This window comes from Mytilus californianus, unplaced genomic scaffold, assembly GCF_021869535.1.
Source record: "Mytilus californianus isolate M0D057914Y unplaced genomic scaffold, xbMytCali1.0.p SCAF_7, whole genome shotgun sequence".
Classification (NCBI taxonomy): Eukaryota; Metazoa; Mollusca; class Bivalvia; order Mytilida; family Mytilidae; genus Mytilus; species Mytilus californianus.
In genome coordinates this window covers 93425986-93492432 of record NW_026262723.1, presented here as the reverse complement: position 1 = coordinate 93492432, position 66447 = coordinate 93425986, and the positions used below count along the sequence as shown (strand labels likewise).

Here is a 66447-nt window from a genome sequence, read left to right as displayed (position 1 = left end):
TTTACAAGCGTCCCATGGACACATTCCTCATTTATTTCTGTAATATTTCAACCATTGATTAGACTGCCTCAGTGGGAACAATCCCCAGCCAAGTCAAACCAAAGACTTAAAAATTGGTATTAGCTGTTTCTCACACAGCATTTAAGAGAAAGAGCAAAAACTGGTAGGCTCAGAGTCAGAATAATGTGTCTGGGTAGGTAACTTAATTGGAATTTTGAATCAGAGACCATTACAGATTTCTTATTTTATGCTATATAGAATTTTAGCTTATATTTAAAGGACTTATTGTCATCACTTTCTTTTGTCACACAATTACCACTTATTTTTCTTCTCTGAAACATCATGGCCACGACAGAGAGCACAAAGATAAGGATTAAAAATATTTTGGAAGTATTTACCTAGTTGAAGCTCAAAAACCTTTTCAAACATTTTGGAAAAATAGACAGAACACTGACTGGTCTGTTATTTGATTCACTGGCCAGTTTTCTTGTGTAGCAAAGAATTCAATCTACCAGTATTTGGAAAGCACATGTATTAATTGATATATTAATTAATGATGTAAGTTGACATGAAACAACAGATTTACTACATTTGACAACTTTAGCCAGTAAACACAGCATTGACTTTTTTGCATTGATTTTATTGATAACTTTCTCAACTTTGTCTGGTGTTATTTTCTTGAAATTATAGTGGATGTTTTCATCAATGTGATTTTTAGTCCCCTACCGACGAAGTCGAAGGGGACTTTAGGTTTGCACTCTGTCTGTCTGTCTGTCTCTGTCTGTCTGTCTGTCTCTCTGTCTGTCCGTCCGTCAGTCCGGCAAATCAGTTTTCCACTCTTTTTTTCTTCATGCTTGAAGATTTTGATTTGATATTTGGTTTATTGTTTTATCATGACAAGTTACAGATCAAGTTCGAATTTTGTTCCGGTCGGATGATTTTGTGCAGAGTTATGTTCCTTGGACTTAGAAAATTCACTCCAATAATAAGTTTTCCGCACTTTTTGTCGTCATGCTTGAAGATATTGATTTGAAAATTGGTATATAGTTATATCATGACAAGTTACAGATCAAGCTCGAATTTTGTTCCAATGCAATGAATTTTTAACTGGTAAGGGACTATGTATTGCCATGCAATACTCACAGAATACTTGTTATTTCCACAATGCTATGGTGAACAGAAGGATGCAAAAGTAGATTGATTGATTGGTTGCATCATGCAAAAGTAGAGAAAAAAGGGTTGAAGTGGATATCCTGTCAATTAAATAGCAATCAAACGACAAAAAAGGATTTAGCAATCAACTTGCCGTCTTCAAACACAGAAAATGAGTACATAATTTCAAGCTTTAACTCGTTTAACAAAGTTGTGAAGAACAGAGACAATCAAATATCTGACATTAACAACACAGTCCAAAAAAAAAAGAAAAGAAAAATGACAAGATATAAATAAAGACTACCACTGACGATTTTCCTGACCAAGTTAAATTTAAATTGGAATATTCTTTTTTATCTCCCCTGATTACAAAAAGTTCGTAAAAGAACTCACAATAATGAGTACATGAAATGCGCTCAACGATATAACGGGAAAACAGATACAAATAACGCAAGTACAATCAAAACCATATCAAAGAATGTTTATATTTACAGAAAGCAAACTAAAAGAAATATTTACTTATTCAGTACAAATTTTCTCTTACAAAATTATACAATATATTTATACATTTATTAAAAAGATAATAAAGAATGAAAAACAAAAAACGATAATACAATAATACAGAATACAATATCTTGGCATAGGTCAATTATGTCACCAGGAATGCACTAAAAGAAATCTTTCATACACCATGCATGCACTCATGGTTATTGTCCTTGACCTTATATTAATAGTTAAATGACTGCAGAAAAACTAGATTTATTATTATTTGATTCGTTCTAGTGCTGTAAAAAAATGGAATCTCTGTGACGTGTTAAAGTTCGACTGACAAAGTTCAACTAACCTTGATCACATTTTCATGGTTAGTTATTGAACGGTACTAATGTCTCTTTTTATTGTCAGTTTCTCAGCTTCTATGAGTATTAGTTCAACTACATTTGGTCTTCATAATCGTTATACGGGATTTCGGGTCCGCCTGACAGGATTCACCGACCGCATTTTTACTGTTCATCATAAAGTTTTTGTGATTAAGTCAGATTGTTTTCATGTAAACTTTTTTCATTGTCTATATTATAAGCAATAAGTTGTAGTTTTGAAGTGAAGCACAGTTGGTTATAAGTGAATGCTCTGCAATACGCTATTATATATTTGAGAACTAAGTTAAACTAAAGGTTGTGGGAGTTTTTCCTGTTTATTTCGTTTACAGTTGGAAGGTTAACATAAATGAAATTAAGACTTAAGGTTAGTAGTGAAATTGAACATACAAATCAAAGTATTTTCCCATCCCTATTAGTAATTTAATAAAATTGGAAAATTGGAAATTAAAAAAATAAACATTTTCCCAGTGACAATAACATAGAAACTGTAAATGGGTTATCATATATAAGTAATTCGCTTTTAAAGTCACGAATCGGTAAAGTGTAACTTTTATTTATGTACGTATCGTGAGGCCCTAAGATAGATTTGACGATAAAATTTGCCTATAAATCAAATATGTTGATTGTGATAACTTCCGTTCGTTTTTTGTATTAAAAATATCAAAATATTGAAACAGGTGTAACATGTGTGATGAACCAATGAAATTCAGATAAACCCTCTTTCATACCGACTTTAGTTAGAAAATATAGACCTTGACACACTTCCTGGAGACTTAGTATACCAGGACTTTGTGTTTGTCCTTGAATGTACTTGTATTTCGCAATGTTCAGTGTAGGATTGATTGATTGTTGGTTGCTTAACGTCTTCAGTGTAGGACAGCAGAATATTAGTCTTAAGGAATAACGAATTGTTCTAATGAGAACTCACTCCCCCTTTGGTGTTGTGTTTGTTGTGTCTTCTTTTCCTCATTATTGAAAATCTCTCAGCTACCATCGAAATACGAAAAGACTGATGTTTACTATGATTATATTTACTTTATACACGGTTTGGATAGTTGTCATAGTAATCGCATTGCCTGTGTTCGTCTGTCCACACTTTGTATGATTACTCCTACATCAGCGAAATTTGTTGACAACTTGTAGTATCAAATGATATAGTACCTTTTCTTTTTTATTTTATTACCAAAATGATGTTTGGGCTCTCCCATAGCAGTGAATACTTTTTGTCACACTAATTGATTTACGGGAATAGACATATTGTATCAGGAACTCCTTCTAAACTTATTTTCATTTGTGTATGTACCAGGTCAGGAGTATGACAGTTTTTTTTCTCAATTGTTTCATTTGTGTCTGTACCAGATTAGGAGTGTGATGGATTATTTTTAGTGTTATCATTGATGTCTGTACAAGGTCGGGAATGTAACAGATTATTTCAATGGTATCATTGATGTATGTACAAGGTCGGGAATGTGACAGATTATTTCAATGGTATCATTGATATTTGTACAAGGTCGGGAATGTGACAGATTATTTCAGTGGTATCATTAATGTTTGTACAAGGTCGGGAATGTGACAGATTATTTCAGTGGTATCATTAATGTTTGTACAAGGTCGGGAATGTGACAGATTATTTCAGTGGTATCATTGATGTCTGTACCAGGTCGGGAATGTGATAGATTATTTCAATGGTATCATTGATGTTTGTACAAGGTCGGGAATGTGACAGATTATTTCAGTGGTATCATTAATGTTTGTACCAGGTCGGGAATATGACAGATTATTTCAGTGGTATCATTAATGTTTGTACCAGGTCGGGAATGTGACAGATTATTTCAGTGGTATCATTGATGTCTGTACCAGGTCGGGAATGTGACAGATTATTTCAATGGTATCATTGATGTTTGCACCAGGTCGGGAATGTGACAGATTATTTCAGTGGTATCATTAATGTTTGTACAAGGTCGGGAATGTGACAGATTATTTCAATGGTATCATTGATGTTTGTACAAGGTCGGGAATGTGACAGATTATTTCAGTGGTATCCTTAATGTTTGTACAAGGTCGGGAATGTGACAGATTATTTCAATGGTATCATTGATGTCTGTACAAGGTCGGGAATGTGACAGATTATTTCAATGGTCTCATCGATGTCTGTACCAGGTCGGGAGCGTGACGGATCACTTGCATCTGTTCTACCATGTCTTCCCATTCCGTTCATTGTATGCGATCTTCAGTTATTTTGTTTGTTTTTTCCTTTATAATTTTGTGATGATGTTTTTATGTACTTGCATCTACCCATATCTCTCCATTTTCCTATCTAAAAGAGGAACATTATATCACACTAAAAGAAGAGATTGTGAGAGGAAAACACGATTAGCTTGCAAAGGTAAAAAATGAAGGAGAATGAGAATGCGTCACAAAGGAATATTTAGAAATAACCATAATCAGTTAATGCCTTACTTTTCAAATGCAGTAAATATATCTCTTTGTCAGTATAATTTAATGATGTTAAATGGCTATTTGACAATTGCAGTCTTCCATTTCGTATTATTTAATGTACTGTAACCATTTCAAAAAACGAAATTGATGATCCAAAATTGCAACGGTATACACGCCTTATCCTATATTTCAACAATGAGAAATGTGGCGAGTTGAGTCATTTTACATAATTTTTAGGTATTGACGGCATTATTTCGCCACGATTTGATTTAAATGAATATTGAATACCATATAATACGAGAAATTGTATAGTAATGTTATTTCAATATACGAAACTAACGCATAAGTGTTGGTAAATATTCATTTATGATGTTTAACGCAAAGACCAATATGATATTCTTTACACTCCGTTTAAAAGAGTTCAATTCGTTGTCATGCAGTTTATGTACATATAATCACCATTGTCGGATTAGTAAAAACATGTATTAAAATCAAAAGATATTACATCGGAAAATTTTGAGTCCATAGAGGACAATTAAAAAGTGTAATAATAAAGTCCGAAAGATAATAGTTCACATGCCAAGAAATTGCCTCCGTTGAAATTTTGCAAACACCCCATAGAGCAAATTACATGGATGATTAATATTGACCATTTGGTATATGGCCGTGTTCTAAGCGACACGTACATGTAGGTCATAAATTAATTTGTTGAATGAAATCAAATCTTTAGCTACTAATGAGTGCCGTAGGAGGTCGACCGGAATTTTTAGCTAGGATTTCTTGGCATGACCAAGAAGGTTGTATCTCACACAACCTCCTTGGTTCAACTACTTGAAATGCTTTTCGTCCGGTCGCCCCGGGCTTTAAATTTTCATAAAAAAATGATCAAGATTTTTCTATATGTTACAGAGACTTTCAACAGATTTATCTTATCAATGGACATTAATTTCTTAATTCAAAATTTCAATTCTGGAAAAGACGCTAGCCGTAAACACCGAACTTTATTTATTGGGTATGTATTCTGGTTATCAAATGATGATTAAAAGCGGGATACAGTTTAACAATTTAATAAAAGACCCAACAAAAATATACGAGATGTTACAATACCGAGTTCGGTGTTTACGGCTAGCGTCTTTTCCAAAACTGATATTAATTCTTCTTAAGATTAGTTGATTGTTTGTCTGTACTATTTTAGGATGTTGTTCTCTTCTGTTTATTATGTGTCACAATGTAAATATTTTTGTGTTGCTAAAGTAACTACTGCTTTGCAATATAGAATTAATTTATTCATTCATTCTTAATGAGTATCAACATGATAATAAAGAAATACATGTAACTTTAGATAATCTTATTAATGTCCATTGTTAAGATAAATCTTTTGGGACTGTCTGTGACATGTGGATATAAAATCCATTATCGGATTAGTTGCCTAAACTTATCTAACCTCCTCGTGTAATTTGAACATTTTAGCAATCAGAACTTTATAGTACAGTTAAACAGAAAACCAGTTTTAAACCAAACGATAAACCTGTCAGAAACCAAAACCCTAGACTGAAATTGGCTTGAATACAACAAATTCACTCTAACAGTGAATTCGAGAACTATTCCACACGTGACAGTAAACTTTAGATCAACAATGAACCAAAACAAAAACTATCACACATGTAACAAAACGACCAACATACACATGTAACAAAACGACCAACATACACATGGAAATATATTCCTTACTTATCAACGAAACAAATATACAAGTTTTAGGGAGAACAAAAAGTTAAAGTTTCTAAATGTTTGAGAAAGTCCGGTGATATTTTTTTTTTTCAAATTCAGATAAATTATCAATTTATAACTTCTTAATTATTTTAATAACCTTTAATTATGTTTAAGTGAAACGTTGTTTACTTGCATCTTGTCCAGAAAATAGTAAAAATTATAGAGAAGGCGGTAATGTACCATTACTGTTAATATGATTGTAGTATGTCATGTTTATGACAAAATACAAAACGATAAACTTTGACTTTAAAATGGCAAAATAATTAATTTAATATAAAAAATGTCGATTTTACTAAATTTCGCACGGTTCAATAGACCCTATTTAAATACCTTATAAATAACAACATCCACCTGTATATAAATATATCTTGTTTAAAACCAACCTAGTGTTAACTTTGTGTTAAAACCCAATAATTTATGTATTCGGATTTATAAATGGTTACCATTTAACAAGAAAACAATGTTAAAAAATCTGTGGAATATTATATCAGCTGTAGCTGTTCGTGTGATTTTAATGGTCCATTGCTTTTTAGCAGTATGGAGAGCTGCTGATGTGAAAAACAATGATTTATACTGGCTTATGGCTTTGACCAATGTTTTTATGGTGGCTGAAGGAATATTCAGAATAGTGAAAAAAGATGCCCAAGAATCCAAATGGTAAGTTATCTATCCAGGTTTACATTAACTTCTTGTTAAAAATAAAGTTATATCTACTGTTGTTTGTAATACCCACAAATATGTTCATTCATTGTAAGTCTAAAAATTGTACCTGAAATGAAAAGAAAACATGATGACAAGGGAGGTTTATTATCTTGACTGTGCTTAACGATTCACTTGTCATTCTTCTTCTTTACCTAAGAACATGTGAAAATTTGAGAAAATTATTTTTGAACAAAAATTAGGAAATTATTTACAAATGATACAGCCACGAAAGGAAAAGGAATTCACTGAAAATTATCGAAATTCGTCAGGGTTTGGACAACCTCAGAGATAAGAAGGTCAAATTTATTCTTTGGCAAGTGGGAAATGAGAAGCATTATTCAAATACGAAACAGTGTGTACATTATAGCTACTAAATTTACACAGCAACATTTCTTTGAATTCCAAAGACAAGTCAAAGATGAACTATTAATGGTCATTTCTAACGATTTTACCTTTTAACTTACTATCCCTGATTCGGCGTCACTGGTGATCACGGTGAGTCGGTTCCTAAAGGTTTATTTTGCAAAGCAGTAGCTTTTTTCGGTGACCGCCTGATTTATATGTTTTTATTGTGGCAAATGTTGTGCTTTTGAGAACGGTGCTGTTTGCAATGAGCGTTGTACACGTTCCCAATAAATGAGAAGAGTTTTGACGTAGTTCCAAAGTATATTTCACTTATTCTTCATTTTATTAACTTATTTAATGTCATGCATAATAAAATTGTGTCGTTTTTCAGAAATAACGAAAGGATATTCGAATACGACTTAAAGTGACCGACGTGCACATTTATATGATATTCTTTTGATAATTATTCATTTAAAGAATTTTCATTTTTTCAGTTGCATAATTTAAGTATTTTCCTTTGGTCAGCGGTTCGCATTACTGAATGCTTACATTAATTTCCAAATTTACACATGACTTTTTTCCTAAATATTAATTACATATTGTATTGACTATTCATTTGAACACTTTTTGTATTCCCTTTTCTTCCCAGAATTCCTTTACAGTCTTTTTTTCAGTTTCCTCTTTTTTCTACTTATATCTTTTCTCGATGCTTCCTTTTTCATTAGTTATTTTGGTTAATGAAATATAATGTAGCTGTCATTTTTCACCTTTCTGTCCCTTTACGACATAAAGCTGTTTGTTTTTGTTAGTATAACGTAGCAATGGTTTGTATATTTGCGTCCATTTGTTTTTTCGTTTTGATTTCTCAAAAACGAAAAACGAAAAACAAAACTGTTTTCCGTTTTCGTTTTTAAATCAAATTGTATTCGAATTGAATATATATTTGAACTTTTTGTATTATCTTTACTTCCCAGAATTCCTTTGTCGTCCGGAAAGTTTTATTTTCAGTTTCTTCTTTTTTCTACTTTTGTCACTTCGCGATTCTTCCTTTGTCATCAGTCATCTCGGCTCATGAAATATATATAGTTGTCATTTGTTTATATTTCTGTCGTTTTTCGACATAAAGCATATCTTTGTTTTTGTTGTAAGCTAGCAAAGGTTTGTCCCCTTATTTATTTTTTATTTTCAAATTTACGATACTAAGTAATTAATTTTTCTTTTGATAATTTGAAACTTGTAAATAGACGACGTTCTAAAAGTAAATAATTACATTACATGTATGTTTCATTATAATACGTTAGTTTGATTGGCTAACGGCAATCTCGCGTCATTCTGAAATTAACCTTCATTTCAAGATTTCAAAATGAAATGTAACATTCATGATGACACGAGCTTCCACAATAAAGTGCACAGGTAAATAAAAGAAAAACTTGACAGAAATCGTTTTTTCATGATCCTAGCAAAGAAATGTAATTATAAGTATTGTTCAATGCTTCTTTTTGGTAATTTTATAGGGTTGTAAAAGCGTTGACCGTGCGCACATTTTTAAATGAAGCGCGTCCGCGCTTCATACAAAATGTACTTCGGTCAACGCTTTTACACCCCAATAAATTTACAAAAAGAAGCATTCAATTCTTAAATGAAAGTGTACTAGTAAACGATCATTGATTAGTTGAATGATCCCGATATTTTTTTGATCTCACCTGATCAACGCTTACCTTGCAATAGAATAATTATACTTGTTTGTTAATATACGTGCCTTATACAATAACTTTCATTTCATAGTTTTATTGGAATTAAAGTAGAACAAATAATCTCAATAATATATATTTATAACAAGAGCATGATGCAAGTACGGTTTGAGGACGTTGTGACACAATTGCTATATCGTTTTTTATTTGGTCAGAAAAACATGTTTCCTGACGAAAAAAAACTTATATTTTAGTCTGAAATTTAAAAAAAGTTGAGTACCTTTACCACCATTTTTTCTTTTCTATTATCCAACCATGCATATTTGAAATACAGTCGGTCAAAATCTCGCTTTTTTTTCGCTGTGACAAGATGGCTAAACCTTTTTGGAGTCATTGATGTAGTAACAATACTAATATTTCCTGCAGGAGTCATTGATGTAGTAACAATACTAATATTTTCTGCAGGAGTCATTGATGTAGTAACAATACTAATATTTCCTGCAGGAGTCATTGATGTAGTAACAATACTAATATTTCCTGCAGGAGTCATTGATGTAGTAACAATACTAATATGTCCTGCAGGAGTCATTGATGTAGTAACAATACTAATGTTTCCTGCAAGAAAACATCCTTAACCAGGAATACATTAAATGTTCTTTAATACTATTTTTTTCTCTCAGACTTTCCTATGCCACGATAAAAATGCAACAACCGGATAGTTGCGTTCCTTGAAATTTCTTGGATATTTTTCAGACCATTTTCATCTATGCCATTTCCCAATTTTTGGTTTCAGAAAAAAATGATTTGTTTTCCCATTACAATAATCATATCAAAATAGATAGTCTTGCCAAGTTTTACCACAATTGGAGAATAACATATGAAATATATAGACACAGCCTATTGATATTTTGTGCACAGAAGTGACAAGTTGGACATGACGTTTATGCGTGAAAATGAGATAATCGAGTATCATAAATTTGGGTATTTTAATTTCAATTTTATTTTTTTTTACTATTTGCAAGCCTATTATACTAAATTCAACACAAAATGGTAATATTATTTATCGAGTTGGCCAGTCAACTCCTTGTTTTAACAGTAACTTGAAGATTAGACCAAAACGGTTGTACCAAAACGACTTTGTAATTGTACTAAAACTAAGGTTGTAACTCTCTCCGTCAAAGCTGACCTTAAATGGTTTTCGATGTTCTCTTTAAGCCTTGGTTTAAATATTTGCCTTTGCTTTTTGGTGTATTTAAATATCATAAGTATATGTCTTTTGACGATTAATCTAGAAATACACGTGTCGTTTGTATACCGATTTCCAATGACTTACGAAATACGAAATATTTTATTAAAGAAAGCTGAATTATGAACATGTCAATAATAGCATAGGTACAACGACATACTGCTGAAAGGACGACAACTGTCTTCACTTAATATTGAATAACATCAACATATAAAATGTTACAGATTGAAAGAAATATTATTCCATAACAGATATTAATTTTTTTTTTCAAATATAAATTTCTTTTTAAAATTGAACAAACATATATTGCTTGCATTTAAATAAAAAAAAAATCTAACATATTATTATAAATTTAAACATTATGTTTATAAATCTACCGATTTCAAAATGTTTTGTCACTGATGCGATCAAAAGTTCTCAATTTGTCTGGTCAGTAGTATTATTAGCCTTCTCGTTATGTTAGGTCCCGTATGGAATCTGGCTTTCTCATTGCGTCTGTTCAGTGATGAAATCGACCGTTCTCAGTGTATGTCAAATTACTGATGGAATCATGGCTATAGTTGTCAGTATGTGAAATTACGGATGGAAGTTATTGTTATCAGTATGTCAAATTGCTGATGGCATCTAGCGTACTCATTGTATTTTAAATAACTGATGAAATATAACCTTCTCAGTATGTTGAGTCACTAATGGAAACTGACCTTCTCATAATGTTCGGTTATGTTTGGAATAAACTGTTCTCAGTATGTCGAGTTATTGATTGGATCTAACGTTCTAATCATGCCGGATAGTAGGGTTCACAGTTTGTCAGGTCACTGTCTGATGGAGAGTAGTATTGTCGGCATGTCTGGCAACTGATGATCTTCTCAGAAAGTCTGATCGGTGATGAAATCTAGCCTTCTACGTTTGTCAGGACACTGATAGAATCTAGCTTTCTCATTATGTCAAGACACTGGTCGAATTTAGCCTTCTGTGTATGTCAGGATACTGGTGGAATTTAGCTTTCTCTGTATGTCAGGTCACTGGTGGAATCTAGCATTCTCTGTATGCCAGGTCACTGGTGGAAGCTAGCCTTCTCTGTATGTCAGGTCACTGGTGAAATCTAGCATTCTACGTATGTCAGGTCACTGGTGGAATCTAGCATTCTACGTATATCAGGTCACTGGTGGAATATAGCCTTCTTTGTAGGTCAGGAATATAGCATTTTCTGTATATCAGGACATTGGTGGAATATAGCCTTCTCTGTATGTTAGGTCACTGGTGGAATCAAGCCTTCTCTGTATATCAAGTATATCAGGACACTGGTGGAATATAGCCTTCTCTGTATGTCAGGACACTGGTGTAATTTAGCATTCTATTTATGTCAGGTCACTTATCAAATCTAACATTCTCAGTACGTCTGTTTATGAAATACAACCTTCTCAATGTCTGGTATTGATGAAATGTAGTGCCTTCAATAAATCTGTGTCCGTATTGATGCAATCTAACGTTGTTGATATAAATTGTCAATGATGGATTCTGTCATTCTCAGCATGTATGTTTACTGATAGAATCTAGCGTTCTCAGTAAGCTTGTTCACTGATGCTTTCTCACTATATGTCTGGTCTCTGATATATATTCTAGCGTTCTCAGTAAGTCTGTTCACTGATGCCTTCTCAATATGTCTGGTCACTGATAGAAAGTCTGTTCACTGATGCCTTCTCAATATGTCTGGTAATTGATAGATTCTGTCGTTCTAACGAAGTCTGTTCACTGATGCCTCCTCAGTATGTCTGGTAATTGATATATTCTGGCGTTCTCAAGAAGTCTGTTCACTGATACCTTCTCAATATGCCTGGTAATTCCTAGATTCTGGCCTTGTCAAGAAGTCTGTTCACTGATGACTTCTCAATATGCCTGGTAATTGATAGAATCAAGCGTTTTCAGGAAGTCTGTTCACTGATGCCTTCTCAATATGACTGGTAATTGATAGAATCAAGCGTTTTCAAGAAGTCTGTTCACTGATGACTTCTCAATATGCCTGGTAATTGATAGAATCAAGCGTTCTCATGAAGTCTGTTCACTGATGCCTTCTTAATATGCCTGGTAATTGATAGATTCTGGCGTTCTCAAGAAGTCTGTTCACTGATGCCTTCTCAATATGCCTGGTAATTGATAGGTTCTGGCCTTCTCAAGAAGTCTGTTCACTGATGCCTTCTCAGTAAGTCTGGTCACTGATAGATTTTAGCGTTCTCAGTAAGTATATTCACTAATGCCTTCTCAATATGTCTGGTCACTGATAGAATCTATCGTTCTCATGAAGTCTGTTCACTGATGCCTTCTCAATATGTCTGGTCACTGATAGAATCTATCGTTCTCAGTAAGTATATTCACTAATGCCTTCTCAATATGTCTGGTCACTGATAGAATCTAGCGTTCTCATGAGGTCTGTTCACTGATGTCTTCTCAATATGTATGGTCACTGATAGAATCTAGCGTTCTCATGAAGTCTGTTCACTGATGCCTTCTCGATATATCTGAACACTGATAGTTTTTAGCGTTCTCAGGAAGTCTGTTCACTGATGGCTTCTCAGTGTGTCTGGTACTAGTGGAATATAGTGCTCTCAATAAATCAAGGTCACTGATTGAATTTATAGGTAAATCTGTATGTCTGGTACCATGGAAAATGTAGTTTGGGCGTTAATGGAATAAAGAAATTCTCAAGCACAAACCTGCTTTTTGAAAGGCTGAAAACCTGTTCGTCTATATTTTTTGAATGAAGATGAATCATATAAAAAAGGTCAATTATCAATCAAGATTTGAAAAATCAATCAATGTTTATTATTTAAAAATGAATATTTAAGCGACCCAAAATGTGTTCTTTGTTAAATGCTTCTCAAGTTATTAAAGACAAAAAAAATATAACAGTTAGTTTTGCTCGAATAAGTATAAATGAAAATAGATGAAAAGGAGCTCATGATTTAGCATTAAAGGTCGCACGGTAGTATTCCCTGAAATGAATCTGAATATGTATGATGACCGTTTACTTTTTCTGCTATCTTTATAAACTTAAGGCCACTAAGTGTTTTTATGTCTTTTATCATGCAGTGAATACAAAATTTAAAAAAAATCTCAAATATTCATTTTCACCTGTATGTAAAATTATTTCATATTTTTCTACACCTGATTCATCCCTCAGCTTGGGAAAGTATTTTCAGTAGACTGTATTTTTTGTCCAATCACAATGGTCAGATACACAAACATCTAGTTAATTAATCATTACTGATATTTTCAAAATTCCGGGTGAAATCCGGTACAGTTTTTCAACCCACAAATCACTGGTCTGTTTATATGGCACGGTAGCATTTACATTAAGGAGTTTAGGTTGCTCTTTTGTATAGTGTTTTGTGGGTTGAAAAACTGTACCGGATTTCACCCGGAATTTTGAAAATATCAGTAATGATTAATTAACTAGAGCACTAAGGAAATAAGAAAATTGAACTTTTCAGATAGAAAAAAGGTTCCATATTTTGAAGATATGATTTTTTTTTTAAATGCACGCGGTTTCATTTTAACGTGGTCGCTGCCTATAGAATGACTTTGTACAATATACACTTATTATCAAAAGAAAGGTCACCTTCGTCAAACGTGTCAACAAGGTCGTTTAATTATAGATTATAAAATACCCCAATTATTGCCAGAGTGAGGGGGAATATAAATGATATTTATATACACTGCAGGTTGACGGTGGAAATATGAAATAACAGTAATTACCATAGAAATATAAATGTGATTTTTTTGTTTATTCAAATTGATGGAAGTGGCATCAGATTTACTTCATGCTTCTAAAAAAAAAACACTCAGTGGGAAATCTAGTGAACAAAAACAAAAGAAAATTCACTTTCCTTATGATAGAGTCAAGAAAGTCAATAATAAAACAATGCCGGTGACGATACTGATCAAAAGTTATTTCTAAATAATAATTGTACATTTTAAAGAAATTATTTGTTAAACTGTGTTATTAGAAATATACATTGCATTAGAAGCTTGTGAAATTGAAATTTAAAAAATGCCAATCGTTACTGCATGTTGATACAAAAAAATTGGAAAAAATCATGTACATACAAAATCTAAAAATCTTTCGGGTCACCAATTTTCGGAGTGTTCCACATAGTCCTTAGCATGTTACAATTTCCCAAAGTATACTTATTTTTTCACACCTAAGTTATCGAGCACACCGGTCTGCTCTTGTCACGTGTTCATTCAATAGAGAAATATTGTCTTTTCGTGAATATAAAAAATTAAAAGTCTGTCTGTGCAGATTAAGAAATTAAAGATAACTATTCTTATAAAGTAGGTATCTTTCTACTATTTATACAATTTTAAGAAAAGGTCGTCTCGATTTTTGTACATGTATTTGCGGTCTTCTCGATCTATTTACATTCAATGTTTACATCGAGATAAGGTCCGTTTGAATTTGCTTAGTAACTTAATTTCAAAAGTGTCAATCTTTACTGCATATCAATCGATTCCTTTGGAATTTTTTCCCTGATTTTCTCTGATCTAGCTGTATATATATATATACGGATAATTAGCATTTTCCAGAGAGGTTTACAGCCAGTAGAAAAATAAATTGAAGTTGGTACTCCAGGAATTTATTCGCATAGCAACATTTTAAGGTTCATGTGGACCCTTTGGCTAAAATAGCTGCATTTTCACCTCAAAATTTACTCTGAGTACAGACAAACTTGTTTATCTGGAAAAGTTTTAAGGCATAGCATGCCCTAGATAAATAAAATTAAAATATATTTTATGTTTTAGAAAATTAAAAACTTAACAGGATTTTGCAGTGCACTTTTTTTCATTCCTCCAGAAGGTGGCAAAATAAACTAAGTTGTGAAAAAGGTTTGAGAACTTCCCCACAGGTAATAATTGAAGTGAACTGTATTGATTGACATGAACAATAGATGGACAATAGATACCTGACAATAATTGGTGATTCAAACTGTGTACCTGAGTGGACCATATCAAGTGAAACTCAACTGTTTGTTAATTTTATCATCTTCTGCGGAGACGAAAAAAAGTGCACTGCAAAATCTAGTTAAGTTTTAAATTTTCTAAAACATACAATGCATTTGAGTTTTATTTATCTAGGGCATGCTATGTCTTAAATTTTTTCCAGATGCACAGGTTTGTCTGTACTCAGAGTAAATTTTGAGGTAAAAACGCAGCCATTTTAGCCAAAGGGTCCACATGAACCTTAAACCAATTTTACATCAAATTTCTATAGCCTGCTGTACTCGTCGTTTGCTACTTAAGGATGGAAATGATTGATAACATTTAAAAATGGAAGTTTTGTTTTTATTTTAACTTATTTCTATTTTACTATTTACCAGAACGTTTTCCCGTGAATCCATAATTGATAGCGTCCTTGCTTAAATGGGACAAACATTGAGAAGATCTAGGGCGTGTTTTATTGGTCTCTTCTGCACATCTCCAGAATGTCTTCTGGTGAAGAGTCCAAAAAAATGAATCTGGACCTCTTCTGGAGATATTCTACGGAAGATCAATAAAACAAAAATTCAATTTGCCGTCGAATATAGCAGATTTTTGCTATGTTGGATGACATAAATGAAGTTTACGATGATTTTATAGAAAAGATACGTCCGGTAAACATGACTGTAAAAGTGTGCTCTGTTCGTGACATTATTCTTTGTTCTTTCCTCTAACTCAATTTTGCTAGACAAATCTGCCGGGCTTAAACCCCCACTTTTTGATTTTTAAGAATAATCTTAAACTGCACAAAAATTCGTCAATGTTTGTCTCGAATATGATCAAAAAGGACATCTTGTCTATCCAATTTTTTTAAAGTAACCAAACTGGATTATTTTTGTATAAAGCAAAGATATCGGAAAGTGCTCAAAATCATTTTTCTCTGGTGGTCCTTGAAGAAAATCTTCTGGTCCTAACTATTATTTCTATTGCAAAATTTCGATGGTCAAAACCTTCGGACCACCACTTTTCAAAAATTTTCATTGTATATGTATCAATATGCAAGTATACAATGCATACCAGACATTTCTCAGACTGTTTTTTTCTTTTCTTTTTTTTTTGATAAATCCGTTGGTTGTGTATTGATTGATACTTCAGTCTGGGAGAAAAAGATTTATTTCAGTACTAGTTGTTATTAGCTTTGAACAAACTTCCAGTAATTGCAAATACTCTTATTTCGGTGCTTTGTGTCTATTGTCTATATGTAAGTTTTTTTTTTTGTGTGTGTCTCGTACTGATCTTTTGAGTTAATCTAATTACAATTGATTTGTGCAGGTTGTTCTTATATTGTACTGTTACACCAATGTTCCAGCTTTCGGGCGGAAGGGTTGAGCGCTCACAAACATGTTCTTGTACTGTTACACCACTGTCCAAGGTTAGGGGGCGGGTTGGGCCGGATCCCGCTAACATGTTTAAACCCGCCACATTCTGTATGTATGTGCCTGTCCCAAGTCGGGAGCCTGTTATTTAGTGGTTGTCGTTTGTTGCTGTGTTACATATTTGTTTTTCGTTCATTTTTTTTGTACATTAATTAGACAGTTAGTTTTTTCGTTTGAATTGTTTTACATTTGTGATTTCGGGGCCTTTTATAGCTGACTATGCGGTATGGGCTTTGCTTATTGTTGAAGGCCGTACGGTGACCTATAGCTGTTAATTGCTGTGTCATTTGGTCTCTTGTGAAGGGTTGTCTCATTGGCAATCTTCGTTTTTATATCAACCCTGCCAAATTCTTTGTGTGCCTGTCCCAAGTCAGGAGCCTATAGTTTAGTGGTTGTCGTTGGTTTATGCCTCGACTCATATTTGATATTTTGTAAATTATTTTGTTATGTATAATTAGGCCGTTAGTTTTTTCGTTTGAATTGTTTCTCACACTTTTCACGTCGAGCCTTTTATAGACGACTTTTAATACAGTATCGGGTTTTGTCATTGTTGAAGGCCTTAATTACGGTTGCCTATAATTGCTTACATCCACTTAATATTTGAATTCCGGTGGATAGTTGCCTCATTAGCAATCATACATCTCTTCGTTTTTATATTATATACCTGACTTTTAAACTCGTGTTTTCCTGAACCGAGTCCTGAACATGCATGACACATTTTTCACTTGGCGTTAAAAATTAGCAACAAACAATCAATCAATTTAAACTTGTGTTAAATAAGAAGAAAAACAATTTTGATATTTATTCATTTATTGGGGTGGGGGACAGGAGGATTTCATATATTAATATGGTTGCCTGGAAAAAAGCTGAAATATAGACATAATTAGCGACAGATTAAAAAAGTTAATAATACCCTAGCTCTTCCCTTCCCCATCCTTCGTCTATAAATTTAAACTGACCACCATGGAATAGCCCAACTTAGTGTTGAAATTAGCGTTAAACACCAATCAATCAAAATCCCTTCCCTAGAATATCAAATAGTCGTCCCTTAACTGTTATTGTCCGTGTAGTTCTTATATTTATCCAGCTTATCGTCCTACAGGGATGTCCTACTAAGACTGTCATACCATAAAAACATTTATAACACAGCTCACATTCTAATATATCTGCATTCATAAATTTATTGTCGAAATCCGGATATGGTGTACAAATTTTTGCACCTCATGTTTGTGGTATACCATCTTTTCCACTAGTTTATTGTTTTCTGTTTGGTATTTAATTAATATTAGGATCCATTTTGTAAGATCTGGTGATCAATTTATTTGGCAATCGCCAATGGCAGTCAGCAGGGTTTAAGAACATCAGTTGTTCGACCTGTTAGTCAAATGCGTTTTGTTAAAATAGACTTTTTCACTTTTTTTGGTCTTTTGGAAATTGTTGTTTGTGCTGTATTTAGACCCCTCTACCAAGAAATTTGTTTTACATGCACACGTATAAAAATTGCGGTTTTTATCCAACGCAATCATAGGTTTGAACGTTGTTTTCAATTTAGACTTTTAATATATATATATATATATATATAATAGTTATTAAGGTGATGTTGAATTCCCTTTCATTTATTTATCTTCTACACAAAAACTTGTCTTAGAAAAAAAATACATCTGTACATTAACCTCACTTTCAGGTATAAAGATGTGATTTTTTTTCTGAGACAAGTGCTTGTGACATCCACAATAACTTGCGGTCATCCGATGTTCAGTACTTCAGTACTTTGATAGTTCATAGCTGTTAGTTCAGGAGACATACTATGATATATTTTAGTGGTATATTCCGACTTCAATTATCAGTCTGAATAAACGATAGCAAATGAGAGGTTTGATTTTAATCAGACTGCTTAAATTATCTGCATTTATATTGTTGAAAAATATGTTATTTGATCTTTACGAAAAACAATTTCTCAACATCTTAAAGTATTGATTTGTGGGTGTCACTGTTAGGTATATATGTATATTTTACTGTATCCAGAATTACAAGCTTGTCTTTGATCGACCAACCAGAAGTTAAATGAACACACATTATATGACACGAAGCACTGAAATATAAAATTTATTGTTAATATGTATGTTTTGGTAGTTCCTCATAATAATATATTTACAAAGAAGCATTGTATTAGACTTAAGATATGTATAACGGCAAATAGAAAGTTTAACAAGTAAGAATACGATTTGGTAATTTGTCTATACGTTACTCAGCATTTAAACTAACAATTGTCCTATGCAATACTTAATTTCACATATTTGCATGTTATAATGATGATTATCATTAGGTGCAACACCGGTTAGTAATTACATATACAATAACTGTGGCTGAAAAAAATACCATTTATACACAAGAATATATACATGATTATTCAAAGAATGTTAACTTGGTCATATAACCACAATGGTTCAGTTACAAGTATATTGTAATTGAAAACAAACTTTGTTTTTCCATACTGTGGCATGTTTAATTTTAACCACGTTAACCATTTCATTTCACAGTATATTAAAGTTTAATTGACATTAAAAGATGCCCTTTCGTTCATTTTTTTAAAAATCATTGTGTATGTCGATGCAATTGACATTTTACAAAGTGAGCACTGCAGAACATATCACATTTACCAGCAGTGGTGCATATAATAAACATTTTACTTTCTTACTTTTTGATAATTCAACAGGAAAATTGTATGATTGTTTGATGATAATGTGCCGTCTTTCTTTTTGTTGTCGTCCGTTTCGTTCCTATACTGTTAGTTTTAGTTTAATTTTAACACACCGATTCTGTCCTCTGGTATATATTATAAAGATTCTGATCCCAACCATTTCTGAAAAAAAAACGAAAATGGTTCTAAAACAGTGTTGTCACTAGGTTATCTGTTCAGCATTAGTTTTTTTTTGTTCATTATGAAGTCTTGTTTTCGTATTGCTTTTTTTAATTGTGTCAATAGGGTTTAAAGCATTTGTAAATTCTGAACAAAAGGGACACATATCTTCGCTGTACACCCCCTTCCCAAATGAATGAATTTTGAAGAAAAAAAAAACAGTTTTATTTTCTTGAAGTTATATATATATTTGTTTTCCATTTCCTATAACATCAGTTTATTTTCAGCTTGGTAAATATTACGATACCCGATCTCTTAGGCATCAAGGAAAAATACAAAGACTTATTATCAGAGAAAAAATCATCTAATTTAAATGAATTTTTCCCTGGAGCTACTCTTGATTAGAACGTTTGTCAATATGTCAACGATTTTGCGTGACTTTCGTAGATTTTGCAGCAGTCCCTGAGATATGAGGACTAAAGCGATGCCAAAAACACCATTTTTTTTTGGTTGATTCTTATATTTACAGTTTTGTTTTAGATAACATATTTCTTCTTTATCCAATTTAACAGTTTCCAAGATAAAATGAATAGTACAGGACATTGTAAATATATAAGCATAAACTTCGGCATCAAAACTCGAAAGTTAATAAGCAGCCAAAGTTTTCGATCAACAATAACTGAATGAAATATTTGTTTGTCGATTATACGCTATGGATTTGTAATGAATGTTAAGAAACGTGCAAAGAGGACTTAGTTTAGTACATATGCATGCATTGCTTCAATAAATTCCTTGACATTATAATTACAAAAAACTCGTTACATATGAGTATAATAGAGCAACTATCAACACGAAAAAAACAATTTGACCAAGGACAACCACTGCTATTAAAATAAACTAATTGGTTCAATTGACTTAATGGGATGTTAAGATATTATACGAGTTCATAATTACAAATAATTCTAATATGTCATTTTGTTCTTTGCTATATCATTCGCTCTCTTTCGGACTTTTGACTTTTTATATCTTTAGAATTGACATGCTATTACTTACTTGCTGTGAAAAAAGCAATCACAGATTAACGGGACTATATGTATGCAATCTATTCAAGCATGTTCAAGGTCACTTAATAACACTATCAAGCACCTTTCCCCGTCAAACTAAACAAATTGAAAAAAAAAATAAAAGTACTCAGTGTGAGAAGTGAACGGTATGGATTCGTTTCAACTGCTTTTATGTATTTTTTAGCAATTCATGATATTAAGGAATTGTATATCTAAATGATATACAATTCCTTGATTTTGTCGAATTCCTGATTGATTGATTTTGCAATATCTCCGTTACAGCGTCTTGGTAGGTTTCTGGTAAAAATTACCAATGATAATTATCAAAGTGATGGTGTTCCAGGTCAAAAGTGCAGGATTTCATTTGTATTGCTGTGCTTAGAGGACACACTCACTATCTTGTTCAAATACCACTGTCTGACCGTTTATGACAAGAAAGGAAAGAAGTGATTAAATAACACATAACCGCCAATTAAGTACAATATTTTATTGAAAAGTTAGGCGATAAAAGTACATACATGTACATTATTTACTTTTTAAAATAGATAAGTTTTAAGGTCAAGTTACACTAAATGGGCTATGTCACAGATTTTTCTAAAATTTTGTATACAACTTTGGCTCGTTAAACTAGAACTGAAAATCGAATAAATAATGCATTTATCTCTTTTATTATCTGAAATATTACTGTTTGAATTCTTTCAAAATAGGTGAATATTTGTATAGAAAGCACATAAAACCGGCGAAAAATTTTCTTAAATTTGTCTTAAAATCATCAAATCTCCAATTTCTAATACATAGATTTTTCTTAAAAAACTATATGTTGTTGATACATAAATTTCCGTTTTGATGATGTAAAAAAATGATAGGGTCACCGGCTTTCTTTACAAATATTCCGCCAAGCAGAAGTTTCCCCCGGGAAACTTTGTTATAAACAATGCCATAATATCTGTTCCTGATGGAACAACTGTTCGTTATCCTTTATTCAGTAAGGAACAAATACTGTAATATTCGTTCCAGTGGAAATAATATTACAGAATAGTTCTTCTTTTTGGAAATTATATTATAAAGGAACTTCTATTTCATGACACATAAAACATCCAACACAGCCTAAAGGGTAAACAACATTCTTAAACGTCAATTAAACTCATATTATTAAACAAATCAAACCGTTACAGAAATTTGATTTCCATTTTATTCTTGCCAACCACAACGCTGTCAGTATATATTTAAAAGTTTTTAATAATTAAAATACATTAAATAGTACAAATATGTATACTTAGTAAGCAAGGCCAATCTTATATATAATATATATATTTATATATAATATATATATATTATCCGGAACAAGTGATAGATTACGGAATTCAAAAGGCACTGATAAAAGGACCAATCATTACAGAATCACGGCGATCCGAAACAACCGAAGAATCATCAAACAATTTAGACAAAATTATCCCGTTTGTCACAACATATAACCCACGAAATTATGATATATTTAGTTTCATGCGACAAATTGAAAATAATTTACACAAAAGTGAAAAAATGGACAAAGTATTACAAAAAAAGAAGATTATCAACAGTGAAAGACAGTCAAAAAGTCTAAAACGATATTTAACATCTTCAAAATTTGATTTTAATGAAACTTTGCCTTGTCAATGTTTATTGACGCAATCGTTCTTGTAACATCGCAACTGTCGTCACCGTTTAAATTTTAGAATTCTAGTTCATATCGCACATTACTATTTTTATTTGAAGCATATCTTTGCAGTCTCTGTTGTAAATAGCCATATAACCTATGTCATGTTTAAACATTTTTAGAATTGTACAAGCGTCTAAACTATGATGTTCGGTCTGACTGTTTTATTGTATAAATTTCAAGATTGTTATAGTTTAATCAAAGTAGATTGACATGATTCATTTAACATCATAATCATACTGATGAAGGATATCTGTTATCCGAAATATTTATAAATAATTACATTTACAGTTTCCTTTTTTTGTTATTGGTGTTGTTTTGTACACTTTTTTAGGCGTTTATATAATTTATTTATTGTGTACATGTATCGTTACTCGTAACGATCCAGCGCCCTCGTGGGAAAAATCGTTGACTATTAACCCATAAAGGGTATCATTTACAACAATATTAAGCACAATATGATTGGAAAAAAGAAAAACTAGATCCTAATATAATACTATCATGTTATGGACAGGATCAGAGCCTAACACATCATGTGTCTTACATAACTATTACAATAATTTCATAATAATTAAATATTGTTTTATATATTTTGTATCCACCTGGATCTTATTTCTAAACACTTAATAATATAATTGCCTAGGCACATAAGAGTTGGTAAATGCTCATTTGTGAACAGCCAGAAATATTTTTCATCCTTGGGTAATTCTTTAAAATTAGTACAAAAACTGTTTACTTTATCCTATAATAATTTTCTCTGTTCGTTATATAAAGGACAACTTACTGTAAAATGGGTCTCATCTTCAATAGAATTTGATCCATGTGATAGGCAGTGATGACATAGACGCTGAGTTCTCTCTATGTATTTTTTTACTATATCTATCTTTCTCAATTTTAAGATCATGTGCACTTATTTTCATTTAACATATAGCTCTTCTTATATTAAAATCTTTAATTGATAAATAAGCCTCCTTTACGAAGTCAGTCTTGAGGTTGAAATAATTTTCTAATTTTTTATTACCTTGTGATAAGGTATCAGATCTTTTGACCACCCAAAATGTTTTAAAACTGTTACAAAGTTTACATTTTACAAATTTAATTAATTTGTATATATAATTCGTCTAAATAACAGCCCAACAATGTTAGATCTGTAAATTTGCGGAAGCAAATTTTTGTTCTTCCCTGGCCCGAATTCGAACTCATGCTACCGAGATATCGTGGCACCAAATCGCCTTACACTATATATATAATTACTCTAAATATCAGAACAACAATGTTAAATCTGCAAATTTGCGGAAGCAAATTTTTGTTCTTCCCTCGCCGGGAATCAAACTCATGATATTGGGATACCGAGACAACACCGCCTGCACTGTGTCCAGCGCTCTAGACCACACGGCCACCTAGACTGAACTTAATAATTCAGCTTTCGGTGGCCTAGTATTACCTTTCCTCGTCAGTAGAATCTAGATTTGTAACACAGTACATGATATATTAGGCATGAAGATGGAATTGATTGCAGATTAGCTAAATATCTATCGTAAAGGATCGTAAGATACAGTCACAGAAATAATTATTTTGATAGTACGTCTAAACAAGTGACAACTCTACGACAGATCCATGTATTGGATCACCAGTGAAGATGATACACGGCTATATATATATATATATATATAAATAAGTCTAAATTGAAAACAACGTTCAAACCTATGAGTGTGTTGGATAAAAACCGCAATTTTTATACGTGTGCATGCAAAACCAATTTCTTGTTAGAGGGGTATAAAAACAGCACAAGCAACATTTTCCGAAAGACCAAAAAAGTGAAAAAGTATATTTTAACAAAACGCATTTGACTAGCAGGTCGAACAACGGATGTTCTTAAACCCTGCTGACTGCCATTGGCGATTGTCAAATAAACGGATCACAAGATGTAACAAAATGGATCTTTATTATTAATTCAATACCAAACAGAAAACAATAAACTTGCGGAAAAGATGGTATACCGCAAACATGAGGTGCAAAAATTTGTGCACCATATCCGGATTTCGACAACTAATGTCTCTTCAGTGATGTTAGGAATCGAAACGGTATTTGGAAGGCCATATAATTTACCTCAATTTAGGATAGACTCTTGAATTTTGAAGAGTCGAAATAGGATGAACGGATCATATAAACCCGAAGGCAAATATAATACAAGCCCAAACGAAAAGATATAAATAAGTCTAAATTGAAAACAACGTTCAAACCTCTGCAAATCACAGTACATGATATATTAGGCATGAAGATTTCTTGGTAGAGGGGTCTAAATACAGCACAAACAACATTTTCCGAAAGACCAAAAAAGTGAAAAAGTATATTTTAACAAAACGCATTTGACTAACATGCAGGTCGAACAACGGATGTTCTTAAACCCTACTGACTGCAATTGGCGATTGCCAAATAAACATAAATATATATATTTGGCAATCGCCAATGGCAGTCAGCAGGGTTTAAGAACATCAGTTGTTCGACCTGTTAGTCAAATGCGTTTTGTTAAAATAGACTTTTTAACTTTTTTTTGGTCTTTTGGAAATTGTTGTTTGTGCTGTATTTAGACCCCTCTACCAAGAAATTTGTTTTACATGCACACGTATAAAAATTGCGGTTTTTATCCAACGCAATCATAGGTTTGAACGTTGTTTTCAATTTAGACTTTTATATATATAAAAACTATAACACAAATTCCCATACGTTTCGGCCATTACGGCCTTCTTCATTGGAATAAATTACAACATTGAAACAACAATTACATTGCTTGGATACATTACGTTATAATAACTACTATGACGTTCATTTGCCGCGGTTTTTTTTCTTTTGTTATATAAATATTTTCATTATCGTTCATACATTGTGTTGAGTACATCAGGCTCTAAAGTTTTTAATTTTTTAATCCAAAAGGCTTCTTTAGTTTTTCTGTAAATTTCTGTTCCAAATACTCTTTCTATGGCGGTAACTTTTAAATTTTTCAACGAATGATTATGCTGACTGAAGTGGTTGGCTACCGGATCTTCTGTTTTCTTTGTTCGTATTTTTGAAAAATTCAACAGCATCCGTTGATATAGTGTATCACCCGTTTGTCCTACATATATCAGTTTTTCGCATTTTGTACAATTAATTGCATATACTACGCCTACGGTTTTACAATTTATTTGTCCCTGTATGGTATATTCTTTCCCTGTGTTGTCACAAAATACCTTGGTTTCATTTATGTGTGAGATCCGGTAGCCAACCACTTCATTCAGCATAATCATTCGATGAAAAATTTAAAAGTTAAAAGACATCTCTCCTCCTTTTGAACTGGGCATGGGGCAGACAGTTTACATTGGCGGAGTAAAGGTCATTTAAAGTGGTTTATTGACACTTTTTTTTTAAAGTATACAAATTAAACTTAAAACTATTTACAGTCAGACAATAAAATTATATTAAACGATACAATTTGTAATTTAAGGCTAAAAATTAATCTCTACGACTGAGTTCTCATGACTGTATAATTCAGGTATTCTTCAACAGCAAAAGTTATGCCTGCTTCTAACTGCTGTTGCATTAAAATTGCACAATTTAAATTGTAAGTAGGGACATGAAATTTTACGATGTCTATGAATACATTTATAGATGCAATGGTGGATGCGATGAATAAAACAGTTGTAGTGCTTATGAAATGCATCTAGTCCATTATTAGTATGCCTTGCAGTTGATGGAGTTTCACTCGATACCGCTTGGCGGAAGCAAAGCAATGTCATCAGCATATGTGGATAACACATAATCAGCAAAAGCTTCTACTTTCTTATCGTTTTGGCATATCTATCTTTCAGTTACCATTATTATGGTCGGTAAATATATACATACAGGTAAAATGGTCCAATTGAATTCCGTAAATTGGCGCAATTGATACTCCCTAAAAAAATAATATTTGGCGTAAATGATGCATCTTTGAAAATAGCAATTGACGCAAAAGGATTGCTGCCCCTGATTTACCATCCGTTCAGTAGCCTGTGCTTTGGTGTCATTTGAATGTTACATTAAGATTACTTTCAATGTGTATACTAAAGTTAAGGTTGCAATTTCCCTAATTTATTATTGTTGCTGTTCAGTCAAGTCTTGTTAGCCCATCTTGTTCTCACGAATGTATTTGACTTTCTTGTCTTTTGGTTTCGAGCGTATCTGTTGAAGTATTACCTTAGAAACACGCGTCGTGTGCCTTTCGAGGACGTGCACTGACAAACCGTGTTTCTGATGTTTTTGTACCTAACATTGATAAATTCATATAAAGGTGAAATCGCCTTTTCAAAATTTGCTGAGGTGAATTCTATAAAATTTCTTTTTTCTTATATCTAACCAATCAATTTTCTTCTATTTTATTACTTGTCATGGTGTCACGCTTAAATGGCAATATATTCAGGTGTAATATCTAATTTAAAAGGTTTTTATGAAAGTCATTATTCTGAAGAAGAAAATACTTTCGTCCCATAAAAATGAGGAAATGGAAATTGAAGTTTCAACCTTTCTTTATTAAAATAAAACATTTTAAAAGTATGACTTGGAGAAAAGGTAACAACACACAACGCTTTCCAAACAAACAGACGGTAGAAAGGAAAAGGCCAAACATATAAATATACTAATCATTATTAGCATACTCTATAACAAAAAATAAAAATTCAGTCCATGGCGCGCGGAAGTAGACAGTATTATTTTTTAGGGGTTGACAGGATACACATAATCATCGTAGTTTCAACTTCAAGGCTCTTATGCAAGCAATAATCGATGATTAAATTCAGGTGTTTTTTGGTTTCCACTTTACATAGGGCTTTACCTCTGAACTTATTTCTTTGTGCAGAATTCTGAATCTACGTTTTCACCTTTATCATTGTTAGGAGAACCTGTTTCGGACGATTCCATACACTATTATATTTTAGGGTTTTTTAGGTTCAGAGTCGAGTTAATGTATATTATTTAGTGTTGTTTGCGAGAAATAAATAAATTTTCTGACAAAGTAACTAAATTCAAAACCATTATATCAAGTTGACATTTATATTTTATTTTACTGTGTAAATTGATCCGAATATGAACGACAACATAGACCTAAATATGGTATATCCCTTTAATAACATCACATTTGCGCGGGGAAGTCTTCCATTGACCATTGCAATTAAAGTGTTTCTGGATTGTAATTTGCTGTCATCTAATTTGTTCTCCTACAGTCATTGAGTAGAACAATATCAACATTTGACGTCGGGTTTGTACACATTTAGACAGTCTCGAGTCAGCGAGCCTGTAGTTCAGTGGTTGTCGTTGGTTCATGTCTGTCATATTTCATTTATTTGTTTTTCTAAATTTGTTTTGTTATGAACTAGGCTGTTAGTTTTGTTTCGTAATTTTCGTGTCGGGGCCTTTTATACAGCCCACTATACGGGTTTTCGTGTCTGGGCCTTTTTCAGCCGACTATACGTTAGGGTTTTTCTCATTTTTGAAGGCCGTACGGTTGCCTATAATTGCTTACACCCATCTCATTTGAACTTTGGTGGAAAGTTATCTCATTCTGAAATAGATGTATGAAGTTAGATATGCAGCATTCTCCGAACTTCAAACAACCAACTACAACTGATCTACCGTAAAACTGTTGAACAGAACTATATATATTTGATCTCATTCCACAGGTTGGGAACAACCCCTCAAATGAGGAATAACCCCTAAATGTAATGACTATCCCTTTTATGAGGGGTAGAATTCGAATGATAAAAAATGCATATTTTTAAAAACCACTTTGAAATACAAAAGTGCAAATGTTTATATTGTTTGCAGAAACTTTGTCCAAAGAACAATACATCTATCTGGTATTATATTGACAAAACATGTCCATATAAAAATAAGGAGATGTGGTATGATTGCCAATGAGACAACTATCTACCAAAGTTCAAATGAAGTGGATGTAAGCAATTATAGGCAACCGTACGGCCTTCAACAATGAGAAAAAACCATACCGTATGGTCGGCTCTAAAAGGCCCCGACATGAAAAATATGATACAGTTCAATTGAGAAAACTAACAGCCTAATTTATAACAAAAAAGTTTACGAAAAACAAATATGACCGACACGAACCAACGACAACCACTGAACTACAGACTCCTGACTTGGGACAGGCACATACAGAATGTGGCGGGGTTAAACATGTTTGTTAGCGCGCAACCCTCCCCCTAACCTGGGACAGTGGTGTAACAGTACAACATAAGAACAAACTATAAAAATCCCAGTTGAAAAAGGCTTAACTCATCAGATGGATACAAATAGAAATATATCTAACAAAAACACAAAGTGGACGTGGACGGGTACTTATACATCCCAAAAACAAAAAGACACTAATAATATTCTAAGTAAATATACATAATTTTGCTAACTTCAACCACTAAGAAGACTATTCCCAAATGTCGTCATGATAAGCCAATACAAAATATCCCCGATAATTATATAAATATATGATTTTGAATTGTTTGAATGCGACACGACATTTGTTACATAAAAATGCAAGTGTCTCGAAGAGGATTAGTCAGATAAAACATTATTTGTCAATGTAAGGGCCGTGGGCTCTTTTCACAAAAAAACTTACGATAAAAATGTATCGTAAGTTATACTGAAATGTTCATGACTTACACGAGTACTTTTTCTCGTAAGATTTTTTGTGACCATGTGGGATATATTATTTGAAGTACAAACCCTGAAAATACCCATATAAAATAAGATAAGAAGAATTTTATTCACGAAATTAGTACCAAAGGAGGGTATATAACACATACAAACGATATGATTAGAAAAATTCGCAGACCATATATATATATACAGAAAAGAAACAACAATAATATAGACATTTATCGTGAATGTCCAAAGAGGTTGTCAGACATATTTAAAATATTTCACTTCATTGATTGAACGCTGATGTTTTGAAAATAAAATAAAAAATTATTAATTATAACGGTTTTCGGATAGTAATTTCTTCCAGATTTAATCAATTTTCACATGTCTTATAGAAGGTATATCCATTAACTTATACATGTATATATATATATAGTGTCCGTTTTTGATTCAGAAGTTTTTACGTTCGGATTGGAAATTACTTGTACCGCATGAATTTATATGTAGATTTAGGTTTTAACCTTTCAAAAAATTTTCTACACTATAGAGTTTAAATAGTTTTCGAAAATCAATTCAACGTATTAAATATATTACAATTTAGGTGTCATTTGGTAAACTATATTAAAACTGTTATGCTTCGCATGATATCCGTATTGAGAACAAGGAAAGCCAAACTTAAAAAAATAACTAAATTGAAATTTGATTTATAAATCACTGTGTTCGTAAATGACAACATTGCAATCAAATAATTCTAATGCAGATATACAAAAAGAGCCATAGCATTGCTATTTCAAAGAACCTACCCCATAAACCTTAAAATCTCATTGCTAGTCACAGTTATGTCAAAGTGGTTGCTGTCATTTGTATTTTAATTATGCCTTTTACCTGGATAACTGTTACTATTATTGTTATTATTATTATTCGGGGATTTGTCTTTGATGGTCTCTGTTAAAAGAATTCCTACCTTTTTTAGACACGGGGTGATTTAGTGCATGACAAACTATGTTGACATCTAGAAGACTTTTGGTTTTTTTGTGTCATTCTATAACGGTCTCATTAATTGACGCGATATTACTATTAGTCTCAGCATTGACACATAACCACATCTCCATTTATTGAAAATTCTAACTTGTTGTTAATAAACGTGGAATAACCTTTGGCGGTTAGACCGAAAACATTTACCAATCTGCAACAACTGTTTACTTACCTATCCGGAGCACATCAGTTCGCCTCAAGTTTTTGGTGGGGTCTATTTAAGAAGAGACATGACCGATGACGTGATCGAAGTCGTCAATCGATCCCTTATAGAAATGATTATCGATAGATGATAATTTATACCCATTTTGCGTTTTTTCTATTATTTTGACAACTGTAATATTTAGATAGAAGCAGTTATCACCGATCTAAAAATATTAGCAAGATAAGATCTAAAAAACATTTCTCTGGTATTCTAAACATAAGAATGACAGCATGACAAGATCTACAAATGTATAATGTACAAACAGTATGTTAAGTAAGCAACCAGTTCGTTATTCAATATCCAACCGGCCACCAGTATAATAGTAGTCTCAGCTTTAATCTATAATAGAACTGTGGTTTTTTGTTTGGCATGTTTTTCCTACCGGGATTCTTTCCTCAATGTGTCAAACCAATTATTCAATCAAACTAAATGTTTGATGGTGAAAATTTGCTTTGAAAGCTATCTCTGCCATATTGGTTGTAAGGCAGGATTCATCCAGTATGATTCAGAAAGTATACTATGTGTTATTCATCTGCCCTCATACTTTACGGTATGGGGTTACTCATTGTTGACGACCGTACGGTATCCTGCAGTTTCCGAAGAGAAGATTTTTGAAAACGTGTAAGTAGGAAAATTTACATTGACCCTGATTTGTAGGCGAGCTTATATGTTTATAAATACTGAATAAGTTTCGGTGAGACGGCAAATAATAAAGAAGCTCCCAACTGGACAACACCAAAAGATCGATGTAGGATAAAACCTTAATTCACATAGTTTGGGTGGGGAGGGGATAATCTGGTTGACAGTTGTATCCTTCATAGATGTTTCGGGCTATTAACAAAATATGTATCAAAGTTCGGTCCTTAATGAGTTTTGACCTTTCATGATATTCAGATTATCGGGTGAGGTGTCTCATGCTATGTACGTCGTTTGAACCCTTCAATTTGTAACTTTCGATAACAGTGAAAAATAATGCAGATCAACACAGATTTGTCTTGATTAATGACAAAAACTGATACTGAATAATCTTTTTTTAAACTCATATAGTACGTGTTGGTACTGAAGAAAAATGTGATATTCAATGAAGGATCTAGAATTAACAAGTGAAACTGAGAGCTACTGCTCAGTGATGATACCCCCGCCCAAATATTTCAGTAAACAGGAAGTTGTTGAGTGATGAATCTGAAAAAGCATCACACGGTATAGCTGACTTATATAAACCCTGAAACCAAATTTTAGAAATCCTTGTATTGTAGTTCCTGAGAAAAATGTGACGAAATTTTCAACTTGGCTATCATGTGTAAAATGATACAAGTGTTCGGTAAACAGGAAGTTGTTGAGTGATGAATCTGAAAACGCATCACACGGTATGGCTGTTTTACATAAACCCTGAAACCAAATTTCAGAAATCCTTGTATTGTAGTTCCTGAGAAAGATGCGACGAAAAATATTCATGGGACGGACTGACAGATGAATGGACTGACGGATGGACTGACGGATGGACAGACAGAGGTAAAACAGTATACCCCCACTTTTTTAAAGCGGGGGTATAAAAATACAGAGATTACTCATTATGTATTTTGCCATGGCAGTAGGCACAATTGCACTGACCATTCAATTATCACCAATTTACAATACCTTAGAAAGATACGTATTTATTTTGAACATGCCAACTCTATACCCAAACGCATAGTATGCAAGTAGAAAAAACCGAATCCACGCTGACCTGTAGTGTATGAAAAAAAAGAAATTCACTGTGCTATTTTTGATGAAGCGAAATTATTTCCTTTCGTGTATACCCAAAATCAATACTCACAGAAAACACCATACATTGTTTTATAAAATACAAAACCCATTATATTGCATGCTGAAATGCATTTAAAACCTATTCTCGTCGCATATGCCTTTACCGTTCCTTGGGTATTTTTTAAATTAAGTTAAGAAGAGGAGGGGGTGTCAAGGAAAAAAACAATATGAATTATTTTTTTTTTAAATTCTACATTGAACTTTCGATGTGGTCCCTTGCCCCATAGACAAAAAAATGCATCTTGGAGAATTCGATTAAAACATGATTGACAGAACACATTTTAGAATTTTTTATCAAGAATTGTTTTTCTAATGTCACTTTTAAACAACTTATGATAAATCAACATAAAATATTTAACAATTTAGCACGACCCATGTTAACAAAATAATACTTTTACAATTCCTATTTTTGACGTATTTGCATCTTTTAGATACTTGCTATTAAAAATTAAACATAATAAAAAGAAAGATTTGTTTATAAATCTCAACATCTTGGAAATAACCATCCAACACTGTTTTTAGCAATTTCAGTACAATAGATAATGTTAAACACGAAAACGGACTGATAGTGTCATGATCCATCCCCAGTTCTTGCCTTTCTCCTTTCTACTGTAGCATGAGATATCTTCCTCCTATCACTAACTTGTCCCAACAACGCAAAGAAATCAATAAAGGCTGTGGTAATATTCAAATGCCATCCAAACTCACTAGTAGCATAGTCATGTGGGAATGTATGGTGATAATTGTGAAATCCCTCTCCTACAGCACAAAATGCCACACCTCTATTTTGTGCTGGGTTTATGTTTTTATCATAAGGTCGATTTCCCCACATGTGGGCAGCACTATTGACTAACCACGTGGCGTTTAATGTCAGCACGTATCGGAGTATACTGGATATAAAGAATGCATTAATTAGAGATTCTCCCCAGAAGTAATACGGTACTACAGTAGGTACTATGAAACACATTATAACAATACTCAGTCTGTAATACCTGCAAATGAAAATAAAAGATATCAATGGTAATTTATCACATTTATAAAATAGCAATGCTAAAATGTACATTTGCAAATGAAACAAAACATTAGTATTGCAAAGAATATACTTGAAGATATATTATACTTAGTACATCTTGACGTTAGATATACTTGGTGTATAAAGACTGCTAGCTTTGGACTAAAACTGTTTTTGTGTAGTTGACCAGTAACAGCGTTTACTACAATTCAAATTCTTTTAAGTTGGATAGAATGCCCAGAGTACACAACCGTAACTGTATTTATGATGATTTGCATAAATAGTGAACCAGTTTATTTTACCTACCACTGCAACACTGGAAACTAAATACACACAGATTAGTCTACACTTGTATAGTGTTTGTGTCCCAGTGCAAAGGAAATGTATCCGACTCCGTTATGTAGACCATCAGTTATACAAAAAATCATCATATTTGCCATATCTCTACAGCAGTCACCCCTGATAGCCTAGTGTCAGAATGTTCTGCTACTTGGCACTTTATATTTCCAATGTCTTTTCGATGGGTAACAATCTGTTCTATCACCCTCTCAGATATGTGTTATTTAATTTATTATACTGAATGTTCTGTTATTGCTGTCTATTAAATTTCAAATTCAAAGTAATAAACTATGATGTCTTGAACATAACAACCATCCGTATTTAATAAAGCGCACACTTGGTCAAGCGTTTCCGTGAAGGGTAATATAGTATTTGCCATATGAAGTATATAAATAACACATAGCTGAGAGGGTGATAGAGCAGATTGTGACCCCGAGAAAACATTGTTGACCGCGGCGAAACCAAGGTTGACAATGTGTTTTCGAAGGGTAACAATCTGCTCTATCACCCTTTCAGCTATGTGTTATTTACTTTATTATACTGAATATTTTTTATTACTGTCTGTTAAATTTCAAATTCAAAGTAATAAACTATGACGTCTTGTACATAACAATCATCCCTATTTAGTAAAGCGCACAAATGATCAAGCGTCTCCGTGAAGGGTAATAGAGTATTAGCCATGGGATAGAGTAAATTGTCTCCCTCGTATTAACCAATCAGAATCCCGCATTTTGACGAAGTATATTAAAGTAAATTGTCTCCCTCGTATTAACCAAGTATAATAATGTAGAATGTCCCGTTTTTGTTTTACCTATTTCGGATGTTGACGCTAAACACCTTCAATTCTTTGACTTTGTCAAATGTTTGAGCATTTAATTCTGACGTGTTTTCATTTGCATACATTAATGAAATACCTATTGTTCATTATAATTATACAATAAAAAAAATACAGACAAACAACTAGTAACATTAAACGATATGATAAATAGGAACTATTTGAAAAACTCCAACAGCAACTGATTAAAACACAACAGTTGTACTAACCTTCGCTGTATCATAACTACTTTGTCAGCGTAGAGATCTGACAGATCTAACAGCTTGCCTTTCCTGGCTACATCTGGGTGTTTTCTAACTAATATCCATCCAATATGAGCAAAGAAGAAACCTCGTCTTGCATTATGTGGGTCAGCATCTGTTTCAGAAAACTTATGATGAACTCGATGGTCACGAGTCCACTCCAAAATGTCGGTCTAATAAATGTAATTAGTTTATAAATTTTATTTCAAACCTCAATATTTTGAAAGAAATCATAACTGTTTACAATCTTACTTTTATCTACTTAATGGGGCAAACAAAATATAGAAATATGAAAAAAACTTTAATCAACTTCTGTACAAACCACGGATGTGTTACAATCATCGTAAAATACGTTTTTTGTTTATGATTTATCACTGAATGCAGCGTATAACCGGATTTTACATGTTTACTATATGAATAACTAATGAAGCAGGAACTGTTTACCCTTCCGGAGCTCACCTCCCTTTTTACTGTGATCGTATTGCTCAATCTTATAAAGCATAGGTTTGTGAACGGCCGTTACAGCATTAAGGATGTTCGCTACTCTGTTTCAAAATAACAAGCTTTCTAAAAGAATGTTGTAAATAGATAGTATATAAATAAAGGAACTAAAAAAGCAGAAAAAAATTAAGGGTCCATGTGCTTATTTTCGAGATATACGCCTTTGGAAATTAGGCGGGAAATAATTCTCTCTAGACTTTTCATACATTTAGCATTGGCACCCTTTTTCTTTTAAAATTTATGAAAAAATAACAAGGATTTTATAGCATTTCCAAATATGGCTTTTTAAACTATGTGTAATAATATTATGAAAAAAATAGGGGTTAGTGGGGAAAATTTTTTAATGGCACTACATCGATAAAACCAGAGGATTCCGAATATCTGGCAAAAATTCAAAAACAAGAGGAGCGAACATCCTTAAACGAAGATTACATAGCTAACTTTACGATTATCAAATAGTTGCTTGAAGCAAAAACAAGACGAATCACCTTAAAATAACCAATAAGGCCAGAGGGCAACTTCGTAACATTTCGAAGTTACAAGTAACCAAGGATTTGTATACAAATCCTTGAAGTAACGTACTTGACGATTTTTATACTATTATAGTTTAGTTGCCATGGTTTTATCTTTTCGACTTATGAGTTTTGATTGTATCTTTTGGTATCTTCTGCCTCTTTTTAATACGATGTTTAAAAAAAAATAACAATATTGAACAATAATAAGATTTTCGTACAAAATTACCTGAAGTGCTGCAGAGTTCATTATTGCAAGCAAGATACGTAAAGGAGTCTTTGCCTTATAAGATCTATGTGACCATAGGCGATGTGCCCCAGCTGTTATCCCTACGCCTGAGAATATGTAGTAAAATATTGCTGAAATTTAAAAAAAAATAAGTTAAAACAGATAGGTCATAAACGACATCAGTAATTCCTATAGTTATATCGTTCGCTAGACATTTAGTGTAATATTCGATATGTCCATGCTTTAAGTAGGTTATAAAACTATGTAATAACAAGTGAAATCATGCTTTTCGTTTTTTTTTAATTAAATACTCCTAAAGGCATTGTTGTATTAATTGTGTTATTGAGAGCACGAACAGTCATGGATGTTGCGTTTAATTCAAAATGTGACCTAACAAGGACGATTTATTCCAGAAGGATACAAAGTTAGGTATATAAGTACCAAAAGGTTACCAATTCTTTCCCCAGAGCAGCAAAAATATACCGAAAAACTCTTTTGGGAACATCCACTCAAAACAATTGAACAGGGGTTCCCTGACCTTGCCAATCAGTCAGATGTGGATGCTCATGACAAATATTATTGCTAAATGCATTAAAAACCACCTTTTTTCAAAAGTTACTATTTTTAGTAAAAGACCCTGAACTTTGACTAAGTGACTCCAGAATCGATAGGATCCTTCCCCTTCTCTATATCTGTAATTTGAACAAGTTTCATTTCACTCCCCGGAAACTTATTTTACCAAAAGTTTCCTCTATGTTGTGTCATCTGTACTATTATTTGTCTGTTTGTCTTTTTATTTTTGGCCATGGCGTTTTCAGTTTGTTTTCGATCTATGAGTTTGACTGTCCCTCTGGTATCTTTTGTCCCTCTTTTATAGTAACAAACCTGATATTTGACCTGTCGAATCGATAGACGTCTATCTTCCATCTAATTTGGTTATATAAGTTTCATTCAAATCAAGCAAGGTTAATTTAAGTTCTAATCCAAAAACCCTTTTTTTCGAACATATTCTATAGACAAACTGATGTACAAAGCGATGACTATATGCTTCCAAACTTTTTCGGGGAGCATAAAGCAATCAGTTTAAGTTTAATCACAAAATCAAATTGATGGAATCTTTATGGAACTTAAATGTTCTGTAATTAAAAAAAATATGTTTTATTTTAATTCATGTGAATATGTGGTATATTAAATACCTGAATTCGTGTCAACGCCATTTGTTGTGCATTTATCAACGGCAACTGAACAGCATTCTAGATGTTTTTGCCTATGTACAAATATTCGACATAATTCCAAAAAATCTAATATGACCATTCATGATCATGACTAATACATACATGTATTATCTATGCGCTATTTACGCACTGTACACATTTCTTTTATTCTCGCTATGAATAAACTTTTGTTGGTTTTCAATATATATATAGAGTTCTACAATTTCAGAGTAAAATCAGTATTATAGTCATATGATCTCGAATATATACTCATGACAGTGAAATACTGGTAAAATGTGTTATTATCTATAGAAATTACAAATTGAGAAATTTATTTCCGAGTATTGCAGGTTTTCATGGTGTTCAAAATCATAACATTAGCCAAAAACAAAACTATACTATACTTACTCCATAGCCATGTTAAAGGATGAGACCAAGGTATTCTAATCAAACCATATAAAGCTGCTAGATGAATACCAAGTAGGATAAATACATTTTGCCATACTATCTTTAAAGGTTGTTGCTTTTGTTGGTAGTTCTCTTCCGTTATAATTGGCGATACTTGATCCAAACCTAGACCGTCTCCATCATCTGAGCTGGGTATCACGTCTGTAATGGGATTTCTCGGTGCCATTCCTGATAAAACGACCATATTGTAAGTTCACATATGTATTTATAAGCCTGAGGTGTACATACTTTAAATATATATTATGAAGACTGGATGACGTCGCAAATGTCAGTTTGTTTTTTTTTCCGTCCGTCATATAATCAAGTTTTAAATCTAAGTCTTTGTTTCCAGAGACAGAGTGAACATTCCTCTAGCAAGATACTACCAATCTGTTTGCTTGTATTTACTGGATATTTTAATTTAGATTTGATTCTGAAGTTAAAATTGTTACTCCCAGACACAAAGGGACAAGAGCCTTATTTCATTCATGTTATTCAAATGACTTAAACATTTTTGCATGCGAGACTCGAATTTCATACAGGATGACTGGGGGAGGAAATTGTAGTTTTAACAACAATGAACTTTCACATTCTTTAATATAGCCTACATATAAAACCTTGAGAAGTATATGTATTTTCAAAATCCGTTTTACCATAAGAAACATGAGATTAGGTAGAACCAAAACGCCTTCTCGTCTTGTTTTTTTAAGAAATGGCTGGGGCCAGGGATGTGTCCCAAGAAAGTCCAAACAATAGCCGTAAATTATTGTAGTTGTTCACATCAATTGTCCTTAATATGGTCATTGGTGGATAGTTCGCTCTTTGGCAATGATATAACATCATAATTTACAAATGAGAAATGGCAATATTGTCCTTTTATATAAGATTTAAGCTACATCGGGTGTCTTTCTGGGCATCCATTCTGGGTATGTTGCAAAAATACTTTTTTTTTTAAATATTTTTCCAATTATCATTCAATATACAACAGAAACACCTGAAACTTGAAATTCAAATATTAAACTACAGAAAAATTAAGTGTTGTTAAGTTAATTTAAAAAAATTAGAAAAATCCTTTAAAAATCATAGGCAGATAATTATAATTTGATAGAGTAATTTGTGTTTTTGTGGAATTTTTCATGAAAATAAGGCCTGTGACCCTCTATTTTTATTTGATATTTCAGAAGTATTTATGAAAAGCAGTACTCTCATTGAATTTTAACCAATTCTATCGTTTAATGTGTCCTCAATAAGGAAAAAATTAAGTTTCCACCATATATATTGATCTAAGAAAATGTTTTGACTTCATAGACGGGGATATGATGCTGTATAAACTACTCATACACAAGATTGATGGCAAACTGCACAACTCTGTGAAAAGCTTTTATCAAAATTCTGAATCCTGTGTCCGAATAAATTGCAAACTTACAAGCTGGTTTAACTGTAAATCCGGAGTGAAACAGGGGGACAACTTATCACCGACACTTTTTTCAATATTTATCAATGATCTAGAAAAGGAATTGAACGATCTTAACATAGAAATAGATTAAGATAATAGGAAATTGACGGTTTTATTGTACGCGTATAACATAGCTATATTAGCAAAATCGGAATTGGACCTTCAATGTATGTTGGATAAACTTCACCAATGGTGTAAGCGGTGGCGAGTATTGATTAACACTGATTTGTTGAAATGTATTCATTTTAGAAATGGAAAATCCATTCAAACTGAGTTTAATTTCACCGTGGGTAGGAATCAGTTGGAAGTAGTTAACCAGTACAAGTACTTAGGTGTAACATTTAGCTACAACGGCAGTTTTTTGTCGAATGTGGAAATTTTTGCGAAAAGTGGCGGACGAGCACTTGGGAATATAATTGCTAAAATCCATAATATTGAAGACTTTGGATATAAATCATATGAAAAATTGTTTAACTCTTGTATTTTTCCTATACTTGATTATTCGTCTGGTGTATAGGGATACCGAAAATATCAGTCAATGGACAATATTAAGAACCGAGCTATTCGCTACTATTTAGGTGTACACAGATTTGCACCTATCCTTGCTATACACGGAGATATCGGTTGGATCCCGAGTCAGTATCGGCGTTGGATCAATATGGTGAGATACTGGAATAGACTTATTCGAGTTGACAGCAGTCGCATCATCAAAATAGCATTCAATATTGACTATGATCGTTGTAAAAGTAATTGGTGTAGTGAAGTTAAGGACATATTATACCAGCTTGAATTATGACATTTTTACGAATTGAAATCAGAGGTTGACTTGTAATTGGTTGAAACTAACATTTTTCGCTTTTATTCAGATATCTGGAGGAATTCCGTCCAAAAAATTGAAAACAACACGTTAAATAATTTCATGCGTCCGAAGCGCTTTTCTGGATTTACCTTCATCAGGAACGCTCAAAGCCAAACATTTGAAATCCGAGGGATGTATAAGTACCGAAACAGTTGAAGAGCTATATGACAAAAATACATAAAACAAATACTAGTAGCCAAATTCATCTAAGGTCAACTTTGCCTGAGGGAGTTGAAACCTTAGTTTCTTTATAATTTCAAAATTTATAAACGGACAATTTTAGAAAGGTTTGTTATAAATCATGTCAGTACCGAAGTACTGACTACTGAGCTGATGATACCCTCGGGGACTGAGAGTCCACCAGCAGAGGTATCGACCCAGTGATGTAAAAAATTGAAAACAACACGTTAAATAATTTCATGCGTCCGAAGCGCTTATCTGGATTTACCTTCATCAGGAACGCTCAAAGCCAAACATTTGAAATCCGAGGGATGTATAAGTACCGAAACAGTTGAAGAGCTAATATGACAAAAATACATAAAACAAATAGCCAAATTCATCTAAGGTCAACTTTGCCTGAGGGAGTTGAAACCTTAGTTTCTTTATAATTTCAAAATTTATAAACGGACTGTTTTAGAAAGGTTTGTTATAAATCATGTCAGTACCGAAGTACTGACTACTGAGCTGATGATACCCTCGGGGACTGATAGTCCACCAGCAGAGGTATCGACCCAGTGATGTAAAAAATTGAAAACAACTCGTTAAATAATTTCATGCGTCCGAAGCGCTTTTCTGGATTTACCTTCATCAGGAACGCTCAAAGCCAAACATTTGAAATCCGAGGGATGTATAGGTACCGAAATAGTTGAAGAGCTAATATGACAAAAATACATAAAACAAATAGCCAAATTCATCTAAGGTCAACTTTGCCTGAGGGAGTTGAAACCTAAGTTTCTTTATAATTTCAAAATTTATAAACGGACAATTTTAGAAAGGTTTGTTATAAATCATGTCAGTACCGAAGTACTGACTACTGAGCTGATGATACCCTCGGGGACTGATAGTCCACCAGCAGAGGTATCGACCCAGTGATGTAAAGAATTGAAAACAACACGTTAAATAATTTCATGCGTCCGAAGCGCTTTCAAAACGTTTCGAAACCTCGGACATATAGGAACTTTAAAACAGTCTTTGAAACTGAAAATTACGTTAATTTGAAGTTGAGTAAAATTGAGCGGTCACACTTAGCCAAATTTAAAAGTGGAATTTTACCATTAAGAGTGGAAACTGGAAGATGCTCGAACGAAAGTGTAGAAGAAAGACTATGCATATTTTGTAAAAATTAAGAAACAGAAACTGAGTTACATTTTATCTTTGATTGCCCTTTTATATATTGAATTTCGAATTAAGATTTTTGGTGAGCTTTTAACTGAGGAAAATTTCTCAGATTTGAATCATGCTGAAAAATTGAACTTTTTAATGACTTTCCACATAAGAAAATTAGCAAAATATATAGTTCGTGCATTTCATATAAGACGTCAGTTGCTGTATAATCCATAACATTTAAATTATTTATATATTTAATCTAATTATTTGAACATTTCCTTAACTTTTGAATTAATTGAGAAGTATTATATAAACATTTAGTCAGTGATATTGTATAAAGTTATTAAGTCTAATAGGTGACGTATAAGTCCAATGGGGCGGGTGTAACATTGACTATACAAGCTCTGTAATTGTGTTATATTTATTGATACATGTTCACAAGTCACTATAATAAACTAATTACTTACTTACTTACTTACTTATATAACCCATATGAAATAACTGTAATTTCGTTAATTTCAATGTGTTTTAACGAAAAAACAAGGTCCATGACCCCCAGTTTTTTTATATTGAAATTTGAAAGTACATTGACCCATTGCTTATCATTTTTTTGTCTGATTTTCGGAAATCCTTGGGATGGACAAAAAGACACACTAAACCAAAAACATAACCTTCTCCCCAATTCATTCAAAAAGGTTTTGTTGAGTATAAACACCCATCAACTTGCACATATGCCCCTATCAGCAATATAAAATACAATAATTTTATAAGTAATTTGTCAATGTGTTTGAAGAATGTTTTGGCGGAATTCATTTTCCTTATTTATATAACTTGTTGGCATTTGTACGTGTCAAAGTTTTTTCCCCAAAATGCAACAATACAATGTGAGTTCATTGTGTGTTAATAAGATGCTATCATATATAACGTAACAATCGATGTCTGACTTGCAAGCAAATATAATACTGCATACCCAGTTTTTCAATAGTCACTAAAATGGTACGAAATACACCATATTTTGTGATGTTACACGCAAAATTACAAATACTGTATATCTACGTAGTGCAAACGTGGTACACAGTACGTTGATGAGCAAGAACAGCCATTTAAAAAAGTATGAACGGTCATCGTAGTGAATATGAATAAAGTAAGATCTTCCTCCCAGTCGACATTTGATATCATCACCTGACCACACTTAAGCGGTTCTTAATCGATTGACTATTACCATCATAGAAAACTTCGTGCACTTTCCCGTAAACCTACATGTATGTCACAATGCTAATGTTATTACGTCACAGTAAGAACCGATTGTTCGATGACAGTGTCGTTTACGCCGATTGACCTCGGGTCAACCGCTGGAACTCATTCAGAAAAAACTCGATATTGGTGTATTGACGACACCGCTGCTTTGTCTATAGGGAGGAGAGAATCAATCGGGAAAGATTTTACATAAGAAAATTAAAAACGTTGGCAAAAATTGAATTAATGAAAAAGTTTAGTTCAAGTCGTGCAGTGCTAACAACGGCAGCTGGATGTGTTGTTTTATCGTGCAGTATTAACAACGCAGCTTGATGTGTTGTTTCATCTTGGATGTATACATGTGCAGTCTCGTCTTTTATAAATACTTAATTTGCGTGAACTTCCATATTTCAGAATTATAAAAGCGAGGTTCGGTTTTTAATTTGTATATGAAAATCAACATGTATTGATACGACTCCATTTTACATCATTTTGATGAAGTATGTATGTTCCCCGACATATAAATTGATATAGGGCTGACACCACACATTACATATACTACGTTTCAAATTTAAACGATCATCAATGTTAGATCTGCGGTAAGACATTTGTGTCCTCTCAGTTGCTCCAATGACACTGTGACATGTGGCAACTCATTGACCACTGTATCCAACCACCATGACCACTGAACCAACTATTCTATATAAAACATAGGTTTCGTTAATCGAGTGATGCGGCGTCCCTCGATGTCACCTTTAACACAGTAAACGATGTACTAGTATGTTGACATGGTTGGATATCTTGCAGATCAAATATTTGTGTCAGTTGTATGCAGTCACATCAATATGTTTGTTACACGTCTAAATATAAGACTTCTCTACTACTGACCTGTTTTTGAAGTCTTAATCTTTATAAGATACCAGTGTAGTCGTTTACTCTGTAATTTAACCGATTGTGTCCTAGTCCCGATTTTGACATTTTGACTGATGTAGATTCGCATGGCGGGGGGTGGATGCATAACCGGAGACGCTTACCCTGTCAACGCAAACAGTCACGCTCCTTTTAGAGTTTATGCGATTCCCGCAGTTTTTAGTTTTTGTTTGTTACCTTGATTTGTCTTTCTTTATCGATTTTGAGATTTAAACGTCTGTAATCTACTGTTGTCTTAATTCTCCATCTAATAACCAAGGGCGTGTTTTTTTATTCTTCGGTAGTGATCCAGAATTGGTCCATTTCTGGTTTTTGCATTGGGAAGATCTTCTGTCTCTTTTCTACCTCTTCCTTTTAAATAGGTAGATTAGACGACAGAGGCACATAACAAACATGGCGTCGTTTAGTCTAAATGACATTAATAAATTTATGCATACAGATATAAGAACTACACGGACAATGACAGTAAGGGGACGACTATTTGATATTTCGGGGAGGGGACAGGAGGATTTTTTGCGGATTTATTATTCATTTTAATCTGGCGCTAAGTATGGATATTTTTTTCAGCTCTTACCAGGCCAGCATATTCATATTCAAAATCCTCCTGTCCCCCACCACCCACCCCCCCCCCCCCCCCCCCCAAAAAAAAAATTCATATGGTTTTCCCCTTATTTAACACGAGTTTGAATTGACTGATTGTTGATTGCTTATTTTTATAACGTCCAGTGACAAATATTTCATGCATGTTCAGGAAAACACGAGGTATATGATATAAAAATAAGGAGATGTGGTATGATTGCCAATGAGGCAACTATCCACCGTAGTTCAAATGAAGTGGATGTAAGCAATTATAGGCAACCGTACGGCCTTCAACAATGACAAAACCCATACTGTATAGTCGGCTATAAAAATCCCCGACATGAAAAATGTGAAACAATTCTAACGAAAAGACTAACGACCTAATTATATATAACAAAACAATTTACAAAAAATCAAATATGAGTCGACAGACATGAACCAACGACAACCACTGAACTACAGGCTCCTGACTTAGGACAGGCACATAACGAATATGACAGGGTCAAACATGTTTGTGAGCGCTCAACCCTCCCCTAAACTGGGACAGTGGTGTAACAGTACAACATAAGAGAAAACTATTTAAATCATTTGCAATTGGATTAATTCAAAAGATCGCAACGAGACACAAAAAAGAAACTAACATTAAGACAATAGACACAAAGCACCTAAATAAGAGTATTTTCAGTTACTGAAAGCTTGTTCAAAGCCAATTACAACTAATAAATAAATCATGTTCTCCGAGTCTAAAGTATCAACCAGTACACAACCAACGGATTTAGTTATAAACAGTCTGAGAAAGCCATGACCTTGTATGCCTTGTATACATATACAATTAAGATTCTCGAAAAGTGGTGGTCCGAAGGTTTAGTCCGTAGATATTTTACAAGGACCGGCACAATTTTGGTACTTTGCAATAGAGATAATAGTTAGGACCAGCAGATTTTCATCAAGGACCACCAGGGAAAAAGATTTTGAGAACTCTGCGATGTCTTTTATTTAAAAAAATAATCAGTTTGCTTACTTTAAAAAATTGATAGACAAGATGTCCTTTTCGATCATATACCAGACAAACATTGACAAATTCTTGTACAGTTTAAGATTATTCCTGAAAATCAAATGGTATGAGCTTTAAGCCGGATTTGTTTAGCAAAATTAAGTCAGGAGAGCATACAAAATAAATGTCACGAACAAAGCGATTTCTTCCAACCAATTTTCTTTGTTTTACACTTATCACAGCAATGCCAAAACAGAGCTCGCAATATTACAGTCATTTCTACCGAATGAACTACCAACATAAAAATTAATGCTATATTCGACGGCAAATTGAATTTGTGTTTTATTGCTACTCCTACAGAATATCTCCAGAAGAGGTCCAGATTAATTTTTTTTTGGACTCTTCACCAGAAGACATTCTGGGGATGTACAAAAGAGACTAATAAAACACGCCCGCAGAGTTCATATTTATCATCCCGTGCGAGTAACAAAATTCCTTATATCTTGCAAAAACAATTCAATGTTGTTAACATTTTGATGTAACTTTAAAAAAAAAAGACCATTCTAATATAGCAATAGTTTGAAATAAATTATCGGTTTTAAATACTTAACACCGGGTATCTACCAAACTCACAATTAACAATTGATGGTTTTAAATTCAATATACGTTTTAAAAAGCTTATCTGAACATTCCAATGATATTAGCTTCGTGATGTTCCCAAATTTCACAACAGTAATATAACATGTGTGTCAAATACAAAAAAAAGTAAATCTCAAAGTTTCATGGATAACACGGTCTTCATGTATTTTACAAATACACTAAAAAAAAGTACTGTTCTAGCATGTGCAGCATTTTGAAATGATCTTTTCGACATCTGTAAAATAAAACATTTTCCAATATTTAGCACATCTTTATATATAAATTTGTTATGAATTTGTTAATACAAGGCATATTTTATTTACTTTTGTAAGCATAGATTCCGAAACGGATAATTTATTTCCCAATCAAAGTGCACATCACAACATGACACACAAACTAAACAGTAAACTCAAATAGCTTTTTTTAAGGTTATACAGTAGTTTATTATTTTTTTTTGAACACTTACTATGATACTATCTGTATTTCTATATGAAACAGATTGAACGAAAAAAATTTAAAACCATATTCAGATGGTTACAGCAATTTTGATAGTAACGGTTTGTACAACATAAAGTTTAAACTGAGAAGTTGAAAAATGACGATAACGATTCGACAAAATACGACTGCTGAAAGTATTTTTTTTTTGTTATTTTCAATATATCCTTGTTTTCTTCTTCTTTAAGGTTTAGTCCCTGTATATTGTTTTACTTAGCGGGGACAGTACCAGCTATATGGATACTTGAAATTGACAGACTTGAGAAATTTACAGAAATCAGTGCATCAGCAAATATAACAAATGCTCAAAACGAGGCACTATCTGCAATAAATGGGGTAGGTAAACAAATGCATTAAATAATTGCCGTAGTAATCACTTATGTATATAAAAAAAAACTTACTTCAGGATATAAAGACATTTAGAGAATTACTACATTTACTAGTCACAGTATTGATTATTTTCAAAAAATCATAAAAAGTACAAAAGGCATGCCGCGAAACAGTTAAACAACTTTCATATTTATTACTTGAACTATGACCATAAGTCAAATGTCGATGGCAATTAAAAAAAATACTAGGATTTAAATGTTCCTGAATGGATTTGTACGACAGACAAACGTCTACATAATACTCATCAGTCTCGCTTCAATCAAAATAGTAGAATGGTCAACTCAATTACGAAAACCAACAGTTGAATTGTTATGTCAATCGTCCTGAACATGCGTGAAATATTTGCCACTGGACGTTAAGCAACCAACAATCAACCGTCAACTCCGACAAAGGCCAGCTTTGCCTGGTGCTAAATAAAATTAATGTTTCTTTTATTCTGTTAACAGGTAACACTTCCAGTGAAACTTGACGCGGACACTTGGGTATCCGTGTTAGAACAGTCTATGTTATTTATATTCATTCTGGCAAGATGGATGTTGCCTAGAGGACGAATTACACGTGACCAGTTATCACAATTGCTATTTGTTTATATTGGATCAGCATCTGACGTCATGGAATTATTTGTTGTGTTTGAAGAACCTGAAATTAGGTCAGACTTATACCTAAGCTATGCTACACTAGGAGTCTGGTCATTGAGCTTGTTTCAGTTTTGTTTGATACTAACCTCAACCAGGGATATCGGTGGTAAAACATTTGCAAGGGAGACTGACCTGGAAAATGAGGTCCCAGAAAATACACCAATGGGTGAAGAAAAGGAAAAAATGCCAAGTTGCTGCGATAGAGTATTTGAAGTCGAAATTTGGAGCTTATGTATTTCTATGTTTTTACAAGATGGTCCGTTTTTAGTTGTCAGACTGTACTCAATAATTGTTAAGGGGGTATTGTCTTACGGAATACTTTTCTTTACGGCCAAAAATGTGCTTGTTCTTTGTTTACAGTTCTATCGCATAGTAGTGATATGTAAGAAAATAAACACTGTTGGCTCAGAGGAAGAAGACAAACCCACTCCTTTGAAAGCTAGAAAGTCAGTGGCGCCTGAAAAGAAAACATCAAAGCAATCACTAATATCAAATATTGGCTCCACCTCAACTAAAAACAGTTTTCTTGATCCATAGAAGATAGTCAACAAACATACTAACTAAAAACGATAATCTTGTTTTTAATACATACAGTACTGACTAACTAAATTATTGGCAAATAGTACCACACGGGATTACAGGCTAACACCCTGATGGTACCACATCTTATACATATCAATTTGATATTTTGATATTCAGACCGTGTGAACATTAAAGAAAACAAGCTTACATGACAAATTTGTGCTATTTTTGTTGGCGGTAAACTTTTAAAAAAAAACTTTTATATGTTCGAGGTCAAATAAAAAAAGCTGAAATATAAACACATTGTAAATGTCGATGAAAGATATCACAAGAATTTACTTTGAGACTTTATGATATACATACATAAACATTAGTTAATATATCTTGCCATGATCATTAGAAAAAATAGTGTCTTGTAATTTCTAAGTTTTGTTTTAAGATACACAGCACGTTACAATCGTAAAGATTTTTTATACGTATTTGCTTCTTGTGTCTTATTTTCTTATTTTCTCAATTTGAAGTTCAACAGTTTGACACCCCCCCATTTTTTACCAGCATTTTTTATTCGTAGCCGAGACTTATCATAATATATTTAGTTGAGTATGTTCAGATTTTATTTACTTGCAAATATATTTTTTTACTTTATAATCAATATTATCGACAATTTTCGATACAATGCTTTTTCAAGTATCGAAATCATCTACACTTTGCGTTTTTGTTTGAAATAGATATCGAGTATAAGCGACATTTTGATAAATGGTCACATTCAAATAGATGTATTCAAAGATGTGTACATAATATGTATATAGTGCTACAGAGATAGTTCGGACAAATGTTCCTGAAACTTAAAATATGTAGTAACAGAGTTCAAATTGGAGAGAAACTCCGGGATATTCTTGATATTAATTCCAGGAGGAAATAGAGTAAGTGATGGAACAGATTTATTTGACAGAACAATGATTTTATGCTATGACATGTTTTAATGATTTTTTATATACCTATATAAATCCGAATATCACATTTCCGTGAGAAAGACACAGTGTTCATTCGTTATTTGCTTAGTGGCAAATATTACATACCTGTATTTAGACATATCGTTCGTTTTATACATATTGCTTCATGAAATATTTGTGTTGGTATTTAGACACACTTGGTTTAATAATATGTACTTCAGTAAAGAAATTTCGAGAGAGAAAGAAAAATTAGACGACAAATGTTCGTAATAGCGCGCTTGTAAAAAAAAAAAGATGTACATATATTTGTTCGTTTATATTTTTCCTTTATGCATTTTGAAATATTATTTGTTACTAATTTATACATGCTGATACGGGAGTATCAGATAGGGAGCGACGGGATAATATGACCAGAAAATTGTTCGTTCAAAGTTCACTTTTAGGATTTGTATATTTTTATAATTCATGCTTTTTATTGTCATTCCGAGTCATCATTGGTTTTTAATAATTCAATAGCTCATTGTATGTTACACTATTCAAAAGTTACTTGTATTTAACACTTAACTATAATCCTTTCATTTGAATTAATTATCAAAGATTTATATCCGTGTCTATGATTAAAGATTGTGTAACAAAGAATATAGATAAATTAACACTAAGTGATAACTGCCGAAAGCCATTCTTCACAAACTTATACGAAACATGTTTTTAATCCGTAATCCCCGCTTTCGACAAAACGCGATTTATAATATTTGATAACAAGATATTTTGATTGGTTCCTTTTCCGCATGTCAATCAGTCTTTTGAAATTGTATTTTATATATGTTTTATGTTGTTATTCAGTTATGTTTTAATGTTTGAAAAAGATAGATGCGAAATAAATATGAAAACTTTCCAGCGACTTGGACTTTATCTGAGATACCGCTAGTTTCCCCCGAAACTAAATGATGTGACAGAGGTGACCAATAACCTGGTCATAGTATTTCCATGTACTGTGATAATAATCTTGTTAATTTTATTCGCTTTTTCACATATTTGAACAAGCATTGTTTATTTTTTTTTATTATCGTTATCATTCATAATGTAGTCCAAGTTTTTCGAATTATTTGTATGAAAAGACTTTAGTTCCTTAGAACATGACAACAAACATAACTCGTTCTGAAGTTATTTTAGCGGGTAAAAGTTATTACAACTTTTATTTGTGTCTTTCGATATGACAATTTACAAATTAGGACATATTGACACATTTTAGACCAAAATTACTAATAAGAAGTTAGTTACTTTTTTATTCATCCCTCTCTCTCTCTATATATAGATATATATAGTATATATAATATTATTTCATAAATCTTGAACTGACTCTAAGTATGAATCTTATAGTATGAGTTATTCCGTTTACTGAATTCATAATGTGAAAATTAAAAGTGCTAACAGTTACACGAAAACAGGTAAATCTGTGACATACTATGCATGGATAGTGCAATAGTAAATCTGTGACATACTATAATAGAAAAACAAAGGATATGGGGTATCCATCAATGACACAAAATCAGTATGCATGGATAGTGCAATAGGTACAAACCATTTGAATCGCTTTCCAATGCAATTAAAAACATCTCCTTGCTATAAAAAGACAAGTGTTTTCCAAAAATGTAATGCATTTGCTGTATAAATTGTATTTGTATATTGTTTTTTGTTTGTTATTGTGTTAATGTTGTTATTATACTGTCAAGTTTTTGACACTCTTTTACGAATCTTGTAAAATTGTGATCTTGTAGGCTAGTCGTTAAATTAAACAACTTTAACTTTTTTCCTCAATGTCTATAATTAGTCATACTTTATACCATTTTAAAGATTATACGCATTTACAACTACTTATATTAGTTATTACTATTTATTTTTGAACAACTGAAATACCATACACACACGAAGGAAAAAAAGGAACACACATATACAACAAACAAAAGCAAAAGCAAATCAATGTATAATATTTTTCTGGCGAAACTTAAAAAATTAATTCTAAATTCATCAAGAAAAAAAGCTTACAAAACGATAGCCAAACCAACATCGAAATAGTGTTGCGGATCCACACACATAAAGCACTAGTGCAAAAGCTACACGAACCCCTTTAATACAAAACAAGGGGTAGCTCAAGTATTTCGGATGGGTAAGCAGTTGTTGCATCATCAATTACACCCGTCTAGTTGCTCAAGGCATTTAAAACTAATGATAAATCGCAATTGGTGATATCAAAATGTAGGAAAATATATTTGGCATGATCACCAGGAGGACAGCTCTCCACCAAGAGAGCAAATGACGTAGAAGTTAGCAACTATAGGCCACCGTACGGCCTTCAACAATGCGCAAAACTCGAACCATATACAGCAAGCTAGAAACGGCTTCGAAACAATTCAATCGAGAAAGACTTTACTTGATTGTTTCTAGTGAAATATGAATGTGGTAATATGTGTCGCAGATCACAGTGTGTAACATATATTGGATGACGGTCAACCAAATCGTAACGACGTCTGTAAAAGTTTTGGGAGGTGAAATCAACTTTACCATTAAGAAACCTTGGTTCAATAGGTTCCTTGTAAGACGCAATCCCTGGATTATCATATCTACTGGAGGGATTTAGATTGTATATACTCTAACAGATATTTGGAATGTTTACTATCCACATCAAGTACATCATACAATAGGTAGTTTCTCAGTAACTCTGAAGCCCGGTTTCAATTCCTGAAAAAATAGAAATTAATAATCTGGAAACAATTTTTAGGAGCATTTGGCAGATCCAACAACATAACATAGTGTGTTACTTATCTTATTTAATACGGGTATACAGTAAAAAACATAATTGAAATTCCAAACGAACATTAAAAGAGACCTATGATTGTTCATGATTTTCTCTATAGTAAATGTATACGGAGCATTTCATACATAAAAAGGGTAGAAGGAATTATTAAAAAAAAAACCTAGACATCACAACAAACAACAACGAACAACACCAACATCCAACATCCAGTATCTCATAAAAACAAACGCACAAACAAAGGCAATGATCCAGATAGCCTGACATATTTGTTTGGTTTCCAAAATGAATTGTCAATATCTGATTCCCTTATTAAGCTCGTAGGTTGATTTGATGTGATTTACATACAAAATCGAGATTGTTTGAGTTTAGTATACAGTCACAACAACATATACTTATCATTGAGGTAGGACAGTTGGTTAGGGCTATTTTAGGTCTTTGGAGATAAATATAACGCGAGTGTTCCTAGACCCCTTAACCTATTTGTTAATTCTGATTTGTATGAAAGACCTCACAGTCTTAATCCATTTGGAAAGAGTTTTATTTCTTCTTTGCCTTTTACCCATTGTCTGTCGTAGTGTTATACTGTATTGTATGAATAGTAATTTAACAGTAAACAGATATATACGTATAAATACTGTGGCGTGGTATCAGTTCATGTTGGTATACCGCGGGGTTCAGGTCTACAACTGTGACAACTTTTTTGAAAATTTAACCGTATACTATACATAAAACAAAAAAGTTTGAACATGATTTTATACGAACGGTAATCAAGACTCAACAGAATTTTTAATTTGTTCTCAATTTCGTTTTATTAAATCAATCTACATTTCTGTCATTATGTGGTTAGATTTCAAACTCGATAAAAATTTATGATCTAACTTAAATGAAGACCACATCTATTAAGGATGTGAAAGTCATCTTAAAAACATATTTTATTGTATTTGTCATTGTTGCTATAAAAACTGTTGATAAACAATGTCTGTAGTAAACAGATTATTGGTGTTATGTTTGTACTTGTGCCTTTTTAAAATCTATTAGACTGTTATGAAACAGTTAAGTACTTGTTCCTCTAATGATTTTTATTGTATGTTTTTATGTACCTCTTGTTAGTGTATTAATCGAAATTAAAGGGGAAGGGTTGAGATCTACATACACCTAGTTTATAAATATATGCGCCTGTCCCGAGTCAGGAATCTCACCATGGTTATCTTTTGTCATATTTTGATGCTTTTGGTTTTTTTGTGTGGATAATTTAGGGTTTAAGGTAGATCTTGTATAGTGTCCGTTAAAAGTGTCCACAAATCTTTTCGACTCGGTTATATGGAATATTTTATAAACACCCATCAATTGTTGAAAAATGTATTTTTGTTATTTGTGTCGTTGAATTGAAATCTCAAGGACCCCACATTCCTTTTCATTTATACATATATGTAGGAAAAAAAGTATAAAAAATTTCTTTATTAACGAATCACCCCACAGAACGATTTAATATATAATCAAAATAATTGAACATCAAATAAGTAAGAAAGGTTTTTTTCCAAGAAATTTGCTCATGTAACATATTTTGAAGTAAACCGTTGTAAGAACTACTAACATACGTGACGTCATGGGTGCCACATGTAGAACAGGAACTACTTATCCTTTCGGACCACATGAGTTCACACCGGTTTCTAGTGGGGTTTGTGTTGCTCAGTCTTTAGTTTTCTGTGTAGTGTTTTGTCGACTTGTTTGTCTTTTCGCCGTTTTTCGTTTTATTTATCTCAGTTTTTCTTCGACTTTTGAGCTTTGAATGCCCCTTTGGTATTTCCAGCCTCTTATTTACAACACGCTACTAGCGAAAAAAAGTGCTTTAACATACGTAAATATTGACATTTTATATTTTGAAATTAATGGCCAAATCGCAGATTGAAGGTTCAAAGCATATCCCATGCCATTAAGCTTTGGTTTTAATGATATACCTATGTTTTGTCTAAACATTCACTCAAAAATTTAAAGGACAGTAGAATCAAAGTTATGGGATTGTGCAAATTTTTAGTCGTAAAAGTGTAGTAAAACGTATTCAACGTTGACATGCTAATGCTTTGGTTTAAACAAGTATGTTTTTGTAGACCGTATGCCCTCATTTCCATTACATCGATTGAGTTGGTCTATCGTACTGTGTGCACGAAAGTCTTATTTAACTTTTACTCGTTTATCGAAATATTTATGCAATCAAAAGCAATTATTTCCTCTATTTATTTATTTATCCGACCAAGTTATTTAAAAGGTACGTGTATCTTGCTGTGGCCCATAGTTGTCAAAATATATGTATTGTTTCTTTATTTTACAATGAGATTGTGAGGCAAATAATGACAGTATTTGTTTCTCTCGTCGTTATAGTCTGTAATATGTTGATAGTACACTGCATCTGAATTTAATCTCAAATGTAGTGTATCAACATCTAAAGTTTAAGAATTCCACTCAATTAGAAGCTAGGGCTAGTCTTGAACTTGCAATGATAAGTGTGTTTTGTTCCTTGTTAATTGCCACAATGTGACTACGAGGTAAAAAAAACAAAAAAAAACATGCTTTAGAAATTTTTGGCCACAAGCCTTCTTTTCAATTTTATTAAGGATGCAAAGCTGATGATGTACAACAGGAATTTCTTAAAATGAAATACCTGTAATCTAAAATACTTTGTCATTGCAGTCTTTTCAACTTACCAGTCTTATATCTTTTATTTGTATCCTATAAAGATAGACCACCGTGCGAGACTCTCGTAAGTAGTCAAGGTCGTTAAACACCCCCTTAGTAGTATAAAGAATCAGCTTAAAAACATCAAATTGAAAATTTCATTAGTGAATAGGAGCAATTTAATTGTTAAATGAAGTTTTTTTTTTGCTGTGCTTGCCATAACACGTTAGCGCAAAAACGAATGAAATACGAAATCAGTAGAATACAATAATATGAATATACGGAGACGTGGATCGAATGTCAATGAGATAACTGTTCATATATATATGTTAACATAGCAATATCATAACTCTCCAATTTCTAATCTTGTGTAAATCCATTGAATTGTCCCCCTTCCACTCAGTGAGAGCCCCAGTGAATAATCGAATAATCGTAAAGTACTGCTTGGCTCTTGGTGTATATGACCGTTACTGTTTATCTAAATACTTTAGTATATATATTGTGAATTTACTCGCCGCGTAGTGACCTGCAGTTGCTTGGGTTTTTTCTCACTATTTATATGTTCACTGATCTCAACCTGTATCATATGTTATAGAATTAATGACTGTACCAGCCGGGAATCGTACCCGGTACGATGACACAGTAAGCAAACATCTATCAACTGAGCTGAATAAATACACCAATAGCACAGTTAATAGGTGGCGGTTATGTATCTACTATGTAAGGGGAAGCACCGCTACATTTCCCCCGCACCTCAAGAGTCATTATACTATAATAACGATACTTACATCACTTACCCTAGCTATGTAGCACATTACAACTGTGGGTTTTTAAGTTGGGACCAAATTTTGTAACCAGAGAGCATGCTTTGCCTTCCAGAATTAATTCCTTTACCAGCCTGGATTCGTGCCAGGTACCCCTGACAAAGAAAGCCACCGCGCTACCAACTGAGCTATACGAAATACTCCAATAGCGTATCTAATGAAGGGCGGTTATATATCTACTATGTAAGCGGAAGCACCGCTACACACCCACCTCAAGAGAAGTTATACTATAATGACGATATCTATATCACTTACCCTGGCTAGGTATCATTTTCTCTAACCGTAGATTATTTAGTTGGATTCAATGGAATCCTATTTTGAAACCGGAGAGCATGATTTGCCTTCCAAAATGTATTTCTGTTCCAGCGAAGATTCGTATCCGGGACCCCTAACAATGTAAGCCACCGCTCAACCAATTGAGCTAAAGAAGTATTCCAATAGCGCATATAATGGATGGCGGTTATATATCTACTACATACAGGGGAACGAAAAAAAGGCAGTGTATGCATGTAGACTTTCTTGAGCAATTCCTTTATTCAAGATGGCAATTCACAACAGCAGAAAAACAAACCAATTGGAGAAGCAATATTTTCCATTATTCTAGTTATTTAATTTCTATGCAATAACGTGAAAATTGTAAGTCACACTTGATCACACTATATAAATTCTGTGCGTGGAAAGAACTTTTCAGTAATTTCCTTCATAAGGAACGCTCAAACCCCAAAAAATTTAAATGGGTTATACATACAATGTACTTAAGCTTAATATAACAAAGCAACTAAAAGCAAACTAGGTAAACTTTTGCCTCTTTAGATCCTACGTCAGTCGACAGCTGAATAGAAAAGAGCTGCCGTAATGAATATCTGAATGCGTCGCTATCTAATATAAAATATGATGTGGTATAATTGCAAATAAAATAACTATCCACCAGAGAAAATGTTTTCTTATGACGTTTTCAAACGATATACCAAATACAATGCAACACGTACAATAAGAAGTTCACTGCTATGACGTTGGCGTGCGTTTAATAAAGCAAAAGTAGAAGAATCTTTGAATTTTCAATCTCTAAATAATTGAATCCGTTTGCAGGTACGTTTAAATTTGTTTTAACAAAAGACAGATACAGATATTTCAGAAAATCTTTAAAAAGTTTAAAAAAAAAAAAAATTCTAAGGGAATTTGAGCTTAAGTTTTGCAGTCGCAATCAATGTTTGGTGGAATGTTATTAGGCAAGTTTGTTTTTTTAAATTGGTAGAAAACATTCTCTCCAAGAACAGTGACTTCCAAAAGGGGTACAAAAAATAAAGTGAGATAGGCAATATGTACTACAAATGATCACATTTCGGCCTTTAAAAGGAGACAAAGCTGCCCCTGATCTCCAAAATTTTTCACATTCTTCCATTAACGAATTGACTTTTCACCGGGGAATACAACAGGTGTCGCATGCAGATTTGACTTTCCTCCCTCCTTTTTAGTTTTGATGGGACTTTGTTCTATTCAATCTAAGATTTTTGTATGAATGAAAGCATAATAAGAGTCAATAAGACAGTAACTTAACGATAAAAACCACACAAAGACACCAAGAAATGAACATGTGGCCTGGGTCTAAAAATAGTCTTCGACAATATTCAGTTGTAAATATAAAGCTTTGAATCGCCAGAGGAGTCTGGAAAAATTGTAAATAAATTTGGGACTAGAAAAATTGTAAATAAATTTGGGACTAGAAAAATTGTAAATAAATTTAATTTGGGACTAGAAAAATTGTAAATACATTTGAGACTGGAAGAATTGTAAATAAATTTGAGACTAGAAAAATTGTAAATTAATTTGAGACTAGAAAAAATGTAAATAATTTGAGACTAACAATGATATAACATAAGCAACACATTCCTTAAAAACAAAAACAAACAAACACAAAGTCTTCGATATGATCCGGACTCAAACATACGAAGAAGACTTTGTTAATAGATCTGTGGATAATGAATAAAAATATTCTGCAAAGATGTTGAAAATTGAAAATGAGGCGGACTATTGATGGTTTTAGCCTTGTACGTACTGAAAAGTTGCTACTACTTATGGATGACCCTTATATCGATATGCGATCAGGTACAGAAATAGAAATCCGTAATCAATAAAGTGAATTAGAAATTCATCAGAAATTCTAACGACACGACGATTTCTTTTCATGCCACCTGACTGTATTAAAAAGCATCTTATTTATACATTTTGGTATATAAAATCACATACATGTTCATTCTTTCATCGGATTTTACATCACCACAATGCGTAGAAAACTTTACAATATAATTTTTGCTATTTTGGTACGCGTAATCTTAGTGATCCATTCCTTATTTACAGTATGGAGGGCTAGCGATGTTAAAGATGACAATTTGTACTTGCTTCTAGCTCTTACAAATTTACTGGTCATTCTTGAAGGAGTATACAGAATAGTAAAGGAAAATGGCGAAGAATCAAGATGGTAAGGAAATATTAAAACGATAGAAATCATTCTCATTGATTGAGTTTTTGCAATCACTTGGATTTGAGAATTCAACTAAATTATTTTAGCAAGTAAAGTGAATAGTTTTGGGGAATAAGAGATCAAAACTGTTCCCCATTATTATCAGAGTAGTGTTTTATTTTCAAGTTATAAGTACAAAATAATTAAAGCTAAACAAAATCAAAAAGAAAGATATTTGTTTATTGAAAATTTTGGAACAGTCCATTGACTCGATTTTATATCATTATGCAGATCTAACACATTATTCAGCAAAAAGCAAAGAAGCACACTATATTCCCGAAAACACAAACAAATAGGGTTTTAGTTTCTTATAATGATGCTTTTAGTCAAGAAGCTTACACGACTGAGTAGTCTGTGTTCATAAATACGGCTGAACAACACATCATTTGCTGATCAAACTAAAGTTCTGTATGTGTTAATTCAGGTAAAAGTGTCAATTGGAGCATATCAAAAATTGGATTATGACATAATAACGAACTTCTCTTTCATTTATATATGTCTCATAACATATTCATTTCAACTATTGTACTAGTTATAAACATGATTCAAATACACAAATAGGAATGTTTTATATACTTTTATCTTTACCGAGTGCAGTTTAAAAATACAGTCAATGATAGAAAAATAAGTAACAGAGAAGGCAAAAAGAAGACAATTTAGACATCGGTCAACATGACATCAAACGCGAATACATATTTGGCAAGTTTCTATTTTTTTTTAGGTCAAATGTATCACTCTACACATTGAGGTCAAATGAATCACTCTACAAATTTTCCTACGCAAATTGTAGAGATGAGTGGTACAGATTCCTTGGACCATTTAATATTATGCATAGTGAAATAAGGTACCAGATGATGGCTTCAGACTCCCTGTGAATATAACATTATGCATAATGAAAGAAAGTAACAGATGAGTGGAACTGATTAATTGGATATGTAACTTTATGCATAATGAAAGAAGGTACCAGATGAGTAGTTCAGATTCCTTGCACATGTAACATCATGCATAAGCAATTGAGGTATCAGATGAGCGGTACAGATTCCCTGGACATGTAACATTATGCATAGTGAAATAAGGTTGCAGGTGAGTGGTACAGATTCCTTGGACATGTAACATTATGCATAGTGAAAGAAGGTAACAGATGAGTGGTGCAGATTTCTTGGCCATGTAACATTGTGCATATTGAAATAAGGTACCAGGTGAGCGGTACAGATTCCTTGGACATGTAACATTATGCGTAGTGAAAGATGGTACCAAATCAGTGGTTCAGACTCCTTGAACATGTAATTAATGTTATGCATAATGTAATGAAGTACACAATGAGTAGTACAGATTCCTTGGACATTTTACATTATGCATAGGGAAAGAAGGTACCAGATGAGTAGTTCACACTCCTTGACCATGTCGTAAAAATCAATACCACACTTTGAAATACTTATAAAACTTCTTACTTTCTTGTAGGTTTAGTTTATGTATACTGTTTTATATCTTTGGTATGGTACCAGCCATATGGTTACTTGAAATTGATAGACTGGAGAAGTTTACCAAAGTCAGTTCGTCTTCCAACATAACAAATGCCCAAAACGAGGCACTTTCTGCAATAAATGGGGTAAGCTACCATTGAACTATATAATATTAAATAACTTCTGGTAAAAATTCAAAAATTATAAAATAACTGTTTAGAAAACAGGCCGTTAAAGTGACAAGCTATTTCACTGGCTTCATGGTGACAAAAAAAATTTTTTTCAGGGATTAAAATTTGGGAAAACTTATTTACCAACGCTAATGAAAAATATCTTAATTTGTAGAATGCATTTATCTTATAAACAGAAATCAATGAAAAAATGTTTTCTATTGTAAACTAATTTTTGAATTGTGACTTCTTTGTCTTATAAATTTTGTGAATTTTTGTCATGCGACTTTTTGCATGTTTATCATTACAACTATCACAGTTATTTACCTTAGAATACTTTTATAGAATGATGTGCTTAAGCATTACAATGCGAAAATCAAAGCAAAATGTGGTTCACGACTCCATGGGGAGTGGAATATGTCATCTACCGTGGTGGCCAAATTAATATTGAACAAAACATTATTCGTATTATTATTATACAACTGTGAGTTTTCTGCCAACCAGTATCAATATAATGTCAAAATGTTCATTGTTTGAATTATAGCATATTAACATAAAGACAAAATAGTATCTAATCCTTAAAAGGCTTTATACGACAATTTTATCCAAACAGACAATAATGGTCAAATTTTTACTACGGATTGTATTGCAATTCTTACTTTCAGAAAACATTTTGAGGATGCCATCATTACTTACGACTTAAGTATAATTATCAAAGAAAAAAGGGTGTCCGTTTTGATAAGCAAGATAAAAATAAACATAATTATGCAGAACTTTTTCAACAACTCTTTATAGGGCTGGAGGGTCTGTGTGTGGCCTGATTCAAAAATAACATAAAAATAAGGAGATGTGGTATGATTGCTAATGAGACAACTATCCACCAAAGTTCAAAAGAAGTGGATGTACTACCAAACATACCATAATTCTCCCGTGGCAGTAGAAATTTTTGATCTCAACCCGGTCGATTCACTTTGCCGAACCTAACTTTTGGATTGTCTTTGTTTCGAATGTGTATGAAATATTTGCCACTGGATGTTAAAGAAACACCAATCAATCAATCAATGACAATCAACCCAATCGACATTCACTCTCAAAAACTTTTTACACCATACTTGGTTTGATATAGATAAATATGTCCAAGTTAAAAATAGTTGGACATATTAACGTAATAATGTTTGTTAAAAGCGCAAGAAGATGGAGAATAACCACATTTAGCGACTCATTTCATCTGTTAGAATATGCGATTCACTTATACAGTTCAATCTGACTTCACTATATATGTTATATAAACTGTATAACTATGTTTATAATTAGGTTTTTTATTGAACGTTTGATGGTTTATGTTTTTAGTGGAAAAGCTGTTTTTGTTTTTCTAAAGGCGGAGAGGCGGAATATTGATTATTGAATATGGATAATAAAACAATAGCTATTAATTTTACTGCACCATATGCGCATTTTGACAATTAATGTCTTTTCAGTGATGCTCGAGGCCAAAATATTTGAAGGTCAAATATTTACCTCATACAAACGTTGAAGGGCTGAAAAAACCTTAAAGGACCAAAAGTAAAGCTAAACCCGGACAAGGAATTATAGCTATCCATGAGGGAGATACAAAGCCAAACCCAGACCATGAATCAGAGCTATGAATGAGGGAGATACAAAGCCAAACCAGGACAAGGAACCAGAGCTATGAAAGAGGGAGGTACAAAGCCAAGCTCGGACAAGGAACAAGAGATATGAATGAGGGAGATACAAAGCCAAACCAGGACAAGGTATCAGAGCTTTACACGAGGGAGAAACAAAGCCAAACCGGGACAAGGTATCAGAGCTATGCACGAGGGAGATACAAAGCCAAACCGGGACAAGGTATCAGAGCTATACACGAGGGAGATACAAAGCCAAACCCGTACAAGGAACCAGAGCTATACACGAGGGAGATACAAAGCCAAACCGGGACAAGGTATCAGAGCTATGCATGAGGGAGATACAAAGCCAAACCCGTACAAGGAACCAGAGCTATACACGAGGGAGATACAAAGCCAAACCGGGACAAGGTATCAGAGCTATGCATGAGGGAGATACAAAGCCAAACCCGTACAAGGAACCAGAGCTATACATGAGGGAGATACAAAGCCAAACCAGGACAAGGAACCAGAGCTATGCATGAAGGAGATACAAAGCCAAACCCGTACAAGGAACCAGAGCTATGCATGAGGGAGATACAAAGCCAAATACGGACAAGGAACCAGAGCTATACATGAGGGAGATACAAAGCCAAACCCGGACAAGGAACCAGAGCTATGCATGAGGGAGATACAAAGCCAAATACGGACAAGGAACCAGAGCTATACATGAGGGAGATACAAAGCCAAACCCGGACAATGAACCAGAGCTATACACGAGGGAGATACAAAGCCAAACCTGGACAAGGTATCAGAGCTATGCATGAGGGAGATACAAAGCCAAACCCGGACAAGGAACCAGAGCTATACACGAGGGAGATACAAAGCCAAACCCGTACAAGGAACCAGAGCTATACATGAGGGAGATACAAAGCCAAACCCGGACAAGGAATTATAGCTTTTAATGAGGCATATACTTTCCTCAACGTAAAATATTTCGAAATTTTAGAACAGCAAATTTAGATATAAATAATATCCGTATTTTCTTGGCAGATAACATGATCACGTAGGTTAATTGTGTCACTTGATAATGTGCTTTTCGCAAATGCAAGAGCCTTCTCAGTTTGTATCAGTGTTTGATTGTCAGGATGCAGAATTGAATTTAATATGAATTTTTTGGTTGTTTGAGATGCATTAGAATTTATTTACAACTTAAAGCTTGTGATTATGAGATTTCTGTTATTTACAGGTAACATTGCCTTTGAAATTAGATGCAGACACCTGGGCATCCGTCCTGGAGCAACTCATGCTGTTTATGTTTGTAATTGCAAGATGGGTGTTACCTAGGGGGAAATTGACACGCGATCAACTTTCGCAACTTTTATTTGTATACATAGGATCTGCATCAGACGTCATGGAACTTTTTGTAATTTTTGAAGAACCAGAAATAAGGTCAGATGTTACATTCAGTTATGTAACTTTAGGAGTGTGGTCCCTTAGTTTACTTCAATTCTGTTTAATCCTTACCGCGACCAGGAATATTGGTAGCAGGGCTATTGCAAAGCATACTGCTGTAGATGGTGATATTCCAGAGGATGAAGTGGGACAGGAAAAGGTCGGATATTCTGCTTGTTGTGACAAAGTTTTCCAACTAGAAATCTGGACCTTATTTATTTGCTTGATTTTGCAAGATGGTCCTTTTCTTGGTGTTAGATTGTATGCAATTTTTGTCAAAGGAGTGTTGTCGTATGGTATTATATTTTTCACTGCTAAAAACATCTTGATTCTGTTTCTGTTATGCTACAGGGTAATAGTTCTGTGTTATTCAAAGTTTACAAAGGATCTCGATAACCAAAACAGAAATAACGGGTTTTCTAGGAAAAACATTGTTGGACCTTATTCTGCTGAAAAGAAATAAGAAGGGTAAACATTTAGTCGAAAAATTATCTGACAATTCATAGAAAAATGGATAACGTCAGGAATGTGTGTTGTAACTTAAAATGAGAATTACAAAACATTTGATAATAAGGAAATTATAATATGTTAGATTATTTCGTTAATTTTAGAAAATATTTCAGCTGTACATGTATATATTTTCCGTATAGCAGACAGTATTGTTTCATGTATTCCAATAATTGCTTCAATTTCTGGTGCACTGCAAACATAAGTGACACGAGCCAAAGTTTAGCCAAAAAAGTTGTTTTATATCACAATTAGCAATGTTCGAGCCAGGCTTTATTTGGGTCAAAACGGGACTGTTCATTCTCATCGCAAAATGTAAAGAACCAAGATTTGAGCCAAGACATTTTTTTGTTATTTCTGGACTTAACCAAAAAATCCACATCCAGTAACAGTTACTATGTTCAAACAGGTCAATTCCGAAGTCAATTTTATTTTTAAGCTATGTAAAATATTTTTTTCATTTGCACTGTTCTTTATTTTGTGAAAATCAAGCCTAGTCGTAGCAGAAATGAGACACCACTCGCCAAAAATTGTAACTGTTTATTAATACCCTAGTCCTGTTGGGCAATATTACTAATTTCAAATGATGTAAAGTAGGAAATATCTTACCGCAGCACCTTGAAATTTGACAAGATCACAAACAATATCTAGAGTAGCAATATGTTTATCTGTAAGATTTTGAAAATCATGTTTTTAAATCTGTATAACTTTCATATTTCAAATTGACTTGAACATTGTTTCTTTTTATACCATGAGGGTATGGATGGGTGGTCCTTCATTTCTGTATTCTTTAATTTATTCGCTCATTATTTTTTTTTCTTTAAAAATAATAGCTATACTCTGTAATTACTTGATAACTGTATTCTGGAAATTGTTCTTTTCTGTAATCAGTAAATTTTTACCCAATTTTTTTTATTTTTGCAGTTATTCTTAATATTTTAGCACCCCATTATTCTCTATTCTTTATTTCCTTCGCCCATTTTTCTCTATTCTTTAATTTTTTTGCCCATTATTCTCTATTCTGTAAACCCCATCCACACCCTCTACCATCGATTCTGTATCAGTATAATTTATGTCAGTTTCCTTATAACTCAAATGTCTTAGCCAGAACAGTTATTATTGTATTACACCAATATCTATTATGAATACGGATTCTTTATCCTATAATATTTCAATTCTACATTTTTCTCCAAATCATGATATGCTTGTAAATTACTTGGTTGATAGCCTTTCTTTACATAGTAAGGAATTCTTCTCACACTAGTGAAACGTTGTTCTGTATATACTCTGAAATATTAGCAAAGGCGGTGTTCATGATAAAAAGTGAAAATCTGAATCGCTTCAAACAATTTACACTATCAATGTAGCTACGGGGCGCCGAATGGGACTTGAACTTTTTGTAATCAAAATCAATTTTGTGTACATAAAATTCAATTCTGTCATAACAAAATCATTTTTGTCTTACAAAACTATGTGATACAGACTTGTTTTATGAGAACTTCAATTTTGTCATTTTTTGTAGACTCTGTAGACAAAATTCATTTTTGTATTTTGTCAAATAGGTATGCAAATATAAACTTATTTGCATACAAAATCAACTTTTGTTACCTGATATGGAAATTAAAACACAAAAGTCAATTTTGTGAGACAAAATTGAATTTGTACGCAATTAACATGTTGATTAAATTAGCATCCTGTGATTTTGTAATTAAATTTATTTTTTGTGTAGACAAAATTGAGTTTTGTTAGACAGAAGTGAAAATTTAACCGTGACAAAATTAACTTTTGTTAAATTTTCACTTCTGTTTAACAAAACTCAATTTTGTCTACACAAAAATAAACACAAAATTGAATTTTGTGACAAAATCTCAGTTTTGTATGCAAATTAGTTCACAGAATCCAAAGTAAACTAATTTGCATACAAAACTGAATTTTGTCGCCCAATTTTGAAATTAGGTAACAAAAGTAAAGTCTGTGATACAAAACTGAATTTTGTCATGACAAAAGTAACTTTTGTCCACTGAAAGATAATTTTGTATGACAAAATTTAGATTTGTAGTATGCTACAAATTTTGTTAAACTGAACTCATTTTTGTTGAACAAAACCACAAGAGTCCCGTTCGGCGCCCCGTATAGTAGCTTCCAATGTTAACCAAAATGAAAGACACACACTTACACACCACATTTGAATGGTTAGAAATTAAAAGAAAATATAATATCCTCTTCTCTTTCTCCAGATGAGTACTTTTAAATACAAAATATCTTAATATTATCCACCGGTCAAATCGAAACGAAATGTGGAGCAGGTTTTGTTTACGCTTTCGGAGCACCCGAGATCACCCAGGTTTTTGTTTGGTGGGATTCGTGTTGCTCAGTCTTTACTTTTCTGTGTTTTGTTTTGTATACTGTTGTTTGTCTTTTGTAGTTTTTCATGTTTTGCCATGGCGTTGTCAGTTTGCCATCGACTTACTCTTGAGTTTCAAAATTCCCTTTGTATAGACCGACTCTCTTTTCCTTGACAATTTTTCAGAGAGAATATGCATAGGTTTGTTCATATTGTATGCCTTAGACTTGCGTTGTTTGCTTTGGTAATGGTATACTAATTCCAAAACATTAAGTGGTAAGGATTTACTAGGTACTATAGGTTAACTTTGAATGGTGATATGTTTCTATGATATGATATCATTTGTTTCGTCGCGATATGTTCAATCATTATAAAATAATTGAGAAATAAGGAAAAAATACCCTGATCTACGCAGCATAAAAATCTCGTTAGAAGAAAACATATAGCTGATGACTGGATACAACAACAGAATAAGTATAGGTACACCAAGCATCAATACAAGTTTGACCTGGAAATGAAAAACAACATATTATCATAATTGGTTACACAATATAAAAGAAAGTCATATCTGTATTCTTTTGTAATCTGATAAAAAGTCACATCACATCTATCGGAACTCGCTTACTCATATAAGTATAACGAAATCAGACATCTATATTTTAATTAGATTATATTCTTTTGATAACATAGCCTATGTTCAAGTTCATAGCGTCTTGGGTACTTGGAACAGGTAACAGTTTAAATCCACAGATTAGGATGAAAAAAATAAACACAAAGAATTAAGAGATTTGAATATGTGATACGAATGCCAATGAGACAACCCTCTACCATTTCTGTCCTTAATTGTGATAACATGTCTATTGCTTATATAGTGTGACGAATCATATGCATCCACCCCTTAATATGTATTATTCAACTAAAGGTAAATATAGATAGCGAAACAATTTTTTTCAGGGACAAAAAATAAATACAAAGAATTAAAACGTCTTTGTCAAGAGATTTCTTTCTGTGCTATGAATGCCAATGAGAAAACTCTCTACCACTCCTGTCTCTAATTGATACAACATCCAAACTGTCTATTGGATAATGGGTATTATTGCACTGAATGTAAATATTGATAGCGTAAGCAATATTTGATTAGTTGAGATTATCCCATGTGAAATTAAACAAAACTTCAAATTCCCCTCTGATTATTGGGACTTCCTCGTGCGAAGTTACGCGCGGTTAATGCACGCTACGTTTTAACTTTTTATGGCCCCGCAACAAAGTACTTTAGTTTATTGTAGTTTTACCCTTATCCGTCATTCCGTCATTCACCAACGAATAGTTATACGGACTTATTTAACGCTTTCACATATTGAGCTGATGTTTAATAAATGTGAGTCTACTATGATGAGTAACAGTTCGAGTTTACGGTTGGTTCCGCTCTGCTGGGGCTCTTTTCACAAAAAATCTTACGAGTAAAAATACTCGTAAGTCATGAACATTTCAGTATAACTTACGATCAATTTTAATCGTACGATTTTTTGTGAAAAGAGTCGCAGATTTTTGCCGAATTACGGGCTTTGGACTTTTCGTGAAAATAACAGTTATACAGACTTTTATTCTCAAATTTCCACTCTTAAAAATGGCTTCAAGCTTTTTTCGCGAGCGGGGCCATTTGTGTTGTTCCGACACATCTAGTTTTAAATAGCGTTAGTATAGTTATTATAGTGTCAAAATTATTTCAGACGCAAGAACAGA

At 32.9% G+C, this 66447-nt stretch overlaps 4 protein-coding genes across 5 annotated transcripts in view; 2 read left to right on the top strand and 2 right to left on the bottom strand.

Moving 5' to 3' along the window:
- Positions 1–6626: 6626 nt before the first annotated feature.
- On the top strand, positions 6627–50185 carry LOC127708703 (transmembrane protein 26-like). Its single transcript, XM_052213822.1, has 3 exons — positions 6627–6899; positions 45996–46143; positions 46644–50185. The coding sequence occupies exons 1-3, from the start codon at positions 6703–6705 to the stop codon at positions 47370–47372; spliced, it is 1074 nt and encodes a 357-aa protein (XP_052069782.1). The 5' UTR covers positions 6627–6702; the 3' UTR covers positions 47373–50185.
- On the bottom strand, positions 32223–37489 carry LOC127708710 (stearoyl-CoA desaturase 5-like). The gene is made up of 4 exons (XM_052213828.1): positions 37255–37489; positions 35633–35763; positions 34358–34563; positions 32223–32954 (listed from the first exon to the last, which is right to left on the bottom strand). Exons 1-4 carry the CDS (start codon positions 37478–37480, stop codon positions 32534–32536), a joined length of 984 nt encoding a protein of 327 aa, XP_052069788.1. The 5' UTR covers positions 37481–37489; the 3' UTR covers positions 32223–32533.
- Positions 50186–60512: 10327 nt separating the features above from the next.
- Positions 60513–62747, top strand: LOC127709567 (transmembrane protein 26-like). The gene is made up of 2 exons (XM_052215172.1): positions 60513–60548; positions 61648–62747. The coding sequence occupies exons 1-2, from the start codon at positions 60513–60515 to the stop codon at positions 62314–62316; spliced, it is 705 nt and encodes a 234-aa protein (XP_052071132.1). The 3' UTR covers positions 62317–62747.
- A 139-nt stretch (positions 62748–62886) lies between these two features.
- LOC127708729 (dnaJ homolog subfamily B member 1-like) overlaps positions 62887–66447 on the bottom strand; it is a 10488-nt gene continuing 6927 nt past the window's right edge. For both annotated transcript variants that reach the window (XM_052213851.1, XM_052213852.1), the window contains 2 exons: positions 65106–65212; positions 62887–63647 (listed from right to left, as the gene is read on the bottom strand). In XM_052213851.1, the coding sequence (XP_052069811.1) occupies positions 63500–63647; positions 65106–65212 (255 nt within the window). In that variant the 3' untranslated portion in view covers positions 62887–63499. The remainder of the gene's footprint in view (positions 63648–65105; positions 65213–66447) is intronic.

Coding starts and splice junctions, on each gene's coding strand:
- LOC127708703 (XM_052213822.1), top strand. CDS start 6,703: ATGTTAAAAAATCTGTGGAATATTATATCAGCTGTAGCTGTTCGTGTG. Junction 6,900..45,995: donor GATGCCCAAGAATCCAAATG/GTAAGTTATCTA, acceptor TTCTTCTTTAAG/GTTTAGTCCCTGTATATTGT. Junction 46,144..46,643: donor CACTATCTGCAATAAATGGG/GTAGGTAAACAA, acceptor TTCTGTTAACAG/GTAACACTTCCAGTGAAACT.
- LOC127708710 (XM_052213828.1), bottom strand. CDS start 37,480: ATGGCACCGAGAAATCCCATTACAGACGTGATACCCAGCTCAGATGAT. Junction 35,764..37,254: donor TCCTTTAACATGGCTATGGA/GTAAGTATAGTA, acceptor TTTAAATTTCAG/CAATATTTTACTACATATTC. Junction 34,564..35,632: donor TGAACTCTGCAGCACTTCAG/GTAATTTTGTAC, acceptor TACATTTATTAG/ACCGACATTTTGGAGTGGAC.
- LOC127709567 (XM_052215172.1), top strand. CDS start 60,513: ATGAATGAGGGAGATACAAAGCCAAACCAGGACAAG. Junction 60,549..61,647: donor CAAAGCCAAACCAGGACAAG/GTATCAGAGCTT, acceptor TGTTATTTACAG/GTAACATTGCCTTTGAAATT.